Source organism: Sciurus vulgaris, assembly GCF_902686455.1.
Source record: "Sciurus vulgaris genome assembly, chromosome: 4".
Classification (NCBI taxonomy): Eukaryota; Metazoa; Chordata; class Mammalia; order Rodentia; family Sciuridae; genus Sciurus; species Sciurus vulgaris.
This window is the reverse complement of record NC_136464.1, coordinates 17,840,245-17,912,333: the sequence shown is the minus strand read 5'-3', so window position 1 is coordinate 17,912,333 and position 72,089 is coordinate 17,840,245. Positions and strand designations below refer to the sequence as shown.

Genomic DNA, 72,089 nt, shown 5'->3' with positions numbered 1-72,089 from the left:
CTGCTGCGGGACCAGACTGGGGGCGTGCTGGTGGTAGAGCTCTCCCTACGGAGTAAGCCTGTTTCCCACTGGCTGGGTGCACTCTGTGTTGTGCCCACAAGCACAGCCGGTTTGAGCATTTTGACTGAATTGCCAAACCAGGTGTGCCTGTGGACACAACTCTCACTTGCTCCTCCAGTCTTCTAGAGGGGGTTGGGGAACAGAAGCTCAGGCTAGACCAAGCAGTTGAGGTTTGCTGAGTACCTTGAAAAGTTCTATCTCTGACTCAAATCCAAAATGGCCCTAGGGAATTAGGAAATGCTGAGCTTCCAACTAGAACAGGCAGTGAAAAATGATAATAGAAAATAGGATGTTCTACGAATGTCAGGTGCCAGTCAACAAGCCTCTAATGAGCTTCCAGCTCAGAAATAAACAGGACCAACAAGGTCCCTGTTCTCAAAGAATTTTCCATCTAGCAAGGAACAAGGCCACTGTGGAGGGGCAGAGGTGCCAAGGAGTATCCAGCGAGGGATTTAATCTGGTCCCCACTTGGGGAAGACCTTTGTTGAAAACCTCTCCGATGAACTGAGGATGGTGGGATCTGGGGGTGATCAAGACCCATGGGGAGACTGGGTGTGATAGCAACCATAGCCGAGAGTCTAGTGACCTAAGCATGGCCGAGGGCCAAGCCCAGGCTGCCTCCTGATTTTGTGTGGGCTGTAAACCAAGAAGGAATTTAACATTTTAATATGGTTCCAAAAAAGATCAAAAGAAGAATAATATTTCATGACATCTAAACATTAGTTGAAATTCCCAATTTCAGTATCTATAAACAAAGTTTTAATAGACTATGGAGACACTTGTTCATTTAAGTGGTACTGTGGACATCGCATTCATGCTTCAACAGTGTGGGTTGGTGGTCATAGGGAATGGCTTGCAAAGCTGAAAATATCTACTGTCTGACCCTTGTCAACAGTGTCCCAACCACTGCCTCAGAGAGCCTGGGAGAAAATGGTGTGAGATGAAGCCTCAGTAAGCTTCAGCACAGGCCTCTCCCTAAAGGCAGTGGGGGTCAGGGTTTAATGGGGTGGGGGCTACAGTCAGGTGTATGTTTCAGAAACAGCTCTGCGATGTCTCTGCCATGGTCTTTCCTTAAACCTGTGTTCTCTCTCTTTACTCACTCCAGGTGGGGGATCGTTGAGTTTCCATAGCTTCTCAGGTAAGGAAAAGAGGTCCTTCTGGGAACACTGTGGGCGATGCCCACTTTTGTAAAGCAGATCTGTGTTTCAGAAGAAGCTTAATTTTGGCCCCAGCAATAACTTTAAGAATTGACAATTGCAAGGGGCAGAGGTAAAGGGGTCTTTCTCCAATCAGCCACTGGCTCTGAAGCGGGGAAGAGCTGGGATCGACTGATAACAGCAGGACTGGACCCCCCCCACCCCCCAAGTCTCAGCAAAGTCATTACAAGGTGACTTCACTTGGATTCCTTCATTTGGAGAACACAGTTTTCAATGATCTGTTCTTTCAACAAATGTTTGAGTCCCTGTTTTGTCTCTGCTCCTCATTACCTGAGTGACCTTGGCAATGACTTGACACCTCCATACCTGTTTCCTCTGTGGAACTAGGCTAATCATTAACCCTATCCTACCCGGTGTTGTATGGATTACTTAATGACAGCTAAGGGCACCATACAACTCAGTGAGCATGACGGGTAAGACCCCTGCCCTTCCTAATATGTGTGAAGTACATTGGGGTGGGGGGGGGGGGACACGTGATTCAAAGAGCAAACAGCGAAGCCCTAAGAGGAAGAACCATTTCAGCTATAACCCAAGATCTCCCTGGAATGACCAGAAGGAGGTAACTGCAAGGAGATGGGGCAAGCCCGCTCATTTAGTAACAAACTTGCAGATGTAGACTTTGCTCTTGTGATTACAGGGAAGTCATGTAAATCAACTTTTTAGACTCCAATCCTAGATTCTCATATTTAGAGAAAGTTGCATGGCAAAGGCCCTACAAGGAAACACATGATGAGAGTTCAGATTCCCATTCGCCAGAGGTCCAGAACCTAGGTTCATCCGCCAGGTTCTTTGCACTGATAAAAGTGAGCTCAAGAAAGGAACAGAAATGACTTTGTATAAAAGTTGGAGTTTTATGCAAACCTACTTAAGACCCTTGCGTGGGCCCTTCCTCGGGTTAAAGCCAGTTGAGCTCTTGCGCTTGGACAGCTGTCTCAGTGCCTTCTCCACCCGCTGTGGTTCACAGATGTTCTGCACCACCTCATCGTGATGCTGGGGATCTGCGCCCTGTTATAGGAGTCAGCCGGCTGCTGCAGCTGCTCCCCTCAGGTCCTCCTCAGCGATGACAAACTCGTCTATTGTGCTGCCAAAAAGAGCAAACAGAAGACGACATTGTCGGGGAGCAGAGACCATCGCTTTGCCAAATATGTGTTCCAACGATTTTTGTGAATTCAGTGATCAATTTTCTGTGGTGCCCTACTTCCTCTTGTTACTTCAGTGGCCCTTCGATGCCGCCAGTTCCTCTCCTGCAGCTGGGGGAGGAGTCTTCTCAGACTTAGGTCCAGACTGCAGTGCATTCCTCCTTTGAAAGCTATTTTAATTCTAAAAGACTGGTGCACCCAACAAGTGCAGCTGAGCATTTTGAAGAGAATGTAGGGCATAATCACAAAGTCAATGCTAAATAGAGAATGCACAGGAATAGTCAATTTTGCCAGAAGGGGCTCTGTCATTGAGGCTGGGCAGTTCTACCCAAGGACCAGAGCTGAGCCTGCAGGCAGGGAGTTCCAATCTTTCAAATAACCAAGTGGGAATCTGAGTGGAATACCAGAGTTTTGCTCAAACCTGAGTAATAGGGAAAAAAAAATGGATTCTTGAGCATCCTTAGTACTATCCTAGTTTTTACTATAGGATTTATTAAACATATATAAACATTAGGTGTAAATTCCTTTTTTTGTAGTTGATATGTATTTCTAAAATCAAAAGAAAATTAGAAATTTGATAGGAAAAAAAACTTCAAAAGTCATAAAACTCACATTCATTTAACATAATATTGTGGCATTGCCCGAGTGAATTGCTGCTTGTCATGTGACCATGAAAGGGACCTCTGCCCCTTTACCCAGGTTCTCTGTACTTGGTGACAACCTGACTTCCATATACTTTGTGACACTCAATGTCTTCACAGCCTTTCTACATTTACTCTAAGAAATCTTCATGTGTACAGAATGGACTGATTTTACTTAGTCTTTACTTAAAACGTTCAAATCCATATCCTTTTTTTTCCCTTTTTGGTGTCTCATTAACTTAGGATCATTAGAATGGAACCAAAAACAACAAAAAAATCAGAAGTACAAATGCAAATATAGTCAATAAGATCACATGTAGCATACTCCTATAATGTGGCCACCTCAGTGATCCAGAATATGCCAGTATCAGTGATTTACTTTGGTCACCAAAATAAAAACTGAACGCACCAAGCCGGGTACAGAACTGATAAGATAAGCCTGAGCTTCTAGTTCTTTTCTTAATCACAAATAGATTTAACTAGCCGGCTTGAATTTGAAGACACACCTTTGTCTCTCTGTATTTAATGTATTTGAGAACTTTTGAGATCTGCAGTTTGATGGTTCTTGTACAACTTGGGTGAACTCAGAAATTGAACTAGTTATCAGATCTCTCAAGATTTGAAGTACACGTTTGGTTAGAAACACGCTAGAGTAAAATGACTCCAAGCAGTTCAACTTGGTCTCTAAGCTGATATGCCACCCAGCACACAGCTTCTGTCAATTCAGAGTATTTTGTAGTCAAGAAGGACAGAAGACTTATTTTATTGGTTCTAACACAAAACTCATAAATAGCATACTCACAGCAAAATTAATAATCTTTGTCAGAATAAAAGAAGGTTGTATTGGTTTGTTTTTATTTTATCATTAAGTTTTATGATCATGTATCTCTACCTGGTGCTATGAAATAAATAAAATGCCTTAAAATAAATAACCTATCACTACAGTTTGCAGTGTTCATATATCATGTTGGAAGTCAATTCCTCAACCCTCCCAGGGGTTTCTACAACCAGGAGCTCCTTAGACTCCTGTCTATACTACAGACTTTCAATTGTTCTCTCCTACGTTTACACTTTAAACACTCCAGCACTGGGGTTTCCGTGTAAGGACGTGAAGCCATTTCACGTAACTAACATCTTGGTGAAGTCGTTTCTGGAGTGATCCCTGTCCATGAAGCAATAATCTCTCTTGCTTGGTTACCTTCTCTGTCTCGTAACTTCTCTATTGAGGGATTAACAGAAGGTACCCTCAAAACTCTCATAAATTCCCTTTATTGCTAAACATCTAACAGACATTAAGAGGGAGAAAAGTATATTCTCTCTTAGGTATACTTGGTTGATGTAAAAGAAACACTGGATATAAATTTTAGGAAACTGAGCTGATTCCTAAGCACTCTGTGTCTCTCCCCGCGCCCCCCGCCACACACACTGTGTGTGCATGTATGTATGTACATGGTATTTTTATGTATGTGTGTGCACATATGTGTGCTGTAGGTGTCTGTATGCCTGTGTGTATGCAAGTTTTGGTGTGTATGTATATGTTTGGCTACCAAATGTTTATGTTATAACAGTCAATGAAGAATGCAGAACTAATAAAGTTTTAATTATTTATGAATATGACTTATATAAGCACATGGGTTAGGGCTGGAAGGAAATAAACACACACATCCTTCATACAAATACAAAGATAGGATAATAACAGAAAATTACCCTATCCAATCCCATCCCTATATCTGAACATCATTTTCTAATGCCCTTTTATGTAATACGACTGAATTACGTGGTCCCTTCACTTTAGTTCATAGCTCTATTAATCCTTAATATTCTATTACTACTATTTATGTCTCTTTGTCCCAAATAAACTACAAGCAAAGGATCAAGGAAGGTTTCATATTCTCCTGTTCCCCTCCAGGGGAGCAACACAGAGTAAGTACTTAATAAATGCTTCTTGGATGAATGAAATGTTCATATGGATAGATGGATGGATGGATGGATGGATGGATGGATGGATGGATGGATGGATGGATGGATGGATAAATGGATGGATAGGGACTGGCCCATGTCTCCAAGAGGCCTCATAGTAGACGTTGAAGTGTTTGGTGTCCAGAAGCCATGATCAAGAAAAGAGGACAAAGAACACGAGAAGATCCATTCTAGTCCAGGGCCTCCACGCTGCCGTAGAAGGTGAACACTCCCTCACATAAACACCTTCTGCCCTTCTTCCTTCTGCCTTGGGGGAGGAGCAGAGCCAGTCACAATTAAGACGGAATTGCATTACAGAAATGAAGTCCATGAGGGTCGTAGAATTCAGTTGCCCTCCTCTTGGGAAGGAGCAAAATACCACAGATGGGAATGTTTAGGAGTTCTAAAAAGATAGGCTTATTTGGGAAAGTGCTTTCCTTGGCCCTGATTTTGTGTCCCACCTCCTGAAGAAAGGCAAGAATCCTGCCAAGCCTTTTGTAAAATTTGGTATCAAAGATCCTCAGTAAACTCAAAGATAGTTTATTTCCTAATACAGACCTCCAAAATATGTCCACAAAGGCAGACCAGAGGTCCAGCCAGAATAAAAATGTAACTGGTCTCAGTGGTTCTCACTTCTTCAGTCACAGGGAGCTCAGCTGGAAAGGGCTTAGACTTGGGATTTCATTAGATTGCTCTGCCATATTCAGGGGCAACCATACGGAAGCTATGTGGATGTGAGCAGTTGCAAAGGGTGGAGAAAGAAGTACTGTGAACACGTTTGTGGGTCAGCAAAGCTACCAAAGGACCACTGAATAAAACAACCCGGAACCCTATTCTTTATGTAGAAGGGAAAACAGCATGGCAGGAATGGATGGGTTCATCTTTGCTGGAATTTTTTTTTTCAGTTAAATTCTTCATAAATGAATGAAAGGATCCACTTAAAATTCAAAGCTTGCCTGCAAGAGTTTTTGCTCAGTGAATGGGAAAGACATTAAGCAATAAGCTGAAGACAGGACGTGCTCTGTTTGAAGCTCAGGGCTCACAGGAAGTGAGGACCAGCACCAGGACCAGGACAAGGCCTCCCTGCACTGCAGAAGTCCTGTCCTCTTGTAATAGCTTCAGCCCTGCTGGGCTCCTGGGCTCTCACACTGCAGAGCTTTTGCCCTGGACACAGTCTGAGGTTCTTTTGCTTAAGGTTCCTGTCTCCTTGCAAGATGAGTAGCTGATAAGGTGATTCACTAAAGGCTAGGAGCAGTCAGCAGAGGGAAAGCAGGTGGGACTGTGACCTCAGGCTTCACCCTCTCCCAGAGTGAAATGGATTTACTGCAAATTCACAAATTAATGGACTGGAAAACTCTGGCAGCTAGGACAGGTTCACTGGCAGTTCCCATGAAATGAGTTCACAACACCCACATCATCCTCCACCTTGCTGGAGGCCACAGCCTGGCAGCTGAAGCTAGAGCAGGACAGGAGGTCAGCTAGATGGCACCCCCTAGTGGGAGATGTACTCAATAGCTGGAACTGCACCTCTTCAATGGGATATTGGGTGCATCCTAAAAAAGGACTTCCCTGTGACTCCGCAAATGTCTTGAAAGAAATCACTCACCTCACAAGATCTCTGGGACTTGAGCCCCTTGCTCAGTAAACTAGTAGTAGACTAGAGTAGACAAGCAAAGCCATCTTGACCTTCCAACCAGAAAGTTGTTTGCTCTCCTTTGCCCTGTGGGAGTCACAGAAGCAGCTAGAGAATGACAAGGAGGGGCTGCCAGAGAACCAGCAAACCAGGGAACAGGGTCCACCCCCTCACTCCCACATGGCCTGGAACTCCACACCACCAAATGCCCAGTGCCATCATGGCAGCCTTCCACCCCACATGTGCATCTCCCAGCTGTCCTCAACACCTGAGGAGCAGTACCTGCTCCCTCCCCACACCCCACTCTCACATCCCCATCCAGCCCAGAAAAGGGCCATCCAGAAGGACTGATGAGAATGTGTCATGGTGCATTTCATGACAGAGAGGGGCCAGGATGAGGGAGCAACAGAGGAAAAGGGAAGAGACTTTTTTTAATGTAGAGGCATGAAGTCCTCTGAGGCCCAACCAATGGACTTCTGTCTCCTCTGCCTGGGCACTTCAGAGTCAGGTGAAGAGACATAGAGGAAAGGTGGACATTATGATTCCTGGGCTTGTGTTTGCTGTTGCTTTGTGTGGAAGACTGCACCAGACTGTTCAAGTGCAAGCTGACGGTCCATTTGTGCAGGGAGAGAGTAGGCATCCCACAGGAGTTGGTCTACAGGAGAGCCCAGGTGGTTGCTGTCAGATATTCCATGTTCAACCATTTGAGGGCGCTGCATAGTCCCCTCTGAAGGAAGAAGATCCTATAGTCCTAAGAGACCCCAGAGAGATCTAAAAGTTCTCTTGCACCACTAAGTAGACACTCATTCATTGAACCAGACTCCTCAACATCTCCATTACGGACTCAAATTGGGCAGGTGAGGCACAGTTGGCCTGACCTTACCTTGACTGGATAGTGCCTCTCTTTTGCAAGTTGTACCCTCCTATTACCAGCAAGGCGTGTGCTGTGCTCTAAGCAATATGGATCCATAGAGCTGCCACAAAATCAATCATTGCCTAGTTAGCCCCTCATCGGTGGGTTGTTATTGGGGTTGAGCTGCTTTGAAGGGGGAACCACACTACTTGAATTATTTGGGCCCAGGACTCACAATAAACAAGGCACAAATATTGTCTGAAGTATGAAACCCTTAGACTGGGAGCCCCAACCATCCAGGCATTGATGGGACACTATTAGATTCTGCCTAAACTTCAACATGCTCAGCTTATAAACCAAAGGCAGAGTTGGCTCAGTATACAAACTGGTGGGGGCCATGGACAGAGGTTCACTGGGCTCACTAGGATGAGCTGGAAAATGTGGAAAATGCTACTAGAATCAGGTTTAGAGACTATACAAATAGCCATCTTCCAATATTTTTCTGAAAATCTTTCTTTACCATCAATGAGAAAGGTTTAAGACTGCATTTGAGACTAGGTTGATTAACTTAGACAATGAATTAGAGGAGAAAATATTTGAACATGTACATGCATGTATGTGTGTACTTATATCATGAAAAATCTATAAATTCAAAACAATATTAACCTAAACTCTTTAAAACTTAGATCATGAATTCTTTTCTTCACATCTCAACTGATAAATGGCATACATGTGTCTATCAACAGTCAATGCAATAGAATCACTATTTAGCAAAACAATGTTTTGTTCCCTGGAATTCCCAGTCATAAATGTCTTCCCCACCTCTAAGAATATACATCAGGTATAGGAAAAAATCTCACACATAGGCTGTATCTGGCCCACCATTTGTGTTTGCAAAAATAAAGTTTTATTGGAACATGGCCATGCCCATTTGTTTCCATATGGCTTACTTTTGTATGACTGCTTTTGCAATACAGCAGCAGAATTAAATAATTTTGACCTGTAAAGTAAAAAGTATTTACTGTCTGTCCCCATTCAGAAAAAGTTTTCCAACTCCTACTCTTCATTTAAATGATTTCATTACATGTATATCTGTCTAAAATGGTAAGACTTGGAAGGAGGAGGCCATGTGTGCTTATATAGTTCCAATGAGAGCACAGTAACAAAACCCTGTTTATACAGCTCATGATCAGTGTTGTCTAAGTGGATAATGACCTTATCTTCCTGATGGAAAATAGAAGACAAAATGCAAATGAGTCTTCTAAAAATACCCTCTGGTTAAAGATAGGGGATGGGAGGGGTGGCCATATTGTGTTCACAGAGTGCTGTACTTGATACCCACGCAAACTGCTACTTTCCATTCTGGATGCTGTGTTCACTGTGTCTCTGAACAAATAGTATCTGGGCATGTGATTCCCACCACACCGGCCACCACAGGACCTGCAGGGGGAAGAGCCAATGGGCAGGAGTGGTCTGCACGTGCCAAGGTCTAGACTCCTGAGTGCCTATCAGATCAACAAGGGCAATTCACAAACGTCCATAAGTCCCTCAGGCACAGAGCTTGGCAATACCTCTTAGGGTTTACAAGGAGGAAAATGACTGAATCCACAAACTTCTGGTAGGAAGTGACATAATCAATAACTGACCACACTGTTCACGAACGAGAGATGTAAACAAAGCCTGAGCAGCACAAATATGGAAGTAATTAATTCTGACTGGAGAATGGATTTTATTTAGTTGAGACTTGAAGGATAAGGAGTAGGATGCTAGCTACATAATTTCAGGGTCCCCTGGCAAAATAAAAACATGGAACTCTTTGTTCAAAGAGTATTAAAAATTTCCAGAGATAGAAGGTGTTATGGTTTGGATGTGAGGTGTCCCCCAAAAGCTCACATGTGAGACAATGCAGGAAGGTTCAGAGGAGAAATGATTGGGTCGTGAAAATCTTAACCTAATCAGTGAATTGATCCCTGATGGGATTAACTGAGTGGTAACTGGAGGCAGGTGGGGTGTGGCTGGAGGAGGTGGTTCACTAGGGTTGTGGCTATGGGGTATATATATTTTGTATTTGGAAAGTACAGTCTCTCTCTGTCTCTCTCTGTCTCTCTGTCTCTCTCTCTGTCTCTCTCTCTCTCTTTCTCTCTCTTTCTCTCTCTCTCTCTCTCTCTCTCTCTCTCTCTCTCTCTCTCTCTCTCTCTCTCTCTCTCTCTCTCTCTCTCTCTCTCTTTGCTTTCTCTGCTTTTTGATTGCAATGTGAGCTGTTTCCCTCTTCCACACTATTTCACCATGATGTTCAGTCTCACCTCAGACCCTGAGGAATGGAGCCGGCCTTCCATGGACTAAGACCTCTGAAACTGTGAGCCCTCAAATAAACTTTTCCTCCTGGTCAGATCTTTTAGTCACAGCAGCAAAAAAGCTGACTGAGACAGAAGGATATTAAACCAAGGAGGGATCACGTGCCCATGAGTTTGACCCAAATGGAGCGCATCAAAGGGCACTTGATACAGACACAAGGAGGGAAAGTTAGCCTGGTTTTCCTGTCCTGGTTTTTGTTCTCTTTATTTTTGATTCAACATCTTGGAGTCACTGTGTGCCCTTATTCTTACCAAGCAACCAAGCTGAGTGGAAATACACATACGCAGACAGTTCAATCTTTTGTTTCCCCTGAAGTCACCATTCAATGTCTGTGATCCTGAAAGCCTTAGACCTGGGCCTTGAGGCCAGAACGCCCTGCTGCCGTACCTGGACCATAAGGCCACCTGCCATCAGTTCTGACTGCCTGTCTGGAGGCCAGTCCGGAGCTTGGGCTTCTCCTCAGGCATGTGTCCAGTCTGGAAGTGGAGAATGAACTGAGGAAGGGCAGGGACATGGTGGCAATCTCACCCACGTGTCGGGTTCCATTGGATGGGAAGTCCACTAGCCACTATGTATGCATCTCCAACGGTTTCAGCCTAAAAACAAAGCAACAGAGACTTTGGTTACCACAGGTAGGCAGCGGGATAGGGTCAGAGGCCAAGTCCCTGGCCACGCACCCTGCCTTGAGACTCTGTGCCTGGAAGCCTCACTCGCTGACTTTAGCCCCTCCGAGCACCGGCACTCTTCAAGTTCCTCGCTTTGCCCTGCTTTCTCCACAAAGCCTCCCTCCACTGAGCCCTCCCCAGAGTAACGGTGTCTGCCTCTGAAATGTGACAGTGGTGGTGACCATATTTTCCCAGTCCAAGACCAGAACCAGCCAGAGAGGCAACAGAGTACTGCTGGGTTAAGTCTTGAGGCTCAGGTGGATCCATCAAGAGGAATCATCTTACCCAAGCTAAAGTGTCCTCAGCCCACACAAGACACTTACATGTGTGTGTGTGCTACATGCCATATACCATACAAAATATATTTATTTATACATATATACACCATGTGTCTCCCCCATCTGTTCTCTCTCCCAATCCTAATAAAGTCAGTCTTCAGGTTCTTCATTCACAATAGAGAAACAAAGAAGCAGAAGCTTAAAGCTTCACTCTTTCCAGATAAAGTTTATTTATTTAGCAGAATCCAAAGATGATGTGAGAAAGGTAGAATTTCAAGCATTAGCCAGGCAGCAGAAATGCCTCTGTCCTGGTGGCCCCAAAATTACAGAAAAAAGTCAACTTTGGACAAGCCTCACCTGCTTCTAGGCAGCCTCTCCCCACCACGAGAGCATCCTTCAGAAACACAGAGTGGCTGTAATACCAGCCCCTGCAAAGCAGGGCTGGGAAGAAAACTTTAGAAGGAAAATCCCAGAGGATGCCTTCAGGGTGGCTCTGGTTCTGCTGGGGGAGCATGTGATGTGTCCTGAAAGGCTGTCCACGCCATCTTTTCTTTCACCCTGAATGGAGGTATCATTTGCTCGGGGATAACCATGGAGGACCTGTCACCTTAGAACAGTGTGGATATGGCCACACTCTCCCCAAATCTTGCTGGTCCCAGGACCATGGGCAAAGGTACTGTCCTGGGATCGTGGTCAGAGCAGGTGCCCTTGCAGCTGCCCACCAGGTATGTGTGACCACAGGCATGCATTAATGTCCCTGGAGCCACGACAGACTCCATTCAAAAAGTCAGAAAATGCAGAAAGCAGCATCCTCAGCTCCACCTGGATGAAGCCAGCTGGTTGCGGTTTTGCTGTCCTCCCCCAACTGCTTCCCACTCCAGGACCATATTCAGATTTCTCCCTGAGTAGCACCAGGCAGGAAACGGTTGCCACCTCCCCTTTATCTTCAGTCTGATGGTCTAAAACTCGGGAGTCTATCTTTACCTAAATTGCCTAGTTAGAGGTCCAAAGACAGCCTCTAACAGAGAGCAGGCCTGAGCCTCTGAATCTGGAGGAAAGAAATTCAGAAGGGAGGGGAGGAATTGGCCAGCAGAAGGTCAGTGCCTCTTTAGAAATGCATTTCCATGAGACCAAAACAGTGGAAGTACGTGGGGCACAACTGGGAACTCCTGACAAAGACATGCGTTGGGACTAATCAAACCCTTTGCCAAAGGACAGACGGGAATAAAATATGGAGCCTCTGCCATGGATTGGGAGGTTCCGCCAGTGGGAATGGAGCCTCGCTCCTGGCTGGCACGAGGCAGGCCCATCCTCAGTCATGCCCAGGAGGGTCAGCTGACCGGAGCAGGTGTGGCTTCACAGCCAGGAGCCAGGTGTCTCCCCTGAGACACGTGGTAGGTTGTAACAATGCGATCCGACAAACTGTACAGGTCACTGAGGAGCTTTGCAACTTGCTGTGGGGAACACGGATTTGTGAATCCAGCGATGTCAGAGAAAAAGATTGTCTCAGACTCAGAATGTTCCAGTTCCGTGGACCGTCCATCAATGAGTTGTTCACCCATGAAGCTAAAAGCAAAGAAAGGGATCATTTTTTAACAGGATCTTCTTCATCTTACCTCCCACAGATCATTGAAAAGTTGTCCTCATATGCTCTTTGGCTTCTGTGGGCTAGATTTCGTGGCTAACAAAATCTACTCTCAAGAATTCTTTTGACATCCAATTTATTTCTCCACTTGTATTTTCTCTAGAGATCTATTTTAATTGATGGTATAAATTGGGGGGAGGCATTGGGCAGCGGGGTCACATGAATGCTTTTACATAAAGGGTCTTATTGCCAGGGACATCTCATTTTCCCCTACTGGTTACAGAGTTGGACTTGTTCTGCAGATGTGGAGCAAATGTAATCGCTCATCAGTCCACCAGTCAAATCAAACAATCTCAGGTTATACACATTCAAGTCTCTGCCCCCACTTCATAGTTCAAGATATGCAAGTGTTCAAGAATTTTAAAAGCAAATGTTTCTTCCAAACGTTGAGATAGTGCACAGGTGAAAACAAGATGAAGCAACATTTGAATCTGAGGTCATGGTGCAGAGTTGGAGGTACAAGCCGCAGCAATGGGGTAGCAATTAGTGGGACTCATGGAACCAGAGCGCCATCTGGTGGCTGCTCTCTTGTTGCTGCATCTTCCATGTAAAAGTCAAAGGTAGAATGTTTTCTCTGATATGAGAAAGCTAATCCGAAATGCGGGGGAGATTAAAAAATAGAAAAGAATAGAAAGGAGACAAGTAGAGTAAACAAATGGGAGTAAAGGGAATGGAGGAGGGATTGGTTAGGGGAAGACAATGGGATGAATCTGACCTAAGTTTCCTATGTACACATGTGAACACACCACAGTGAATCTCACCAACATGTACATCTAAAAGAACTCTATTCTTGATCCCTATGGATTCCAGGTGCTTTGCCCCTATCTCCTTTAACAAGGTGTGTCAAATTACATGCACACAAAAATTCTTGACCTCTTTTAGAAGAAACTGACATCCTTTGGGGAAAATAACAAAGGCAATAATCCCTCTGAGTAGGATCTCTTGGTGATGCTGTTGCTCCCTGGGTTTCTTGGACAAGACCCTCAGTGCTCTGGAAGACCTGGGCAGTGTTGCAGACCGAAGTTTCTCCACTTCCTCTTCTCTGCCGTCCGCTGGCCAGTCCTCTCTGCCAGCACTTCCTCCAGGTGGTTGGCATACACTTCCAGCTTACTCATGATACTATCTGATATGCTCACATAGTTTTAAAAAAAATTCAGACATCTTCCAAGAAGCATAGGCACAGTGGAGCACAGTTTCCAACTACACATTCCTAGAAAACAAGGATAATAATACATACCTCACAGGTCTGTTCTGAGAATTTAGGAAGTTAACGTATATAAAGTGCCTACCGGTGAGTCGGGTATCCAGTAGCCCTCCCCCGACTTCCCAGCATGCTCCATGACAGAGTCATGGCCAACTGAAAAATGCAGATGTCAGGCCAGGCCATTCCTTTCAGACTCTCCATCATATAGGAGCACATCTAGATCCTATAGACTTTTGTTCTAGAAGGTTCTTCAGAGAAATGTTAAATGAATTTAAATATTCCTCATTTCAAATGACAAGACTAAGACTCAGAAAGTAGATTTGCTTTACATCAAGACCATATTTTCTGAGTAATGCCATATTTTCTGAGTATGGACCTGACACATACCTTTATGTTATTCAACTTCATTTAGTCATTCCATAAATATATATATATGTATATCAAAACATCACATTTTATACCATGAACATAAAATTTTTTCATTCATAAATTTTAAATAATATTTAAAATTCAGAAGTTAAAAAGCTATTATGATCTGGAAAATGCAAAATAAGGGCCACTATGTTAAGAATGCATAGCTCAATGGTCAAATTAGGAGCAGACACCTGACCTCCAACCCAGGGCTCTTTCTTTCAGCTCAAGTTACATGGTGACATCTTCATGTATTCAATGTATCAAAAGTGATATAATTTTCCTGATGTGAAGGAAGTTACTACTGAGAAAATGATTTGAGATGCATGTGCAATCAAAAGTCAATAACCTGCTTTAGGGTTGGGGATGTAACTCAGTTGTAGAGCTCTTGCTTAGCATGTGCAAAGCCCTGGATTCAATCCCCAGTGCCACCAAGAACAAACTAATTTTAAATTGGTGAATAATTTTTAACCCGTATTCCAATCTCAGTTGATTAGGTGCAACCCTTGGAATGCTGATTTGACAAAGATCCTGAGGTCATGTCAAAATTCCCTGGGAAAGAGTCTTCATTGATTAGTGATGTCTGAAACCAACAGAGGGCAGTGGAATTATTTCTGTCTGACTCATTTTTATGAAATAAAAGAATTTCTCATTCCACTTTTGTCAACTCGTATCACAGTGATTTGTATGTGGTAGGCACTGAGTCAATATATGAAGAAGGGAGGAGTTGTGGAAGGAAGGGAGGGAGGGAGGGAGAAACGAGGGAGGGGAGAGGAGAAAGGGGGAGGGGAGGGAAGGGGAGGGGAGGGAGGGACAAAGAGTCCATCACAGCCATTAGTTTTAAACTCCTAAGGGTTAACTGACCAGGAGAAAACTCCTGTCGAATATCTAACTCACCCTGTGGCTTCTTGTAAAGTTCTCCTGATGGAGGGAAGCTGGGCCTTTTCTCTGGAGACCATCTCAATGTGCCCTCCCCATGCCCACAACCTTTTTATCACCTTTCTCCTCCCACAGGGAAGGTCACAGTGGAACTGATGCCACGGGGTCTTTGATTCATCCATGACTTCTGGAATTCATTTGAGATTTAGATAACCAAGTGCCTGAGCTTTGCCATTTAGTACATTCTCTTTAAACAGGAACCGTGCTGTTAAATTTGTAAACTGAGTTTTAAATAAATAGAACAGATTAGCATTCCAGAGACATCTGGATATTTTCATAGAAATACTCTGAATTCTCATGGAAAATGAAGAATTCTAATGGAAAACATATAGGCACCCCCCCCCCAATTAATTGGTTTCTTAGTCAAGATTTTTTAAAATAGAGCTTTTCTTGAAGGGAATCATACTTATATATGATTCAGGAATGGATAAGCACTTGGTGTTAGAAATTCTCAAAGTGTGCTTTATGCAATTTTGCATTCTGTATGATTATTATATAAAAGAAATGTTTAAAAATTATTTTATTTTTTAGACTGCATTTTATTATTTAGACTGCATTTTGATTCATTGTACACAAGTGGGGTACATCATTTCATTTCTGTGGTTGTATAAGATATAGATTCACACCATTCGTGTAATCATACATGTGCATAAGGTAATGACGTCTGATTAATTCCACCATTTTTCATACCCCCCTCCAGCTCATTTCCTTTTAACAAATAATATGCTACCACCATATTCCATCTCTCTATCTTATTTTGAAAACCTACTTTTTTTTCACTTTTTCATTGGTGTCCATCAACATTTATTAAGCATGCCATTTACCCAGATTTTGAGAATAATGTACACACATTTGGTAAAAAAAAAAAAAAAAAAAGAAAGAGAAAAAAGAAAAAAAAATGCTGTGGTTGCAACTACATAGATGGATCTTAAATGTATATTACTGAGTGGAAGAAGTCAGCATTAAAAAGCTGTGAACCCTATTATTCTATTTGTACACATGGAAAAGGCAAAATTAGACAGAAAACAGATCAGAGGTTGCCAAAAGTATGGGGAAGAGAAAGGGTTGAACAGGTGAAGTACAGGGGATATTTATGGGATGGAGCAGCTCTTCTGTCTAATCCTATAATGGTAAATACATGCCACTGTGTGTTTTCCAAAACCTGTAGAACTTCATAGCACACAAAGCAAACCTTAAGGAATACAAGCTTTTAAAAATATTCACTAGGAAACTAGAAGATTTGGAGATGGACTTCAGACAGTGCTAAAAGGGTTCAACTGTATTATAATATATGATGTAAGATCATTGGAAGCGGGGTGGGGAGCTACAGGCCTTTGTAACTTCTGATATAAGATGATAAGACTGAAGACGGGAATTATTCATAGTTGCTGCATCCTAAGTGTTTCCCACAATAAAAAACTACTGCACACACACACTGGGATCGAACAAATCGGTAATAGATGTCAGATGCAGGGAGCCAGGATTCTCACAACTGGAGAGGGAGTTTACAGATAAGCTGGGAGGGGGACTAGAAAGAACCATGGTCCTCAAGGATTAGAGTTTGAGATGCCAGTATGAACTCACAGTCAGCTTAATATAGGTGCAGCTGTGTGTGCATGCTTTTGTGTATAATTTTAGATACATGTGTACATATGGGTTGGTACACTTGTACATTTCCTTGTGCTGTCTAGTGACAGGGCCTAAAAGCAACAACTCTCCCCAGGGATGAGCACACTAGTGTCCAGGTCTTTCTAAAACTCTCCTCCAACAGCAGAAACCAGGGCCCTTTGAAGAATCGGTTGCTTCTTGTACTGTGGCAAGGGATACAGGGGAGGATCCAGGATTTGAGCCACAAAGAAGGCAATATGGGATTGTAACCCAAGAATAAAATATCCATGAGTCCATACTGATAAAAATAAATAACTGAGAAAATGGATAAATGGAGCAGAGAGAATTATTCCAAATAATTATTCCAAATAATTTGGGTAGGTATTCTGCCTCCCACCCCCCTTTAGGTGAGGGCTTCACATGGTGGCTTCCTTCCCCAGAGGACAGTATGAACCAGGGAGGTGGAGGGTAACTTGACACTGAAGAGATCCACTACGCCGCCCCAGCCAGTGATCAATGTCAACACTGACTGCAACAGCAATGCCCAAGGCACACCCTTGATCTGATACTATCAAAGCCACAATTTACCTCCACAGTCTTCCTCCCAACAGGCAGAACCCCAGTGAGAAAACGGGGAAACTGGACAAATCCCAAAGGAGAGGGACATTCTATAAAATATCTGACTGGTGTGCCTCAAAAAATGTCAAGGTTGTCAGAAAAGGAAAGTCTGAGAAGTATGCCCAGAGAGGCCTAAAAAGACTCAATGCAACAGGGTACCCAACGGGATGTTGGGACAGAGGAAGAACATTAGGCAAAAGCTGAGGAAATCCAAATACAGTAAAACCTTCTATTAGAATTTTACTTGGCTGCTAGTAGCTAAGCCAGGATTGAACCAAGGCATGCTGGCTGTAGGCAACACATTCCTAAAAACTTCTCCGAACTGTCTGTGAGAAGAGGTACCAGAGGATATTGCTACATGTAAAATACACAATGATGATATATAATGGGGTTGGGGATGGGGTGAGAGAAGAATGGAGGAACTTTAGATCACGTAGAGGGAAATGAGGGAAGGGGTATGAAAGATGGTGGAATGAGACAGACATCATTACCCTATGTCCACGTATGATTACACAGATGGTATGAATCTACGTTGTGCACGCCATAGAAATAAAAAGATGTACCCCATTTGCGTATAATGAATTAAAATGTAGTCTGTAAAAATGAAAAATTTTAAATACAATTACCAGGTGACGTGTGAAAGATGATCCTGTTTAATTCTACATGTAAAGGTCTAAAAATATTCTGAAAGACTGTATGTAAAGTTGTACTCTGGGAAATTGTGTTTTACTTCCTAATGAAGCATAACTAAAGACAAGGGACAATAATGACTTTGATGACAGAAGACAGTACAGAATCTTCTGCTGCCCTGAATTTTGCTCTAACAAATGCCAGGGAAGTCAATAAAATGATATAAGACTCTGAGAGCCAATCCAGGCCATGCCCCTGGGAACACATGATCTTGTTACCTAATGACATGTGGCCAGATATCTCCCATCTATCATCTCTAACAGTCTAGCACTCGTTGGGTAGCTTTTCTTTTTCTTTGGCAATGGACTTTACACCAGGTGGGGTGGGGTGTGCATACAGATCTCAGGGCCCATTCCCACATTTCCAGTGAAGCAGGTCAGGAGCAAGACCTGGAAATGTGCCTTTCTGACTAGGTCCCAGATGATGCCAATGGGGTTGGTCCAAAGACCAGGAGGACCAAGACCAGTGCTTCCCAAGCTGTGACTCACCTGGAAACTTGATGATGCACATTCTCGAGCCTCAGCCTGGACCTACCTGTCAGAGACCCTGAGCACGAGACCCAACCATTCCATGTTTGAGCAAGTCGCCAGGTGATCTACTGGAGTTTGAGACCACTGGGCCTGCTGTGCACAAAGGACTAATATTTACTCAGTTCCTGGAGGCACGTTTGTTTGTAGGAAGTTAATAGAAGACCTGTGTTTGTCCATAAATTAAGTACACACTGTACTTTTCCTGGTTACAATACCGAGTATACACAGGCCCACATTATGGACTCTCATTTAACATTGTGAGGACTGCGTATCCATAGAACTCTCCCATCCCACCCTCGGACCCCAGCTGGCAAGATCAGATGGGGGCTGGGCTTAGGGGTCATAGGTGGGCTTGGTCTGGCTCACTGGCTTATCGGCTTCCTTCCAAAGTCAGATGCTCCGGTTACTTATCTTGAGTTACTCTTTTTGGATCAGTCTCACCTCTGTTTCCTTTAGTCACAAATCAGAAACTGGAATCTGGTTTAAAAGCAACCTCATGTACTCAGGGCCTCCTAGTCTTCACGGAAGACTGGATTTAAAGATGAGACTTGAGATAGGCTAATGGGAATGAGCTAGAAATGGTTGCCAAGATGAGGAAAATGAAAAAAAGAAAAAGAAAAAAGAAAAAAAAAAAAAACAAGAAAACAACCCTCAAGGGGCTGGGTTTACTTAGAAATAAGAGTCCTGCCCCCATTTATTTTCTCTCTCTCTCTCTCTCTCTCTCTCTCTCTCTCTCTCTCTCTCTCTCTCACACACACACACACACACACACACACACATACGCATATGCTTACGCACCTATCCCCCCTCCAAGGCAGAGTTTATCCCCTTTTTATTTTTTCATTTTTTTGTGATGCTGGGGATGGAACCCAGGGCCTCTCCAATGCTAGGCAAGTACTCTACCACTGAGCTGCACCCCAGCCCAAGAGAGTGGTTCTCAACCTGAGTTGCTACGTACTAGAATCATCTGGCCAGATTCCCAGGAAGCAATGACATCGAATCTCCAGGGCCAAAGTCCAGGCAGCGGCATTTATTAGGAGTCAACACAGCAAAACACAAGCCTGAACGTACTCTTCGTAAGTGGAGCAACACTTACCAAACATTTTAAATATAGTTGTCTCTTTTATTTTACAGTCTCTAAATCTATCCTACAGAAACATTCAGCCACGTGAGCAAAAATACAAGACTGGTCATTGCTGCAACTTGGAATAGCAAAAAATGGGAAGCAATCAAAATGTGTATCAGGGAATAACACATGAACATATCTTACGATGAAGAAATTTATAGTTCTTAAGCAAGAATGAGGCAGATTTGTATATAGGAAGATGAGGTGAGGACAGGCCGGGCAGCGGAAACAGTATGTGCAAAGGACCCGGGGTGAGAATGTGTCTGGCATTGTGGAGGCACATGAAAGGGGTCAGCAGGACTGAAAGGGGTGAGACATGCAAGAGGGGGTGGTAGACTGAATGGTGGTCCCTGAAGAGATATGCCCATTCTATCAGAATCTATCAATATCACCTTATTTGGGAAATGGTCTTCATAGAAATAACTTAGAATTTTGTGTTGAGATCATCTTGGATTATCCGCAAGGGCCTAAATTCAATGACGAGCTTCCTTGTAAGAGACACACAGATAAGTACACAGAGAAGGAGGCAATGTGGAGATGGAGGCCGGCCTTGGGACCATGAGGCCCCAAGCTCAGGAATGCTAAGGCTGCCACCAAAAGCCCAAGTAGGCAAAGAACAGAACAGAATCATCCTCAGAGCTTCTATTGGGAGCCGAACCTGGCGGACACACCTTGATTTTAGGCTTCTGGCCTCCAGAACCACAAAAGCATACGATTCTGTTGTTTCAAGCCTCCAAGTTTATGGAATCACCAGGGCAGCCCTGGAAAACTAATCCCAGAGACCACCTGGGCCAGGTAGTTTAGAGGCCTTTGGTGACTTCAGGCTATGGGAAGGATTTTGTTTGAACTTCCCAGATAGGAAGCCAGAGAGGATTTTGCGTAAAAACGTGACCCATTTTCCAACAGGATCCCTCTAGTGGCTGGAACACAAAGTTATATAATTCTGAGTCCCTTGATTTTTTGTTTAAACCAAAATGCAATTCATTTTCTAATTAAAAGAATATGAATTTTAAAATGAAAAAAAGAATGGAATAAATTATAATTAACAAAACAATTAATAAAAGCAAACATGCCAAAGCTAGCCCACACTACCCAAGCCTCCCTGCGGCTTCTCCCAACTTCACCATCGGGTGCCTCAGGGAGGTGGTGGAAGGGCCCACGGTCCTGGTGTGGGATCAGATCCCTCATGAGAATGGAGAAGCTGTAGATGTCTGCCCCTGGGGGTCCCAGCAGGAAGCGCTGAAAACCACAGCGGTTCTGGGGCTGTCTGCAGAGATCTGCAAGGCACTTGCAATAACAAAAGCCATCCCTGCATTCTTGGGGAAGTGCAGGGGAGCAGAAAGCACCCAGCCCTGAGGAGGCAGCCCAGGGTGGGGCATCTGACTGGAAGAGCAACCAGGGTCCCTGGGAGGCGCGTGGAGAAAACAACCAGGAAGGATGTGCACTGGCAAGTTAGCAGGAGCTGGCGAGTTACCACGGTCGGGTGGGTGGTCTCCACTCTCTTCTTCAGTCTCCATATTGCCTATGATTTTAAAACTCATGAACTGAGGTAACATCCACTTAACATAAAACTATTTTAAAGTGAATGATTTGGTGGCATTTAGCACCTTCACTATGTATGCAAGCAACACCTCTAATTTCAAAATATTTCCATCACCCAGAGCAGAACACCTTACCTATCAATGCAGTTTCTTCCTATTCTCCTGGCCTCCTGCCCCTGGCAACCACCCATCTCCATTCTGTTTATTTTTATTTATTTATTTATTTAGGTACCAGGAAAGGAACCCAAGAGCACTTAACCACTGAGCTGCATCCCCAGCCCTTATTTAGACTTTATTAGAGACAGGGTCTCACTGAGTTGCTTAGGGCCCCGCTAAGTTGCTGAGGCTGGCTTTGAACTTGCAATCCTCCTGCCTCAGCCTCCCAGGTGTCTGGGATTATAGGAGTTCAACACCATGCTCAGCTTTATTCTGTTTCTATAGATTCATCAAATCTGGATATTTTACATGTCTTTTTATTTGCTTACATTGCTATAGGTTATAATCTTTAAAATAAAATATGTTATGGGGTGAGGAACCAGAAATGGCTACTATCAAGTTTTCAAAAATTACCCCTTGTCTGAGACACTATCCTATCCCATGGCACAGAAAGTTCTTTGCACTCTTACAGAAAAACTTCTGCTGGTGTGTTGTTCCAGCAGAGAGGAGCTGGCCAAAGGACATTGGGTTCAGTGTGACCCAAGAGATAGAGGGGGATCAAGGGCACTCAATTAACTCTGGGCAAGTAGGGAGAGTCATTGAGCTCTGATTTGCTCATATGGAATTGGACTATGGGTCTTGCCTGGAAATGCTCTTCAGAATCACCTGGAACTTTGACAAAACAGCCTGGATGTCCAGACACCATCTCCAGATGTTTTAATTCAGTTGATAAGGGGGTGGGTTAGTCACTTAGAAAACAGAGAACTTCTGAACTTGCTTATCTTAAAGTGCCTGGCAGATCTGAAGGTCTACACTGAGAACCCAGGAGAACACAGGAAGGGACAGAGAAGATTAAAGAGGGGCAATGGCAGCTGCAGGTGGCCCAGCTGAGCAGGACAAGAGCCAGCCTCCTAACTCAGACCTCATGCCACTGGCTCAGGCCACTGGTAGGGCTGGGTTTTTTTCTCCCTCGTTCTCCTTGGGTGAGTGGAACAGGAACAGTCCCTTACTGTCAGCTCAAGAGGTAGGTCCACCTGTGGGCAGCTATACAGGCAAGATCAGGGAGCAAAGGTGGGACAAGAAACCTCTTGAGCACTCACTCGGTGGTACCGGATCCGCCAGTGGCTACACTGTGCATCCTGTATGTCCGGCTGGTCCAGAGCTCACACAGCCCAAATCCTGACAGTCTCACTTGCGTGCGACTATCCACCAGGCAGCTGGAAGGCTTCAGGTTGCTGTGGGACCCCAGTGCACTCCTGTGGAGGAACAGCATGCCCTGCAAGGTGACCATGAGCACGTGGGGCACAGCAGGAGCCAAAGGGTGCTGCTGAAAGCAGCAGAGGCAGACAGACAAGCAGAAACATGGACAGACAGACCCAGGGCAGGGCAACAAGCCCATCTCTGCTCCTCTGTTGAAGAACCAGCTCAGCCCCTTGTCCATGGAGTCGACCTGGGGGAGACACCCAAGGAGGAGAAAGCTATTTCTGGCTCCTCAGTGAGGAACCAAGAAGGAAGTCTTGCTTAAAATAAATGCATCTTTGTGGTTGGGGTTCTGAATTCAAATACAGCTCTACCACTTAGCAGAAGCAAGTTATTGCACCCCTCCCTGTAAGCCTTATTCTCCTTTAGAAAATGGAAGAGACCATGACACCCAGCTCATAGCATGGCTGTGGAGATTAAATGCAACAATACAAAAAGAAACACCAGACATGGTGCATGACACAAAGTAAGTACCCAAAATAAATTACAATAAAAGGCTGTATGAATAAAGATGATTAATCATATATAAACGCTCTGTAACTAAGAATATTATTACCAACATATTACAAATTATATATTGTCACACACCGAAAGGTCCTGTTTGAGCTCTTTGCAGGAAAAAGCAATAAAATGAAAAACACTGAAAAATTCTTCTGTCATTCACTGTGTTCCTAGTGGTTATATGCTAGTATTTGTATTTATGAAAAAGGCAAAAACAACACTTGGAGTCAGAAGATCTATGTCCAAGTCCCTTCAAGCAAGTCACTTCTTCTCACTGGTCTTTGATTTTCCCATCTGTGAGATGGGACTTCCCAGATACCTGGCACTTAAAAGATGGCTGGGAGCTTGGCAGAAATGCAGAATCCCAGGACCCTCCCCAGATGGGCTCAGACTGCATTTTAATATGAATCCCAGGGGATTCATGTGCACATGACAGTCTGAAAAGGTCTGTCCCCAAACCCAGGATCCTACATGAGCTGCATATTACAGACTGCACAAGCAAGCCAGAACATTGAGGATCCAAAGCAGGAGACTGATCAGGGTGGGGGAGAGTACCCAGGCTGCAGACACCGCAAGAGGCGAGGTTTGGCGGCAGAGGAGACCCTCATTCAGGAAGGGAGGTGGACATTGCAGGGGGTGCAGCCTTTCCATGAGCAGGGATGAAGCAAGGTCTGGGGAAGAGGATGAAAATCCTTGTTTCAAGAGGACAGGTTGAGAAGGGATAATCTCAGACAATGGAAATGATCACGTTAGAAACATGATTGGCGAAACAGACGTTTGTATTCCTCTGGAGTTCCCAAGGGCAGACCTAGCAGTGGCGAAATGAAGGCCAAGGGGCACAGGGCCAACTGCCTTTCAGGAGCACTGTAACAGCTGAGTGAGGGGGACTCTATCTTATCTTGTTTGGTTTTCCTCACCTTCTTTGATGGCGTCACTGACAAGGCATTGAAATAATATTTACTCACCATTTCTAGCTCCGTGGACTTTCAGGAATCGATGTAAGAGCCCTGTGGATCTTCAGCTGGAATCTCTGAATCACTCATTTGCAAAACACTCATGGGAGCTGGTAGAAACCAATGGCCTGAGCATGTGCCAGGTTTAGGGCTTTTCATCTGCATCCAGCTGGGTGGCTTGGGCCTCCTCACACCCGCTTCCCACAAGAGGTGACAAAGCAAGAGTAAAAATGACAGTGCCTCTCTCAAGGGACACATTGGGTTTTTGTTGTTTTGCTTATAGTGCTAATCTGCCAGGTACCATTCTAAGGTCCTTACTTAAACTCTCGCAATCCTCCTGGTGACCCTAGAGGGAAGGGGGTATTGTCATCCTCCATGTGAGAAAATGAAAGAATGTAGAAATTCACCTGCCCCAGTTCACCTAGCTGGCAGTGATGAAGCTGGAAATTAGACTGCGGGACCTGTGACCTCAGCTGACACCCAGCTTCCCCCTGTTGATGAAAGAGGCCTGTGAAGGACAGAGCGAGAAGTGGTCAAGTGCTTCATTGTAGCTACACTCTCCCGGAGACGCTGGTACTGCAATATGCATTTGTAATGCACAAAGAAATAGCGATAAATCTTGTGAGCACGTCATATCAGGCACTGTGCAAGGCACTTTATACATATTATTACATTCAGACTTGTCTGAGACAAATAAATACACTCATTCTGTTTCACAGTGAGAAAACTCAGGACTTTAAATTGGTCCCAAGAAATCAGGGGAGGAGCTGGGATATAAAACCAGGTCAGATAGCCTTCGAAGTCCAGGCCCTTCAAAATCACTAGAGTTTTCTGTTTTCTCTGTCCTGGATGGAAGAGGTAGGTCAAAGCACATTCACTCTTCCAAAGCCATTACGCAAGAGAAACCAGGTTCTGCTGAGTCTCAGTGCCAGCTGAGAAGAGGGAGGGATGTCATGCATGGACCTGACCAGGCAGCGCTGGAGAGTGAGGCAGGGAGAATGTGAGGGCGATGTCCCCTGCAGGTTGTTGGACCCAGGAGCAGGGACTATTGTACCTTTGGCCTCTTTGGCACCAGCTTGAACAGTACTGAGAAGCTTAGTCTCTGGCTGAGTCTTTAGTCTGAGTACTGAGGCCAATATTGCATTGGAAATATGGGCTAATACACAAAGCAGTAAATAAATACCCTTGAGAGTGGATACACCACCCACCTCACCCCAGTCCAGCCTCCCAAATCAGGAGACCATGTTGTACTCCTTTACCTTTGTGGTGTGTTTGTTTGGGGGATGGTAAAGTCGAATCAGGTCTGGGCACTGTGACTCAGCCACACCTGGAGGGGCCTGACTGCAGGTGCCTCTGAAATTTTTCCAGTGAGACTCCAACAGTCCTTAGGGTCCAAGCATGCAATCCCACGAGACCTGTGTCCAATCCAAAGCTCTCTGACTGCCCAGGGACGTCTCTGTTCAACAGAACTGTTCTTCACACACGAGGTTTCTCTGCTTCTCTCCTGCCCTTGCTGGTGCCAGGTCCTGCCCAGGCAGGAGACCTTTCATGTCATGAGATATTAGCAGAGCCCAATCCACAAGGGCAAAAGCAGCATGCTTAGGGATACTTGGAATCCTAGGAATGCCATCCCTCCAAAAGATGGCACACCTGTCTTTGTTTTTATTTTCTATCTTGATGAGACTTCATGACTTCTGAGTCACAGAACAAAGAGAACAATGAGAGGACTCTTTCATGCACTTTGGGCAGGACTCTCTCCTGTCTGCCAGCTTTGTTTCTTACCCTACTGGAAACTTCTGGAAGGTTCACAGGGCTCCTACCTCTGAATTCCACTTCTATGCCTTCTGGTATTTAGCAAGGAGGGAATTAAACAGGGAACAAAGACACAGCCAGAGAAACTGGCTGCAGATTCCAATCTGCCTCTTACCAGTTTGGCAGGTGGCCTCACCTGACTAAGCCTCATTTTTCCCTCTTGCAAATGGAGTGAATATTAATATTTTTTAAATGATCCAATAATAGTTTATTGTTAATTTTTAAGATCATAGTCCAATAGATACATAATATAAATGTATTTTTAGATTTTTTAGTAGTCACATTAAACATGTGAAATAAAATATAATAAATTTAGTTTTAAATTTTTATTTCAACACATAATCAACATAGAAGTATTAGTGAAATATTTTATATACTTTTTTTTTTTACTAAGTCTTCAAAATACAGTGTGAAATTTATATTTATTTGTAGCATATCTCAATCTGCAGTAGCAACATTTCCAGGGCTTATTACCACATGTGACTGGTGTTATTGGACAGTCTGACCCATAGGTTAGTTGGCAGACTGCCAAGAGAAAATGAGCTTTCTTTAGTATTAGCTATGATAGTGAGATGGGGGCAAAAGACAGGTAGCTGATTATCAAAAAAAGAAATGGTAGATAACACTCCCCATCACCCTGTTACTAACAGCCTCTGCACAGGGGAAGGATCAAACCCTGTGGCTCCCTTCCTGCATTTTGGACACAATGTAGGCAAGGTAAGAGGAGGAGGGGGCATGAGAAGAAAGGAAACTTGAAATCCATAAAGGGGCTTACTCCTCGGGCACAGCTCTGAGCTCCCTCCTCTTTGGAGGACTCTCTCTCTCCCCACTTCTTCTGTTCTGTTTCTTATGTAAAATTTACTTCTTGCCTCTGTGTTTCTTGGGTGTTTAATATTGAACACCAGGGGAACGAAGACCCAATCCTAATTTTCAAGATAGATATCAGCTGGGGGCTTGTTTTAGTCAACTTTATCACTACTGTGGCTAAAGAACCTGACCAGCACAACTATAGAGGAGGAGGAGTTTATTTAAGGGCTCACAGTTTCAGAGGCTTTAGTCCATAGAAGGCTGGCTCCATGCCTTGGTACTCAAGGTGGAGCTGAACATCATGGCAGGAGAGGGTGGCGGAGAGAAGCAGCTCACATCATGTTGATCAGAAAGTAGGTAGAGAAGGGGAGAGAAGAGGAAGAAAGGAGAGAGAGGGAGAGAGAGGGAGAGAGAGAGGGAGAGAGAGGGGGGGAGAGAGAGGGAGAGAGAGAGGGAGAGAGAGAGGGAGAGAGAGAGGGAGAGAGAGAGGGAGAGAGAGAGGGAGAGAGAGAGGGAGAGAGAGAGGGAGAGAGAGAGGGAGAGAGAGAGGGAGAGAGAGAGGGAGAGAGAGAGGGAGAGAGAGAGGGAGAGAGGGGGAGAGAAGGGGAGGGGGGAGAGAGAGATAGAGGAGAAGGAGAAGGGGAGGGGGAGCGGGAGAGACTCCACTCTCCAGATACAAAATATATACCTCATAGCCACACCCCAATTCCCACCTCCTCCAGCCACACCCTACCACTTCAATTAATCCCACCAGTGATTAATTCACTGATTGGGTTAAGACTCTTACATGTGAGCTTTTGGGGGACACCTCACATCCAACTCATAACAGGGCTTATCCAGGATCATCACCAAGTTAAGCCTCTTCACACCCCACATCTTTCTGAAGTGCGTCTTTCTGTCTCTTTCTTTCTGGAAGACAATAATGGGCACCCATTGACTAGTTAAACACGGAGAATGCAAAGCCGCCATTGTACAAGACTCAGGTGACGGGATTCACAGTCTAGGTGGCTCCTAATTACCTGTCCTGCAGGTCAGGCATATTGGGTTCTGCCAAAACCATCTCTCACTATCCTGTCCAGACTCAGAACATGTTTTGTGCTGGTAGGCAGTGTTCCTAATCCCGGTTTGCCTTTGGGTGCGTGGAGATGGGCAAAGGGTTGAAACAACTACAAGATTGTGGCTGAGGCCACTCCCCAGTGAACCACAAAGGTTTCTCCCTGGACTCGTCTCCTGATCACCTTTATGGGGTGTCCTGTATCAACTGGTCAATCAAAAGTCGCTGAGCAAGAGCCCCAGGGACATACATCTCCAGATGAGCCAAACTGCACTTTCCTGTGCTCGCTGCTCCTGAGGACCCCACTCCTCTACCTGATACGACTCTAGCCATTCAGAAGGGGACATTTTACATGGAGTGATTAATAAGGAAGTGTCCAGATTCCCTTTGTTCACGTATTAAGCTGCTATAAGCCTACAGGCATTGTTGTTTCTGTGTTCTGAAAGTTTCTTTGGCTGCAAAAGGGGGAGATTTTCAATTTACCCCTCTGTAAACTCCTCTGAGAAAAAGGTATTCAGCATCTAAGAACCACTAGGTGTCTTGCTTACCTCCAGAGAATTCTTTAGACCACAGAGCAGAGTAATATACCCCACATAGGTCATTTTTTCCCATGGGTCATCACATTTGGAAGTCTAATAATGGCAGGAGGAGGTTAGGCATGCTGCTGAGTCTGAATCCTCCAGTGTCTTTGTCATGCAGTGAACAGGGACCTTGTTTATTCTTGATGGTGATGCAGCAATAAATCTGCAAAACTATGTGATAAGAGATGGGTTATGCTGACCGTCCAAAGCTCATAGGGAGACATCCCTAACTGTATTAGTCAGGGTTCTCTAGAGGAACAGAATCAACAGGAAGTATGATTATAAAAGAGGATTTATTAGATCGGTTTACACAACCAGAAGCTGGGTAGTCCACAATGGCTGTCTGTAGCTGGAGAGCTGGAAGAACCAGAAGCTGTGCAGTCCAAGATGCAGAAGCCCCAGAACAAGAAAGATCAACAGGACTACCCTAGTCCAAGATCAACGCTTCTGGAAACTACCTGGGTAATCACTGGCAGGGTCCGCTTTGGAAGAGTGAAGAAGCGAGAGTCGATATCCTCAGATGATCAAAGCTCAGATGGGAGCTTCATTCTCCAACAGTTATGCCAGGTTTACCACTAACTTGCATACTAAAAAGTTGGAATAAGTTTGACTGACAGATGCTTAAAAAAGGGCCTCATTTTCTTCTGCTGCCAGGTCTGGGAAATGACATAATCACAGTTGAAAAAAGGAGATGTCTGATAATTTCCTGCCTCCAAACCTGGCCTTATTTCAAACTGGGGGAATGAAAAACAGTCTCCAAAGGAAACATAAATCATAGCACCACAGCTTAAAGCCTGATTTTATAAAAGAAATTAAATGATTAAATGCCCTGTGCATGGGGTTTTGCCTCTCAAGCTTAACAGTAGCTTCCCTCATTTGTTAGCCTGCTGCCAGATCTCTCTCCAAGGCGTGCATCCGAAATGTAAGCTAACCAGGTAATTATCCAAAACCCATTTGAGACCAAAGGGGGGAAAAAGGTGTCATGTGGAGAGCAGTGACAAAGGAAGGGGGAGCAGTGACTGAGATTAGGGGTCTCTGATGACCTCATGGCCGTGGCATGCCTGGTGCCTGGGAATATTTCTGTGCAAGGGCACAGGATGCTTAGCTGCTGTGGCAATGCCCTGCATGAGGAGGTTCTGTGCAAGGGTTCTACCAGTTCCAACCCTGATCTCAAGCACACAGCTCCTGGGAAGGAAGGAATTCTTATGCTAGACAACCACAATGTTTCACCAGCTCTGCTTCTCTTGTTTTTGCCCTCTTTACACTAACTTTTAACAATAGACTTTCTTGAAAGCTACACAAAGCTCCTAACATTGCACTTTGCAAGTGTGAATTGCAACTGCGGAAAAGCTACATAGATGTCCTAGTTTCTGTAACTTTCCTGAACACTAAGAATAGGGCTTGAATAGTCTTTAATCTGATAATGAGACATATATAAATAAAGATTGCTGGCCTAACACCTGTAGATCTACATCTGCATCAGAGAGCAGAGCTCCACCTGATCCCAGCTTAATCTTCAAAATCTGTGTTTGTGAGTCTTTAATTTCCAATCCCCCTTCACCCCTCATGGGAACCGAGAGTTTGGCTGCACTGGTCATGCAGTGGCACTTAAATTCATGCCACAGTGAATCCCAAATGACTGGCTATCTTATCTCCTCTTGCACTCTACCACCTGCTTTCTTAACCAGTTCCTCCCTAAACGCTACACCACAGGGAGGAAAAATGCAATACTGTTAACTACACTTGTCAGATATCTTGGTTTGTCTAATTAAAAAATGAGTACATCAGATATAACATCAGTGGGATTTATCATAAGTGTGTTTGCTAGAGGCTATGTCTGATTAATTTACAAAGTTAAAGTGATAAGACATCAACTGTTAAATATTAAATCAAGTACCCTTGACTTCTCAAACGCCATTAGGTAATATGCTTAAACATTACATGTATTTTCATAAATTAGTAAATGGAAAGAGATTTGAGAATACTTTGAGTCTTCACTAAAAACAAGCTTATAATGATTTAAGATTCTATCAGGTATAATTCTACAGAGTACAAAACAATTCAGGTGGATTTCAATTAATGTACTATAAAAAAGAAAAAGTATTTCATCTTATTAAAGTGGAGCAGTTTGTCTACATTCAGAAAGTTTCTAAGAATTGTTTCAAAATGTGAACTTAAAAGGGGGTCAGCTGGGCTTGGTGTCACACGGCTGAGACAGGAAAATCTCAAGTTCAAGCCAGCCTCAGCAAAACTGAGGTGCTAAGCAACTCAGAGAGACCCTGTCTCTAAATAAAATACAAAACAGGGCTGGGGATGTGCTTCAGTAGTAGAGTGCTCCTGAGTTCAATACCCAATACCAAAAAAAAAAAAAAAAAAAAAAAAAAAAAAAAAGATAAAAAGGGGTCAACATCTAGGAAGGAGATATAAGAAGGTTCTAGGTATGGAAATATATTTTGGTACAAAAGTAGAAGGAAAAAGAAATGTTTCTGAATGCAAAAGTCTTTTGTGTGGTAAAGTTAAAAAGTCATAGAATGTCTAAGTAAATTGCAGGAGGTTTGTGGAGGGTAAATCTCAAAGTGTGTATAACTAAGTTGACTACAAGTGGTACAATCAGTTCAAGCTCTTCAAGGTTTTTTTTCCTAAGGTCAAATATTAATATACAGATAAAAACCCAAGTTTAATCACCTATGTGTTAAAGTAACAAAGATTTCTTAAAACATGAATCTGCTCTTATCCAACAAGGTAATTTCTTGTGTCAAGTTTTATTCTTTAGAGAAATCAGACTTAAAGGAATTAGGATTTGTACAATTCTGGTTAAACAACAACTATTATTTTAGAGTATTATACTTATACTCTACTACAGATTCTGAATTTTTTATCAAAAGCTAAACTTGGTTTATATAAGAACACCAGTGTAACTGTGGTGTTATTACTGGCTTCTTTGTACACTAGATGTATTCATATCTTCCAAGAGTACAGTCCTTTTTTTTGGAAAGTTCTTTAAATAGCACACGTTTATTAACATAGGGGCTTTACTTACTTTTACACAGATAAAACACACTACATTTTTGCATTAGTGTTTACAGAATGCATTAAAATTGTCTTACAAACTGTGTCTGCATGAAATATTTCTAGCAATCTGGATTCATGTATACATTTTATGACTGTTCCAAAAGTTATTCGCTAATTCTTTCTGTTTACTTACTTCCGAACAATTAATTTTTCAAGAGTGAAACCCTGTTTTCCTTAAGTACTTTCCCAAAAAAGAAAAATAATAAATAAAAGGAGAGGTTGCAGTGTTCTCTCAGAAGTGGTCTGTCAGCACTTTTACAGTGTAATTTCAGTCAAATAAGAGGAGATAAAAGAAGCAATTTCTTTGAATTTCATGGAAAGGAAAGCATTCTAGAGAAAGAAAACTTTCATAATTCCAGTCAATGAAGTACCTGTTAGTATGAAAGACAAGATAAAAACCCTCATGCTTTATATACAGAGAAAAAGATAAAATAATGAAAGGGAATATGTTATTTGTCACTGCAAAGGAGCTTCCAGAATTTCCTTGGTATAATTTTAAATCTGGTATGAGGTGCGGCATTTAAAATGATTGAAGGGGAGCTGAAGAAATAGCTCATATTGGACAGCGCTCCAGTCCCTGGTACCTCAGAGGACAGACACAACAACAACAAAAACAACTCTAGGATGATTGAAGGTTTTGAATTTAGGAATATCTACAAGTAAATATTAATTATCATTTTCATGATTCTGAATATTTTAAAATATTAGATAGAAAAGGAGCCTCAAATTTCCCCTTCCTATCTGAACGATATGATGGTGGGCTTGGACCACCCAAACGTGATCCATCTCTTCCAGGTCATGGAGACTAAGAACTACATCCACCTTATCATGGAGCATACAGGTGGGGGACAGCTGTGGGACCTCATCCCGGAAACTGATGGCATGCAGGAGGAGGACTCCCACAAAATGTTCAGGCAGAACTTGGGGGCCGTGCAGTACTGCCACCAAAAGGGCACCGTGCACCTTGACCTGAAGCCAGAGAACGTGGTGGTGGATGCCAGCGGCAAGGCCAGACTCATCAACTTTGGTCTGAGCACCAGATTCACAGTTGGGAAGAGGCTGAAGGGGTTCTGGGGCACTATCCTCTACGTTGCCCCTGAAATCATCCAGCGGAAGGAATTTGAGGGCCCCTGGCAGACGTCTGAAGCCTGGCTGTGGTTCTCTATGCTATGCTAACAGGGAGATGCCCATTTTTTGCAAGCAGCAATAGGGAGGTGAAGAAGCTCATCAAGCAGGAAACCTAGGACATTCCCCAGCATGCCTCCCAGGTCACACAGAGCCTCATCCATGACGTACTCACCATCCACCCCACACAGAGGCCCACCATAGACCAGGTAACGGGGCACCCATGGCTGACCCAGGGTGAGGAAGCTTCACCCAGTCCTCCTACTGAGACACTCCCCAAACTCCCTGCTCCCACAATTTTAAAAAGCATGCTCAGCAACACCTGGCTGTCTGCAGAAAGTCACAAATTCAACTACTGCATCCTTGAAAGCCAGAGAAGCCAGGGCGAGGCCCACGCACTCCAGGTGAAGCCAAGCATCGCCCTGGCCCTGCGGATCCCCCAGGGTCTGCCCCAAGAAGTTTCCCAGTGAGCCTGCCCTTCCCTTGCCGTGAGCAGCAGCAGTCTGGGGAGGCAGCAGAAGGTCGCTGGAGGTGCCAGCCTGCCTGCCATCTTCCTCAGTTTCCTCCACGGGGACACACCCCTCCCAGCCTGGCCTCCCAGCATGACCCTGAGCCTCCATGGCAACCCCCAGACAGCAGCCAGGGTTGGAGGAGGGTGAGGAGGAGGATTGCCACGTGCATCCGGCAACTCTGCTGCATCCCCTGCTTCCCTGGGCCACTGTCCGGAAAGAGAGTGGTTCCACTGGAGACGCCCAGCCCAGACCGACAGCATCGACGACAGCCAGCGAGCCTGCGCTGTGTGGACGCTGACTTGGTGCCCTGGGAGTGAGGTGCGCCCCGGGCTCAGGCTTCTCCGCGCGGATTCCCGCAGCCGTGCATCTGCATCGCCAGAGACTCCTCTGCCCGCACCTGGGGAACATGTCACAGAGACTGTGCCCCGGACACTTCCCCTGCCTGCTCTTTGTCCTCTCTCCCATGCTTTGGGAGTTTGAGGCAGTTTGTTATTTAGCAATAGTATCCAAACAGATTTTGAGGACAGAGGAAGCCCCTCCCACTCCCACAGTGGAAAAGCTAATGTCCGTGAGGAGAAAGCATATCTGTTCATTCCAGTTTATGCCAAGTAATTGTTTGCTGTTGTTGTTTTTTAAGGTTTAAAGTTTAGCTTTACAACATAAAGGGGCAGGTTTTATGCAGAATATTTTTGTACTCTGGTTCTCTGCACAAATAAAACACATGTGAAACAATGTGTATATTTTTTCTATCTGAGTAAAACAGTATTCCACGTATGGGATTAAAATAGGTTTCTTGAGTGGAAACTTCTAGATACAAATGTTTCAGTATACCAAAATAAGGTATTTATATGCTGTCAGACTACAGAAATGCACGGTTGCTATTTATTATACCTATCAGGTACTGCTTCAGACACTTCACCTCCTCCCCTCCAGCCAGCCACCCAACCTGCCAACCAACTCTGACAGGGGCAGAAGACAGTTGGTTATCAAAGAAAAGGAAATAAGTAGATAGCTCTTCCACACCACCCCATTGCTAACACCTCCTGGGGAGGGGAAGGATCACACTTTCCAACACAAGCAATCACCCCCTGGAGGGCTCTTTTCCTGCCTTTTGGTCTTTTCTTGCCTTTTGGTCAGATAGGCATGAGAAGAAAGGAAACCTAAAATCTATAAAGGGGCAAGACACCCCCAGGCCCACAGTCACCAACTCTGAGTGCCCTTCTCTCCAGAGGACTGACTCTCTCCCTCCCTCTCTCTCTCTCTCTTTCTCTCTCTCTCTCTCTCTCTCTCTCTCTCTCTCTCTCTCTCTCTCTCTCTCTCTCTCCCCCCTTATATCTCTCTCCTAAATAAAATTTTCTTGTCTTGGTGTTTCTCGGGTGTTTATTCTTCAATACCAGCGTGACAAGGACCCCATCCTGATTTTCAAGACAGGTATTAGCTGGGGGCTCAGCCAGGATTGTCACTGAGACTAGCTCCTCTGTGCCTCACATCTTCCTGAAGTATGCCTGCCTCTTTTTTTTTTTTTTTTTTTTTTAATTTCTTTCTTTCTTTTTCTTTTTCTTTCTTTAAAACCTTTACTTTGAGACTGATGGAAAGCTCTTACAGGTACTTGAGGAAAAAGACAGACATGATCATGAATCATGATTGCATGAAGACAATCTAATCAGCAAATGTCAATGCCGGCGAGCCCCCCCAGCTTCATACTCCCTTTCAGCTTCAGCTTCAGCTGAAGTTCTGGGAGTATGACATGCAGCAGGGCTGAGAGGGACAGGTAATCAGCATTCCTCTCCTTCCTCACCCTCTCCTTCAACAGAATCTACACCAGCCTCCTCGTAATCTTTCTCTAGTGCAGCCATGTCCTCATGGGCCTCAGAAAACTCTCCTTCCTCCATCCCCTCACCCACGTACGTGAACAAAGGCACGCTTGGCACACATCAGGTCAAACTTGTGATCCAGGTGAGCCCAGGCCCCAGCAATGGCTGGGGTGTTACTCAATATGCACACAGTACACTGAACTTCGGCCAGATCTCCCCCAGCACTGCAGTGGGAGGCTGGTAATTAATGCCAACCCCGAAGCCAGTGGGGCACCAAGCCACAAATTGGATGCTGTGCTTGGTCTTGATGGTGGCAATGGCAGCATTGACATCTTTGGGGACCACATCGCCTCGGTACAAGAGGCAGCAAGCCACATATTTACCATGGCGCGGGTCACATTTTATCATCTGGTTGGCTGGCTCAAAGCAAGCATTGGCGATCTCGGCTACAGAAAACTGTTCATGGTAGGCTTTCCCCGCAGAGATGACAAGGGCATATGTGGTCAGCGGGAAGTGGATGCAGGGATTGGCACAAGGTTGGTCAGAATTCTGTCAGGTCAACATTCAGGGCTCCGTCAAATCTGAGGGAAGCAGTGACAGAAGACACAGCGTGGTAATAAGGCGGGTAAGGTTAGTGTAGGTTGGGTGCTCAATGTCAAGGTTTCTGTGACAGATGTCACAGATGGCCTCAATGTCTACCATGAAGGCACAATCGGAGTGCTCCCGGGTAGTGTGGGTGGTGAGGATGGAGCTGAGGGCTCAATACAGCTGTGGAACGGGGGCTGGGTAAACAGAGAACTGCAGCTTGGCTTCCTGCCGTCATCATCAGAGAGCCGCTCCATCAGCAGGGAGGTGACCCAGAACCAGCTCCCACCAAGGCTGTGGAGAACCAAGGAGCCCTGAAGACTGTGCACCGGCCGGCCAGCTTGCGAGTTCCGTCCAGGACAAGGTCGATGATCTCCTTGCCAATGGCGTAGTGGCCTCGGGCATAGTTACTGGCAGCATCTTCCTTGCCTGTGATGCGCTGCTCAGGGTGGAAGAGCTGACGGTGGGTCCCAGTGCGAACTTCATCAATGACCGTGGGTTCCGGGTCTATGAACACTGCCCTGGGCACGTGCTTGCCAGCACCTGTCTCACAGACAGAACCATCTCCTACCCCAGTGCTCTTGTCACTTGGCATCTGGCCATCAGGCTGGATGCCACATTCCAGGCAGTAGAGTTCCCAGCAGACATTTCCAGTCTGAACACCAGCCTGGTCTACTTGTGTGGAGATGCACTTGGGCGTGGTGGCTGTGGGTTAGGAAGCAAAGGCATCAGGAGCGGACACCGCGTCCTGGTTACTATCCCTGACAAGCTAAGAATCGAGGTGAGTAATGCATTCCTCTTTTTTAGTTTCTATAGGACAATAATGTGCACCTGTTGGCCAATTAAATGCAGTTAGTGCAGGCCTCCATTGTACAAGACTCTGGTAAGTGGATTCATGGTCTCAGCAGCTCTTAATCACCTGTCCTGTTGTCAGGTATGTTGGGTTTTGCCAAAGCCATTGTCCTGTCCAGGCCTGGAGCATGTCTGGCATTAGTAGACAGCACCCCAATCCCAGTTAGCCTTGAGATGCACACAAAGATGAAAAAGCATTGAAACAACCGTGAGATTCCAGAGGTGGCAACTCCCCAGAGACTCTCGAAGTTTTCTCCCCCAACCTCCTCTCACAGCAGTCTCAATTGGGCATCATAGGGTGACTCGTTGATCAAATGGTACTCTGCTAACACCCCAGTGACACACACCTCCATGTCTCCCATGTTCACTCCTCCCAAGTACTCCCCTCCTCTCCCTGACCAGACTCCACCTGATCAGACTCTAACCGTTGAGAAAGGGACATTTCACATGGAGTGGTTCATAAGGAAATGCCTAGGTTCCCTTTCCTCACATAGTAAGCTCTTACAAGCCTGTAGACATTCTCTCCATCATTGCTTCTGTGCTCCATTAGTCTCTTTGGCTGCAAAAAGGGAGGTATTTTCAATTCACTCCCCTGAGGAAAGGACGTAAAGCATCTAACAACCACTAGATGTCCTCCTTGTCCTCCGGAGATTCCTTTAGCTAACATAAGCCCCACCTTAGGTCCTTTTTCCCCTTTGTGGGTCATCACATTTGCAAGTTTATAGTGGCAGGAGGAGATCAGTCATCTGCCTCTAAGTCTGCATCCTCCAGGGTCTTTGTCATGCAGCAAACAGGCACCTTGACTATTCTTGCCAGTAAGGCAGCAATAAATCTGGCAGAACCAGGTAGTGAGAGCCAGCTTTCCTGGCCATCGTAAGCTCACCTAGGAAGACATCCCCAACACAATGGACTCAGATGGGAGCTTCATTCTCAACATTTAGGCTGGTTCACCACTAGCCTGAATACTGAAAAATTGGGATACGTTTGACTCACAGATGCTCAAAACAGGGCCTCATTTTCTTCTGCTGCCAGGTCTGGGAAATGACATAATCACAGTTGGAAAAAGAGTTGTCTGATAATTTTCTGCATCCAAACATGCCCTCATTACAAACTGGGGGAATGAAAAGTGGTCACCAGAGGAAACATAAATGATAGCACCACAGTTTAAGAAACTGATTTTACAAAGAAACAATGGCTTTGAAACCCCTATGCTTGGGGTTTTGCCTCTCAAGCTCAAAACAGAAGCTTTCATTACTTGTTAGCCCTCTGTCAGATCTCTCTCTCTCTCCAAGGCCTGCATCTGAAATGTAAGCTACAGAGGTGATTATCCAAAACTGGTTTGAGAACAAAGGGGAATAAAAGGTGTCACTTTTAAATTCAAGTCACTGCGGGTCCTTAATAGCTGGCTAGCTTTTCTCCTTTTGCACTCTACCACCTGCTTTCTTAACCAGTTCCCCCTGAATGCTACACCACAGGGAGGAAAAATGGAATGATCTCATGTATACAAGTCTTCTTTACCTTGAGAATCTTTACCTGAGGATTCCAGGGCTCTCGAATTCTTTAAATATCTGAACTGAGTATAATCTGACCTCAAAGTGCAGTCTGATCTAATAAAGATGTTCTGCATGCTCCTTTTCTAGAGCAATCAGTCTTGTCATTGTTTTAGAACTCCTGTTTTTTGTTTTTTTGTTTTTTTTTTTTTAATTTCTATGTTTTTGAGCTCATGGTTTGATGGTGAATTCACATTGGCTCCTCAATGCCCAAATTAATATACTTTTCTGATCAGTCTTATTTTATCCAACCACAGAGGCTTTTAAACTCTCTTTGTATCTTCTGTGTTTTCACTGAAACCAAGGTTACTAAGATTTAAGATTCTACTGGTATAATTCTACAAAGAGTACAAAACATTTCAGTTGGGTTTCCATTAATGTACTATAAAAAAACCAAGTATTTCACATCTTATTAAAGTGGAGTAATTTGTGTAAATTCAGAAATTTCCTAAGGATTCTTTCAAAATTTGAATTTAAAAAGGGATAAACAGCTAGGACGGAGATATAAGAAGGTTCTAGGTATGGAAATATATTTTGGCACAAAAGTAGAAGGAAAAAGAAATGTTTCTGGATGCAAAAGTCTTTTGTCTAGTAAAGCTAAAAGGTCATAGAATGTCTAAGTAAGTTGCAGGACGTTTGTGGAAGGTAAATCTCAAAGTGTGTGTAACTAAGTTGACTACAAGTGGTACAATCAGTTCAAGCTCTTCAAGGTTTTTCCTAAGGCCAAATATTAATATACTGATATAAACCAAGTTTAAGCCTCTATGTGTTATAGTAACAAAGATTTCTTAAAACATGAATCTGCTCTTATCCAACAAGGTAATTTCTTGTGTCTGTTAAGTTTTATTCTTTAGAGAAATCAGTCTTAAAGGAATTAGGGTTTGTACAACTCTGGTTAAACAACAACTGTTATTTTAGAGTATTACACTACAGATTCTGGATTTTTCTTTAAAAGCTAAACTTGGCTAATATAAGAACATCAGTGTAACTGTGGTGCTATTACTGTCTTCTTTGTATTCTCGATGTATCATATCTTCCAAGTGTATAAGTTCTTAAAGGTTTAGAAGAGCATTTTACCAAGCTGGTATTCTTCAAACTAAAGTTTGAAGTAAAGATTTGAGATTATAAAAATTATGTTTCTTGGTTCATAGCTATCATACAAACTCAATAGGTTTTTACTCCTGATGATTTCATTTTATATTTTTCTTGTCAACTTTGCAACTCTTGTCTGTTAATGCCTTACAAAAGTACAACTTCTAATACAATAATTAGAGAAAACAGGCCACCACCCAGAGGACAGAGAGGGGATAGGCAGACTTCCAGCACTAAAGGAAGGGTTAAATAACTGTAAAGTTATAGACATTAAAGTTAAAACTCAGTACTTTCATTTAAGACTAGAGAAACTGACTTGCTGGATGTTTAAACCCAAAACTTAGAGACTAAAGGAAGTAAACAGGCCCAGAAAAAAATAGCTAATATTTGGCTCTTGCCCTCTGAGGTCAGTTCAAACTCAGGGAACCAGGGAAACTAAGGACTTTGCAATTCTGGGCCACCTGACCTCCTGATCAGAAATCAATGAGACCCTGGAGAAGAGAAAGCTGACAAGGACACGCAATGCAAAGAGAAGTATCTTTGGAGAGAAAATGTCCCTGATGCTTCATGCAAACCACATGGCCCATAAGACCCTGACCTATCCTAGCAGATGGCACCAGAGGAGCTGAGACTTCTCCAAGTTCCCAAGAGTGACCCCTTTAGGAAACTCAGTTGACTCCTAACAATAGATAAGAACAATTTGACCAGCTTAGTCTTAAATACCTAGCAAAACAAGTTTTAACCAAAAGAGAGCCATACCTGGACATTTAAAAGGAAAGAAAATAATTTTTTTTTTAATGTAACTTAAGATAAACACTTGTGTCAGCCCCACCAAGCATAAAAAAGACTAGAGGCTATCAAAGAGGGATTCTTAGACAGGAGTGCCCAATCACTATCAAAAGTCTAAAAAAGTCAGAAACTTTTTTAGTCAGTTTAAGGCCTATAAATCTTACTAACCTCCTACATAGGCAGACTTAATCTGTGATTGCAAATATGATTATCTGACCTTTAGTGACAGAAATAAAGGGATCTCTACTAAACACAGAGGTTATGCCAATAAAAACGTATTTGACAAAAATCAGATGATATAGCTTAACTACATCTTATGGGGGCATCTGTGATATTGCAAACATTAAAAGTTATGTTTATATTCCTGATAACTCTGACAATGTAACTAATATCCTTAAAGATTTACATTCCCAAATAGAGGCCATGTCCTCACCGGCCGTGTCACGGGAACAAAGTCTTAGCTCTTACACCTGGTGAAAAATCTCTGGTTTCCATCATCATCATGGTATTCGTTGACATGTTCCAGATGCAACGACATTTATTTTGTATTAATCTCACTCTACTACTCCTGTCTTTTTGTTTCTGTCATAGAATCACCCACCTCCCAGATGACTTTTTAGCCTGTTCTTATCAAACCAGGCTTTTACCACAAATCCCTCAACTGACCCAAAACTTCCTAAAAGGGAAACTCAAACTGCTTGCCCTATGTCACCCCTCTCAGCCTGAAGCAACCAGAGTGGTCATTGTTCATTTCCCCTAACAGCAGTAGGATTCGCTTAATCAGAGAGGGGAATGAGACCAGAGCAAAGGGCAGGTAGCTGATTGTCAAAGAAATGGAAATAGATAGACAGCACTCCCTATCACCCTGTTGCTAGCAGCCTCCTGGAAGGAGAAGGATCACACCCTGTGCACCCTGAGGCTCTCTTCCTGCTGTTTGTTCACCAAGTAGGCAAGATAAGAGGAAGAGGAGGAGGCACGAGAAGAGAGGAAACCTGAGATTCATGAAGGGGCAAGACACCCCCCACTCCCTCTAGCACCAGCTCTGGGCTCCCTCTTCTTAGTATGTGTGTGTCTCTTTCTTTCTTTCCCTGTTCTATGTCTGAAATAAAATTTGCTTCTTACCTTGTCATTTCTTATGTGTTTAATCTCAACTCCAGTGGAATGAGGACCCCATTCTGATTTTCAAGACTGGTTTCAGGGCTGGGGAGATAGCTTAGTCGGTGGAGTGAGCCCTGGGTTTGATCCCCAGTACCGCAAAAAAAAAAAAAAAAAAAAAAAAAAGATTTCAATTAGCAGTAATATTACTGCTAATACTAACAATTAACATTTATCGGACACCTGGGGCAGGTATGGGGCTAAGCAACTACCTTAGTCCTCACAACAACTCTGTGAGCTGGAGATTCATGTTATTTCTATTTATATACAGGCAAACTGAAGCTCAGGGTAGGTAAGGTCATCAAGACAATATGTGTTGAGTCAGGGTTCAAATCCCCAAGAGAACTTCCATGCCAAACTGTCTCTAGTCCTTGACTTTCATCAAGACTTCTTTTACTTGGAACTGGAGGGCCCTCCCTAACTCAAGAACAGGTATTACACTCCACACCTCTTCCCAGGCTCACCCTACTGGGTAGCGCTCCTTGGAGACAAGCCTTACTTCTCTGTGCCTTCCTTGGCTGAAATTATGTCTCACCAAATTAGATGCTGGATTCATAAGCTTGAACAGTCTTCAGCATCTCTGGAACTCTCTGCAATCTAGTACAGAGGAGGCACCAGTCAAGTCATCACAAGGAGAAGATTTGTTTTCATGATTGGCATGTGACAGTCAAAAGTACAATCTGACCCACAGAGCATGTCCCCACGCCAGACCCAGGGCAAAGCTCTAAGAGACTTCAGTACATCTTCTGTCACTCACAGTCCACTTTCAAAGAATGTTGGCAGGGGAACCAACCCTGAAGGGCCTCAGTGGGCTTTGACCTAGTCCACTGTGTCATGGAGACTTCCTTGCATCACCCAGGATACACACATTCCATTTCAGGAGACAGAAATCCCTCCAGACCAGGATGTCACACTGCCATCTGTTTCTAGCATGGAAAAGGGGTACACTCAGTACCTTCAAGTAAGTGATGACCTTGGGGGACATTTTCCCCTGCAAAGGGCCATTCTCACCCTTCCCAACACTTTTCCAAACCTTTGTGTTAACACTTCTTGAAAGTCAAATGCTCACACGCCCACTGAGAACAATAAATGTGTCATGTTGCTCACATCCAACATAAATGGTGCCAGCTATTTTGATAGGGATACTTCTCAGGGCTTGATGATGAAACCAAGCCCTGTCCCAGAGCTGTGGAGCATAGGTCTGGGTGGGTTGGAGCACAGGTGCGACATGGAGCCTGCCATGCAATTGGGGCCCAAGATGCAATAAACCAGACACACTGACCTGTCACCCTGTGGCAATCCAGCCAAGGGCCCTAGCTGACAGCAACTCCACACAGTGCTGGAGCCCCGAGCCTGCAAACACCCACAGTCCAAAGAACTCAAATGCCTGCTTTCACATACGCTGTGGAAAATGGAAGTGACGCAGAACTGATGGGAGTGTAGGGTTGATCAATAGTGTTGGTGCTTTTCCAAACCCTGATTAGCATAAATTTGGGCCAACAGCATTGTCCCTTCCAAGTTTTATATAAACCCCTAGACTAGCACACTCAGGAGGCAACCCCTCCCAGGGTCCCTTCTTGACACTGAGAGTTATGTTTCTATTCTTCACACTTGAATAAGTCCTATGCCTTGTACTCTTGCCTTCTAGAGTCCCATCTGGTGATTTGCATTCTTCATTCGGATTGTGAGACAAGAACTCAGAATGTAGGTGGCAGTGGGCTGCTGGGGTCTGCTGCAACACTGAAGGGCACAGCCCCCCACTTAGAGCTGGAATGCTGAGAGTACAACATGCCACTCACTCCATAAATAGTGGAGAAGAATCCAGCTTTGCCAGCTGCCACCCTCAGAGCTGACGCCAGCAGGCATCCCCTGCTATAATTAGCTACTTAGGCTAAAACAGGCTTTGTCAATGGCAGAGGCCTGCAGCTTTGCACAGGCCCCACATGCCAGCGGAAGTGGAGAACCAAGTTTGGTCTCAAATTCTAGTTTCAGTGGGAAGGAAAAAGTAGGAAAATAGAAGGAGAGAAGATGCCAGAGTGAAAGAAGATGCCACATCAGATCCTCCCATTTACCAACATGCCACTGCCACAGAATGGATTTTACATGTTTATTCCCAGACTGGTTGTATTCTTTTCTCTAGCTAAGAAACAAGTCTTCAGAGCTGGAAACAAGTCTTTTTCTTCCTACAAAAGGGCGCAAAGTTGAATAAACCCTTTATTTATTCAAAGTTGAATAAAGCATTTATTCAGATGCTCATTAAAGTTTTAATGCAGTAATAACAGTAGTGGTCCAGGGTTGTCCATGGAGAACCAATAACAGCAAAGTTTCTGTTCATTTACCTTGCTTTCCAACAAGACTGGCTTTCCACGAAAGCCTAGGAAATCTAAGTGTCTCACCAGGCCATAAATTTCAGCTCCTTAGAAACAAAATGCAGTGAAATCTTTGAAGAAAGAAAGCTCTTTGATGTCAACCTGGCCAACATTTTCCACTAGACCTACAAAATTGTGGGGATCCTGAGAGGGGAAGGTGCTTGGCAGAGGCCCTTGGTGAGTGGATCTCCCAATCTTCTGGAGGGCAGAGCTTAAAACACCCAGAAAGGATCTTCTCCACAAGCGTCTGTTGGCTGATGTGTGTAAATGTTGATGGTGGGACTGTTCGCATGGTTGATGACCAGCCCTTTCCCTGCTGCCCATGTGTCAGTCTAAGGGGCTTCCTCTCTAGGACCCATGCCTGGTCATTAGCTTAGTCCCTTCTGCTGGGAAAACTATTTATTCACAGCCAACTTACCAAGAATGGGTGTGTATTAGTATAGGTTGAGGTGGCTGATCTATACTTCATGGCCCACTCCACAGCTTATCTCTCAGCTCCACCCTGCCCCCCATTGCTCCTCATCACCTGCATGCCTACAAAGAGTCATCCTGGGCTTCTGGATGTCACTGTGATCTCTCTGCTTGCCCCCTCCTTCATGGCAGCAGGAAGGAATGGGCCTCCCCCACTTTCTTCTATATTGTCCCCACCAGCCCCTCATGGCATCTAGTTATAAGATTGACTCCTCCCGCTTGCAAAATATGAGGGTACCCTCTAGTTGTGCCTACAGAGAGGCAGCATCACATAGTAGTTAAGGGCGTGAGACTAAAAAATGCCTATGTTTCCATCTTACCTCCACCATTTAGTAGCTACGAGACTATGGGCAAGTTATGCAAACTTTCTGCACCTCATTTCCCACCTGAGAAATGGGAGTGACAATCAATCAACCTTATATTTTGTTTTGAGAATTAAATGATTTAACATAATACTAAAATGTGTGTCCCAATATCCAAAATAGGTACTTTTTATTTTTTTTATTTTTTGGCCATGCCAGGTGTTACGGCTTGGATGTGAGGTGTCCCCCAAAAGTTCACATGTGAGACAATGCAGGAAGGTTCAGAGGAGAAATGATTGGGTTGTAAAAGTCTTAACCCAATCTGTGAATTAATCCCTGATGGGATTAACTGAGGTGGTAGGGTGTGGCTGGAGATTGGGATTGGGGTGTGATTTGGGGGTATATATTTGGTATCTGGAGAGTAGAGACTCTCTCTCTCTTTCTGCTTTCGGATGATGTGAGCTGCTTCCCTCTGCCATGCTCTTCCACCATGATGTTCTGCCTCACCTTGATCCCAGAGGAATGGAGCCAACCTTCTATGGACTAAGACCTCTGAAACCATGAGCCCTCAAATAAACCTTTTCTCCTCTATAATTATACTTGTCAGATCATTTTGTTGCAGCAGCAAGAAAGCCAACTAAAACACCAGGGATGGAACTCAGGGCCTTGTATGTGCTAGACCAGTGCTCTGCCACTGAGCTACATTCCTAGTCCTTTGTAAAATTTTATTTTCAGATGGGGTCTCACTAAGTTGCTGATGCTGGTCTCTAACTTGCAATCTTCCTGCCCCACCTCCTGAGTAGCAGGGAATTGTAAATAGGTGTGTGCTGCAACTTCCAATAACAACATGTTATTGTTATTGTTGCTATTCCCCTCTTCTTGGCAGCCACCACAGTCCCCAGCTACCAAAATAAAGATTCTGCCTGTTTATGTACCCTCTCGTATCTGTATCCCTAGCCCACCTCTCAGGTTAGCAGCTTTGTGGTTATTGTGGCACTAATCCTAGTTTTCTGGGGAAAGGACTCTGGGATTAGAGAGAGAAAAGGGTATTAGGAATCCCCCAACCCTGCCCCATTCATAGTCTACTAGTTACATTCTGTTTGGGACCTTCCATCTTAAAATGTGCTCTTTCCTGATCAGGTAGCCTGGCATTCCTTTCAACTTCAGTGTAAAATACTTTTCTCCTCCATATTTGCCTAGATTAGGGAAAGAGAAAATAATGGAAAATATGATTGAAGTGATAAATTTTAGAGCTGGAATCCCTTTGAAGAGATTTAAAGAGGTCAAGAATTTTCAGTAAAGATTATAGTTCAAATTAATCCCAGACACAGGACAACTCAAAAGCACTATGGCATTTAGTCTTCTAAGTTAATGTTATACTCACGTTGGCTAAGTCACATGTAAATGAGTGTTTGAATAGCCAATCATTTTCATGATCTGAGTTTCTCAAAATATCCCCAGTGACTCAAGCTGAAGCAGCCAGCTTCCTACATTAAACAGTTACCTCTAATGTTTTTGATCCTTGTGGACAGAACTAACAAAATGTGAGGCAGAACACACTAAGCCTAAGCGTAATGCCTGCCAGGAGATACCAATAGCCTGACTTGATGTTGAAAAGGTCCAGAGTCTTAGCTTCACAACGCTTCCCCACTCCAGACACAAGGCTGACTACCGCATACCATGGGGAGGATGGACCCAAGAACCCAACTCAGGAGCAGCCATGGCATCTTAGGAGAAGCAGCCAAGCTCATGAATTTCCATCCAGAACAACATTTACCTGACACTTGGCAACCCACCCACTTGGGCCCCCAGAGGCAGCCCGACAAGGTAACTCAGGTCTTAAAATTAGACCAGAGAAGAACTGTCCTGCATGAAACAGAGGCAAACACAGATAAGGTTCTTCATTAGCAGTCACTGATCAGAACAGGACTTACCATTTTGCTTACCTTAAGGCTTCCTTTTTTTGGATAGGATGGAGGTGAAAGAAGGTGGCGCCAGGTTCCCCAAGCCGCTGCCTGGGCACATGGGCCCCAGCCCATTCAGCAACCAGTATGAGCCCACGGAGGACACTTTTCTATGGCTGGACACACCTGGCTCCAGGTGGTGGAGCAGATCTGGCAGGAGTGAAAATATGCCTTAAAGTTGGGTCAGGGTCTGGTGTGGCATCTGCATTCCGAGCCTCTATGATAGGACCTCAGGCTTTGTGCCTGTACGCTGATATCAACCCTGAAGCAGCAGCTTGAGCCCTGGAAGCAGCAAGCTGTAACAATGTCCAGTTTCAACCAGTAATTACAGATTTGGTCAAAGGCCTGTTACCAAGGCTGAGGGAAAAGGCGATCTTCCGGTGTTCAATCACCCCTATGTTGTGACTCTACCTGAAGAGGTGGGATGTCACAGGAAAAGAAGCAGCATGGGCTGGTGGCAGAAATGGCAGAGAAGTCACAGACAGATTCTTTCCACTATCATGAGACCTACTTTCCCCAAGAGGATTATTCTACTTAGTTACTATAAAAGAAACAATCCAGAAGACATTTTGAAAATATTGAAGACAAAAAGTCTACAAAACACCACTAAACTTTCCAGACAGCAGGCCAAGAAACCTTTTCCATCCTCAAGTTCACCAAGTCCTGATATTCCAGGAGCTACCAGAAGTATGCTGAGAGATACTGTGAGCTGGTGCATTCAGCATACAGTGTATACAACCAGAGAATTGAAAAGTTGTGCTCCATTTGTGTACAATGAATCAAAATGCATTCTGCCGTCATGCATAACTAAAGAGAACAAACAAACAAAAAATTAAATTTAGACTCCCACCACAGATGGACACTGGACACCAACCCCACACTCGCTGGGGCTCCCCAGCTTCTTTGGAAGCTTGTGCAAGAATTTTGAATTATTCCTGAGGGCATGGCCACCATCATTGGAAGAGCAGCTCCCTTCCTGAGACACCTACAGGAAACTGGAGGCCCATTGACAGGTACCTCTATTTACTCACTTACATCTTATACCCTTCCCCATCCTCTTCATTCACCACTAGAAATTCTGTAAATAATAATCGAACTCACCCCCTGTTTATTACAATAATGTTAAAGTCTATATAGGGGCTATCTGGTTCAGGGCTGCATTTTCTTTGTTTTGGGTGCTGCTAATATTGATCTCCCCTTCAAAGGAGAGGTACTGGAACACTGCAGGGTCACAATAAGCCTGCAGGGGGAAACTTCAGTATCTCTGATCTTCACTGCTAGAGGGAAATATACAGAAACAATATGAAAAAACAAGGGAAGAAATTGTCCCTAACAAACCAAGATGATATTTTGATAGAATCCAATGACAGCATTGCAGTAGAAATGACAGAAAAAGGGTTTAGAATCTGCATAATTAAAATGATCCGTGAAGCAAAAGCTGAGATAAGAGAGCAAATGCAGGCAATGCATGATCACTTCAATAAACAGTTAAAAGAGCAAATGCAGGATGCAAAAGAACACTTCAATAAAGAGATAGAGATCCTGGGGGGGAAAAATACTTGAAATAAAAGAAACAATAAACCAAATTAAAAACTCAACAGAAAGCATAACCAACAGAACAGATCTCATGGAAGACAGAATCTCAGACAATGAAGACAAAATATTTATTCTTGAAAATAAAGTTGAACAAACTGAGAAAATGTTCAGAAATCATGAACGGAACCTCCAAGAATTATGGGATATCATGAAAAGGCCACATTTAAGAATTATTGGGATTGAGGAAGGCACAGAGATACAAACCAAAGGAATGAACAACCTGTTCAATGAAATAATATCAGAAAACTTCCCAAACCTGAAAAATGAAATGGAAAATCAAATGCAAGAGGCTTACAGAACATCAGGTACACAAAATTACAACAGATCTACACCAAGGCACATTATATGAAAATAACTCACATACAAAATGAAGATAGGATTTTTAAGGCTATGAGAGAAAAGCATCAGATTACTTATAAAGGGAAAACAATATAGATATCAGCAGATTTCTCAGCCCAGACACTAAAAGCAAGAAGGGCCTGAAACAATATATTTCAAGCTCTGAAAGAACATGACTGCCAACCAAGAATCCTATACCTAGCAAAACTAACCTTCAGATTTGATGATGAAATAAAATCTTTTCATGATAAACAAAAGTTACAAGAATTTACAAATAGAAAGCCTGTACTACAGAACATTCTCAGAAAAATATTTCATGAGGAGGAAGTGAAAAGCAACAATACAAGTCAACATAGGGAGGAACTACCCTAAAGGAAAAGCCAATCAAAGGAGAAGCCAAGTCAAGTTAAAAAACAAAAATAACCCAAAATGACCAGGAATACAAATCATGTAAAAATAGTAACCCTGAATGTTAATGGCCTAAATTCATCAATCAAAAGGCATAGACTGGCATATTGGATTAAAAAGAAAGACCCAACAATATGCTGCCTTCAAGAGACTCATCTCATAGAAAAAGACAGCCACAGGCTAATGGTGAAAGGATGGGGGAAAACACACCATGCACATGGACTCAGTAAAAAAGCAGGGGTCTCCATCCTCATATCAGATAAAGTGGACTTCAAACCTAAGTTAGTCAGAAGGGATAAAGAAGGACATTTCATACTGCTTAAGGGAAGCATAAATCAGCAAGACATAACAATCATAAATATTTATGCCCCAAACGATGGAGCATCTATGTACATCAAACAAACCCTTCTCAATTTTAAGAATCAAATAAACCAAAACACAATAATAGTGGGGGACTTTAAAACACCACTCTCAACACTGGATAGATCCTCCAAACAAAAACTGAACAAAGAAACTATTGAATTAAAAAGTACAATCAATGATATAGACTTAATGGACATTTACAGAGTATTTCATACATCATCGAGTGAATATAACTTCTTCTCAGCAGCTCTTAGATTCTTCTCCAAAATAGTCCATCTGCTATGCCACAAAGAAGCCATTAGTAAATACAAAAAAATAGAGATACTACCATCTATCCTATTAGACCATAATGGAATGCAATTAGAAATTAATGATAAAATAACAAACAAAAACTACTCCTGGTCCTGGAGACTAAATAATATGCTATTGAATGATGCAATGATAACAGAAGACATTAGGGAAGAAATTTAAAAATTCTTAGAGGTAAACGAGAATAACAAAACAATATATCAAAATCTCTGGGACACTCTGAAAGTAGTACTAAGAGGAAAGTTCATTGCATTGAGCTCATACATTAAAAAAATAAAAAGTCAACAACTAAATGACCTAATATTACATCTGAAAGCCCTAGAAAAAGAAGAACAGTTCAATACCAAAAATAGTAGAAGACAGGAAATAATTAAAATCAGAGCTGAAATCAATGAAATTGAAACAAGAGAAACAATTTTAAAAATTGAAAAAACAAAAAGTTGGTTCTTTGAAAAAATAAACAAAATTGATGAGCCCTTATCCACACTAACAAAGAGAAGAAGAGAGAAAACTCAAATTATTAGAATTTGTGATGAAAAAGGAAAAATCATGACAGACACCACTGAAATACATAACATAATTAGAAGCTACTTTGAAAATTTATATTCCAACAAAGTAGAAAATATTGAAGACATTGACAAATTTTTAGAGACATATGAACCTTCCAAACTGAATCAGGAAGATGTACACAATTTAAACAGATCAATTTCAAGCACTGAAATAGAAGCCATCAAAAGCCTACCAACTAAGAAAAGCCCAGCTGAATTCTACAAGACCTTTAAATAAGAACTAATACTCCTCAAGGTATTCCAGGAAATAGAAAAGGAGGGAGCCCTTCCAAATTCATTCTATGAGGCTAGAATCACTCTGATACCAACACCAGACAAAGACCCATCAAGGAAAGAAAACTTTAGACCAATATCCCTGATGCACATAGACGCAAAAATCCTTAACAAAATACTGGCAAATGGCATACAAAAATATATTTAAAAGATAGTGCACCATGATCAAGTGGGGTTTATCCCAGGGATGCAAGGTTGGTTTAACATCCAGAAATCAATAAATGTAATTCATCACATCAATAGACTTAAAATTAAGAATCCTATGATTATTTCAATAGATGCTGAGAAAGTGTTTGATAAAATACAGCACCCCTTCATGCTTAAAATACTAGAAAAAACAGGAATAGTAGGAATATGCCTCAACATTGTAAAGGTTATCTATGCTAACTCATGGCCAACATCATTCTTAATGGAGAAAAACTGAAAGTATTCCCTCTAAAACCTGGAACAAGACAAGAATACATGCTTTCACCACTTCTATTCAACATCATCCTTAAAACAGTGCAATTAGACAGACCAAAGAAATTAAAGGGATACAGATAGGAAAAGAAGAACTCAAGCTGTCACTATTTGCCAATGACATGATTCTATATTTAGAGGATCCAAAAAACTCCACTAGAAAACTTCTAGAACTAATAAATGAATTCAGCAAAGTAGCAGGATATAAAGTTGATACACATAAATCTAATGCATTTCTATTCATAAGTGATAATCCTCTGAAAGAGAAATTAGGAAAACCACTACATTCACAATAGCCTCAAAAAATAAAATAAAATACTTGGGAATCAATCTAACAAAAGAGGTGAAAGACCTCTGCAATGAAAACTACAGAACATTAAAGAAAGAAATTGAAGAAAACCTTAGAAAATGGTAAGATCTCCCATGTTCTTGGATAGGCAGAATAAACATTGTCAAAATGGCCATTCTACCAAACGCACTATACAGATTCAATGCAATTCCAATTAAAATCCCATTATGACATTCCTAATAGAAATAGAGAAAGCAATCATGAACTTCATCTGGAAGAATAAGAGATCTCGAATAGGATCCTAAGTAGGAAAAGTAAAGCAGAAGTTATCATAATACCAGACATTAAACTATACTACAGAGCAATAGTAACAAAACCGGCATGGTATTGGCACAAAAATAGGCAGACCCATGGTACAGAATAGAAGACACAGAGATGAACCCACATAAATACAGTCACCTCATACTAGACAAAGGAGTCAAAAACATACAATGAAGAAAAGATAGCCTGTTCAACAAATGATGCTGGGAAAACTGAAAATTCATATGCAATAAAATGAAATTAAACCTCTATCTCTCACCCTGCACAAAACTCAACTCAAAGTGGATCGAGGATTCAGGAATCAGACCAGAGACTCTGCACCAAATAGAAGGAAAAGTAGGTCTGAATCTTCATCATGTTGGCTTAGGATCAGACTTCCTTAACAAGACTCGTAAAGCACAAGAAATCAAAGCAAGAATCAATAATTGGGATGGATTCAAACTAAAAAGCTTTTTCTCAGCAAAGGATACAATCAATAATGTGAAAAGAGAGCCTTTGGAGTGGGAGAAAATCTTTTCCACACGCACTTCAGATAGAGCACTTTTCTCCAAAATTTATGAAGAACTTATAAAACTTTATGCTAAAAATACAAAGAATCCAGTCAATACATGGACCAAGGAACTGGACAGACACTTTACAGAAGAAGACACACAGATAATTAATAAATATATGAAAGTGTTCAACATCTCTAGTAATTAGAGAAATGCAAATTAAAACAATTCTAGGATTTCATCTTACTCCAATTAGAATGGCTATTATCAAGAACACAAACAATAACAGATGTTGGTGTGGATGTGGGGGAAAAAGCACACTTTTACATTGTTGGTAGAGTTGCAAATTGGTGTAGCCACTTTGGAAAGAAGTATGGAGAATCCTCAGAAAACTTGGAATGGATCCACCTTTTGACCCAGTTATCCCACTCCTTGGTTTATGCCCATAGGACTTAAAATCAGCAAACTACAGTAATAGAGCCACATCAATGTTTATAGCAGCACAATTCACAATAGATAGATTGTGGAACCAACCTAGATACCCTTCAACAGAGGAATGGATAAACTGTGGTATATATACACCATGGAATATTATTCAGCCATAATGAAGAATAATATGGCATTTGCAGGTAAATAGATGAAGTTGGAGAATATCATGCTAAGTGAAATAAGCCAATCCCAAAAAACCAAAGGCCGATGTTTTCCCTGGTAAGTGGATGATGATATATAATGGGGGTAGGGGCTGGGGAGTGAGAGAAGAATGGAGAAACTTTAGATTATGTAGAGGAAAATGAGAAGGGGGAGGGGGCAGGGGTATAAAAGATGGTGGAATGAGACAGACATCATTACCCTATGTACACGTATGATTTACACAAATGGTATAAATCTACATCATGTATAACCATAGAAATGAAATGATGTACCCCATTTGTGTACAATGAATCAAAATGCAATCTGTAAAAAATAGAAAATAAATAAATAATTAAAGAAAAAAATGCAATTATCTATAAGATATACTCCATGTATGTATTATATATGTACTCTACTGACATGTGTGTCTAAAGAGAATAAAATTTTTAAAAATGCAATTATCAATCAAAAATTAAATTTAAACAAGTTATAAATAAATAAAATTTAAAGGACCATTCCCCAGGCACACAAACGTCCATTTGGTTGCGTAAGGCTGATGAATACCATATTGGATAGTGCCGATTCAGAACCTTTGCATCACCAAAGAAAGTTCTATTGGACAGGTTCTAATCTAGAAGCCACCATAGGGAATCCCTTAGGAACTTGCTAGGAATGCAGAACCTAGATCTACTGACCCAGAATCTGCATTTTTAAAAGCAGAAAAATTTTATAAAATTGACACATAACACTTAGACACATTAATCCACATTTTAAACAACAGCCCCAAGGGATTTGTATGCATGTTAATATATGAGAAGAACCAGTTTGAAGACCAGAGACTACTTTGGCTTTTGCTTGGAGAATGTCCTCCTATTCGGAATGCCCTGCCCTCCTCACATGGAGAATGAGACAGAAATACCCATTAAGAGCTACATGAAACCACCTGGCTGTAGAAATACCTGGTAAAGCCCTACTGGAGGCTTAAAAGAGAACTTACCCCTGCTGGCTCTTAACAAAGGAGCTGAGGTCAGCAGAACTCATCCCACCACACGCCTTACAACTGTTGCCTCTTAATACGGGTGTACCTTTCCCTAGTGGCTGTAAAACAAGATGTGATTCCACTGCTCTCAATGGCATGACCAAGTACTAAAGGAGCTGTGCTTTTTATAGATTAGGAAGGTAAATTCCAAGGTTGCACAGTTAACATGGAAGAGTCAGGACATGAACTCTGATCTTTCTGACCCATAGTGTGAGTGTGTCTACCTGCTATGTGCATTTCTCCTGGTGTCTGTAATGGTTTGTTTGAATTGTCAACTCGATTGGATTAAGAGAGGCCAATGATTAAGAGGTTTCTGGCTGCGTCAGTGAGGGTGTGTCTAGGAATGATTGGAATGTGGGACAGTGAACTGAAGTGTGGGCAGCACTGCCCAAGAGGACGATGGCTTGGATGGAATAAAAGTTGAAAGAATAAGAAAGCAGATGCAGATGCAAGCTCAGCTCTTCTTGGACGGGTTCTTGATTGCTACTTTGATCTTCTGATGATATCCAACTCTCACTTCTTCACTCTTACAAAGTGGGATATGCCAGTGATTCTCCAGGGAGTTTCTAGAAGCCTTGGTCTTGGACTAGAGTAGCACTGTTGATCCCTCTTGTTCTGGGGCTTCTGCCTCTTGGATTTGCAGCTGCTGGTTCTTCCAGCTCTCCAGCCTGCAGACGGCCATTGTGGACTATCTAGCTTCAGGTGGTATAAACCAATTTAATAAATCCCCTTTTTATAATCATACTTCCTGTTGATTCTGTTCTTCTAGAGGACCCTAATACAGTGTCTGTATGGACAGTGCAGGTTGTGAGGGCAGACTCTCAATCAGACTGTTCAGAATCAAGTTCTAGGTGTGTCATTTAACTAATGTGAGTTCAGAGTTATTTTCCTAAATCAACCTGGGGTACCTAGATACTTAATCCTCCCAAGTTCGGCCCCAATATCTACAGAACGTCTTCAAAGCACAGGAATCCTGTTTTCCAAGGACAGTCTTCCCGGAAACCTAAGGTACAAATCAAGCAAGTCAGAACAGAGCTGTTTTGATTGAAGAGGGAAGAGGGAGACTCCAAATCCCCAGGGACATTTGGAATTAAGTTGTAATGAATTCCAATCGCCTGGTCTTCCTTGGTACATTGAAACCTCCCTGACTTGGTCCCAGCCAGGTTGTCCAGACTTCAACCTCCCAAATGTTACTCCCTGAAGCCTTCGAGATGCTGAGAACTTGAGTTCCTCCACCAGCAAGGATTCTGCCTACCACTTCACCTTGGAGTCACCTTTCTGAATACCTGACTTCCCCTAAAGGCATCTCATTTGTGGGTGTCCCCAAACCTTGCCCTCTGCTGATGGTCATGGAGGATTTGTTATGCAAATGAGTCTCACTATACTAGTCATCAATCGATGAAAGGAGATAACTAAATGTTCCCCAGGAACAGCTTCAACATTTGAGCAGTATATGTGTTTCTTACACCCACAGCGTAATAAAGTTAAAAGGAACTTTAGGGACTACAGATCATTTTTCAGGGAGGTGACATGATGCTCTCAGAGGTATCCAGCAAGTCAGTACCTTGAACAGGAACTCAGGTCTGGAGACTTCCTGAACTGCTCACTTTATAAAGGAGCCAGTCCCTTGCTCTCATCAGCTCCTGGATGAGGTCCCTTCCACAAGTGGCCAGCAGTGACCAGGCAAGTGGACATCCGGGTCCAGAGTATCTCACCTTGCTCTGGGGCAGAATGGTGATGTTGGCATTGTTGATTTGCCACCCAATGTCTTTATTTTGCTTCCTCAGTTTTCCCCTCTGCATACTTAAAACCAGACCTAAGGTGGTATCTCCCAAAACAGTAATCGGGAGTATCATCGTGAAAATCACAGCAGTTTTACCTGGAGAATGGAGACAGTCATTACTCAGGCCTGCCTAAGAGCAGAAAGGGGCACACCTCTGACTCAGTCTGGCCCTGCAAAGCAGGGACCTGGAAGGCTGCCCAGGCATGGTCCAGGTTAGGAACGCTGAGGCCCTTCAGTCCTGCCTCTTTCAGGAATCTTTTCCCGACTACCCTCAGTTCCCATGGCAACCACACTCAGCTTCCTCTTTGGATGGAAACTTCTATCATAGGGAAATAATGTAACGCCACTCCCACCTTTTTTAAACATGTACTGTGTTCTCTGTAGGGCTGTTCTTTAAGCGAGTTCCATCTAATTCCAGGGTTATGTCCCTGATCACTCAGCACAATCCACGTCCAGGCTCTTTCTCCCTCCCTAGAGAGGAAGTTCCTGAGATTCAAATCTCAAGTGTCAGAACTCCCTAGCACAGTGGTTCTCAAGGATCAAGGCAGGTGATGTCGCCCCCTAGGGGATATTTGACAATGTCTGGAAACATTTTGGGTTATTGTAACCAGAGGGTTGCTACTGGCATCTAGTGGTAGGAGCTACATTCTACAATGCACAGGAAGGTTCCCCCCAACACACACAGATTCTCCAGCCTAAAATATCAAAGGTGCTACTGTTATTGAAAATCCTGTTATAGAGAAACCTTGCCTGCTTTTTCTCCGAGCGGCCATACTTTACCGGTTAATAGGCTCTGTTCTGCAGAGCTCCGTGTAAAACCCACAGCTGGGTCTGTTTCAGGGAGAGAGCCATCAGATCAAGTAATAATGGAGAAATTCCTTAACAGTTCTTTAGAAAAAGGAAACACAATTGTCCGTGACAACTAGATTTATCCTATTTGTCTCTACATCATGTACAAGAGGAATAACTGAAACGCACATTATTTGTAAAAAATGGACTACTCACATCTCTGCTGACTCGCCCAAACTTCTCATGTCCCCTATACTCTTCAAATCCAGCTTCTGGGTATCTAATTCATAAATGGCAATATCCTTTCATCAGGCAGAATATTTATCTTGATCTTTTGATTTAAACGACATCTCTTTTGATTTAAAAGATTATGCACCTGTTCTCTAGTGTTGCTGGGAAATGCACCCATGTTTGACATAGACACATCTTAATGTATAGCATTTTGACATTTTCAAACCCTAACCTTGTCCCCTCTGTGGAGTAGGCCCGTTCCTATGATTGAGGACTTGGTTTGCCCTGGTTATATTCTTTCCTGGGTTGGTCCATTTTGGTACATTAACATTCCCAATGAGTAAAGGAGAAAAGTGCTCAAACAGGATCTGGATTGAGGATGGTGGTAGTGGGGGGCAATAGAATTAAGAATTAGGTTTCCTTTTCTCATTGATTTGTAGCTGAGGGAGCAAAGCTAGAGTTTTTCCAGGGGGTGCTGGGAGCCCAGGATGTCACAGGATTCTGATGTCCAAATCGGTCTGGGAGTCAGGCAGTTAATAGGTGAGCTTCTTGCTGACTGTGGACCCATCCCTATAGGGGGTGATGTGCTCCATCACCCTCTGGGCCTAGTGTCTTTTCCAGAGACCACTGGCCAATAGGAACGGGCTCTGGCTGGGACATCTGAGGAGGCCTGGGCCCTTATAGAGGGGATGCTGCATTGTACCCTGGAATATGAAATGGCCAAGCCACATGAACAATCCAGGGCGAATCATCTTAAAGGCCTAAGGTCTGTTTTTTATGAGATTAGAGAGTACCAGATACTTGGTCAGGAATTTTAGAGACTAAATCCTAAACTAATCTCCCAGAAAAAGGTGATCTCCCAGGTCCCCTCCTCCTCCCAGGGCTCTTCCTGTGACATAAACTAAACTTGCAGAAAGTCCTGTGGTACTCGATTCCTTTCTGAGAGCTATCATAATGAAGTAAAGGAAGAAAAAGGGACTCATTTCCAAATTTCTCTAGGACACAGACTGATCCCTGTGCCTTTTTCCCTGAGAGTTCACAAACACAAGGCTTGTGATTCCTGGAAAGAGAGGAGATTTCTCAAGGCAAGGAGGACAGAGTGGAACTTGTTGCTCAAAGTGGCAGCCTGCCCAGCCTCAGATGGGCAGAAGCCCTTCCCCATCAAATGCCAAATGCAAGGTCTTTGCCATTTCAAGGAAGCTGAGACAGGGTCACTGGGTACAGCAAAGGCAGGAAGACAGGTCAGAAGTGGCACCCTGGTGAGGCTCAGGGCCACACTGGGCAGGCAGACAGATTTTGTTCGGCCTATGCTAGGGAAGCTCATCCAGCAGTCAAAAAGAAAAAATTAAGTTAAGCATGTCCTGGTTAATGTCACATAAAACCTCAGATCTGAGCTTCCCACAATCAGATCTGACAAGAGGAGGCCAAGTGACCACATGGCAGCAGTTGGCTGGGCTGAGGGACAGCTGTCTCCTCCAGGCCCCAGATCCTCCATTCCAGGAGCCAGGCCTGGGGGCATAGGCTTGCAATCTTTGTCCTCAGGCGGGCCCTTCCCTCCTGGGGTTGGCAGGGTGCTCAGTCCTGGTTAGTTTGTTCTTTGCCCTCACCGAGGATGTGCTATGCCCTGCTCACAAAGGAACATGGCAGAGACGTCAGAAGAGTAAATGAGGTCTGATGAGGTCCAACTTCTCCACACCCAACCTAACACACATGCTCTGAGAAAGCACTGATTGTTCTTTCATCCCACTGTGGACTGGATGCAAGATCACCGTTTATGCGGTACCTACTATGTGCCCAGTGCTGTGGTCATGGTGATCTTGCTGGTCTAGTCACTATCATTCACTCCTAACAAGTGGGGCCTGAAGACTGTGTCCCCTAGCTCCTTCTGGAGCTAGGAGGCAGAGACAGAACACAAGCCCAGGCCACCCAGCCCCCAAGCACATTGCTCTTCCTAGCACGCCACATGCCATCTCGCTACGCTCAGTGCACTGGAGACAGACCTTGCATTCTTCACTTTTATTCCTGATGGATGAGTTAGAAAGTAGTTGAGGGAGAGACTTCTCAGGGGCAGGATAAGGACCCCAAAGGCCTCCTTCCATCTGCACAGCCTCTAGGCAGACCAGGATGAGTGGCCTGTGGCAGCTGCAAGGTTTTAACCTCAACCACCCTCTCAGAAGACTGGAATCTCCATGGGAAAGTTGAATCCACAGTTCGGTTAGAGACAGGCCCCTCAGGAGGTCCATCATCACACACCCAGCATCTCAAAGTCCACAGGGACTGGGGCCTGAGTTCCAAAACCCCCAGCACATAGCTGCTCACCCTGAGGTACAGTCTGATGGGCTCTCAGGGGCTGACCAGCTGCCACCTGTTCTGGAAATCTCTCTCTCTCCTGACCTTTACCATCTCTTCCACCATCTGTGCATACAGCAGAGAGGCAGAGTAAGGGCTCACCTTCAACGACAGGAGCAAACACAGAGTGCAGAGGCCTACAGCCTCTGTTAGGTGGAATCCCTCTCCAGCACATGTTCTGCATCCGTCCCACAGAGAGGGGAGGTCCCCGCACACCTACACCTGCACTGTTCACCGATATCCCAGTCTGCATCCTTCCTCCCAAGTCTGGTTTTTCCAGATCACACAATCCATCAGGTCAGGAATGGTCTAGAGGCTATGGTCTTTCACGTATTAGTGAGAGAGGAAGGTTTTGGAACCAGGCTGTTTCTGCTACTTCCTGACTTTGAGACACGGGGTAAATTTCACTAAAAAAGGCGGGATAGGCAAACTAGCTTCTGCAGTTCCCAAGGCCCATAGCAGGCCTTCGATGCACATTCTCTTCTACTGCTTAGCCAATGAGATACAAGGGCCTGCCAAGAGCAGGTGCCCTTCTACAGCGGCTGTGCAGGGCTGACACTCAGTAGGCCCACATTGTGGTTTGAACATTGTTTTAGGCAGCTTTTTTGCCCCTGTGACCAAAGAGCCCAACCTGCACAATTGTAGAGAAGGGAAAGTTTATCTGAGGGTTCAGAGGTTCAGAGGTCTTAGTCCATAGAAGGTCAGTTCACTCCTCAGGCCTCAAGGGGAGGGAGGACATCATGGCGGAAGAGAATGGCAGAGAGAAACAGCTCCAGTGATGATCAGAAAGCAGAGAGAGGTCTCCACTTGCCAGATACAAATATATACCCAAAGCCAAGCCCCAGTGCCCCACCTCCTCCAGCCACACCCCACCACTTCAGTTACCACTGAGTTCATCCCTATCAGGGGATTAATTCACCGACTGGGTTAAGACTCGTACAACCCAATCATTTCTCCTCTGAACATTCCTGCAATGTCTGTCTCACATGTGAACTTTGCTTTTGGGGAACATCTCACACCCAAACCATAACAATCATCTTGTGGCTGGGATCCATAATTGGCTCCCTCCTTCCTAATCAAGCCCCCTGTCATCAGGACTGGTTGTCACCTTAGGGATCAGCTTGGTCCCACATTGGAAGTAGCTCCAGCTCTGGTCAATATTATTCTCTCTGTAAAAGTTTCTAACTTGGGTGAGCTGCCTGGACTCCTCTCTCCTGATCATCACCCCGTGGCCCAGACCCTTGCTTGTCTTGTCCTAGCCACACGTCTGACTGTTTCACCCTGGCTTGTGGTCATACCATCCTCCTGGCAAAAGAAATTGGCATGGTCTGAGTACCTACTGGTGTCTGTTCTGCCACATGTTACTGGAACCTCAGAGCCAGAGCCCCAGAAGTAGATGCCATTAGAGTCCCATTTTACAGATGAAGAGACCCAGTGGAGGGAAGTTAAGCAGTTCGCTAAAAGGTCCCACAGTCAGTAAATAGCAGAAGCAGGATGAAAGCCCCGGTCTCTGACCCCAAGGCCAGTGGCCGTTCATTCCATAACCTCTGTTCGCCTCTGTGGTGTGGGGTATTGATTTCATAAGAGCATCGAACCACTGTTTATTGCGGGTTGTGGGAGGTGGGGAAGTTTTGTGTGTGTGTGTGTGTGTGTTGGGGGGTAAGGGAAGCACAGAGGACAAAAAAGGAAAAAATGCAGAAGCCAAGCACAAATATGATCAAAGAAGGAGAAGCAGGGCCCGGTGAGGAAGACCCTAACAGACCCGTTCCTCGGAGGAGATGGAGCTGTGGAAGGGTGTTCTCCTCAGCCTGTAGTAGATCTATTTCTGGAAGCCACTGTCTCCATGTCCTTCTCTGTGGGAGCTGAGCATGAAGAGAAACACTCACTCACAGGACTTTGGGAGGCACTTCACCTTCTGGTTTGTCAATAAGTCTTTCCAGAAACTGTCCTAAAAAGAAATGAGGCTGGAGATATAGCTCAGTTGGTAGAGTGCTTGCCTTGCAAGCACAAGGCCCTGAGTTCAATCCTCAGCACTGCAAAAAAAGGGGAAAAAAATGAAATGAACGAAGGGGGGTGGCAGGGGGTTGCGAGAGAAGAATGGAGGAACTTTGGTTGGTGCAGAGGAAAATGAGGCAGGAGGGGATGGGGAAAGGAAAGATAATGGACTGAGCCAGACGTCATTACCCTATGTACATGTATGATTACACAAATGGTGTGAATATACATTGTGCACAACCATAGAAATGAAAAGTTGGACCCATTTGTGTACAATGAATCAAAATGCAGTCTAAAAATTAAAAAAAAAGAAATGAAATTAATGTCACCATTCTATAAGAAATAAGCTGTGTAGAACTGCATTAAAGACAATATTGAACTTGAATTGCTACATGCTAACCCTGGAAACAGTGATTCCAGGAGGCCAGCCATACAAGGCCCAACTTTTCTAGTTAGCATTCAAGCAGTGGGAAGAAAGACAAAACATAAAGACTTGAAAACATACCTGGGGCATCAAGCAGCTAAGAGGCAGAGCAGAAAGCTTACCCAACAGCATCGAGCACTGAAGTTGGGGATGTTCCGGATCGTCTCTTCTCAACATTCTGTTGGTGACCTCAGTGTTCTGTGATCATCCTATTATCATTATGAAGAGTGCATAGCCACTCTCATTTCCCTATTGCTCTGGAAAGTCTGGCACCGAGAGTTATCCAAAGAGAACAGCCACTTAACAGAGGAGTGTGTGTGTGTGTGTGTGTGTGTGTGTGTGTGCGCGCACGTGCGTACATACGTGTGGGTATTGCTATTGCACTATACTATCATTCTGCAGCTTGACTTTTTCTACTTAAACCTACATTGGGAACACTTTCATAGAATGGATTTATATATTCTTTTTAAAAGCAGCCTGAATTCAATTGTGTGGACATTTTATGGCATCTTTTTAGTTCTAGACTCTTTCTGCTACTAAAAACCAATTGGAATTGCTCTCCACATTTTGGGGGGAAGTAAAGAGGGGGCGGGAAGGTTAGAAGGACTTCTCTGAAATACTAAAACTTGGCACATCCTTGCCTCTCTTGTCCTCTCCCTGAAGGCAGAGGTGGGGGCATAAAAAGTAAGGCACGAGAATGCTCTGGAAAGTCTGGCATGCATTTAGAATTCCATCTGCCACCCAAAGAAATCTGAGGCACTCTTGGTCATCTGAAACACTTCCTGATAAAGAAAGAGAAATCCAGGATTTTATTATACATCTTCCTTTACCCCCTTTTGTCCCATTTCACTATCTCAGGATCATAGAAAACAACCTAATTTTAGCAAGCTAACCTGCTGGGGGAAGCATACAGTGTGTCCATAGCTGAAGGCCAGTGGCCTCCAATGTGGCATGGTGCTTACACACAGAGAACTGAGGCCAGCGCACTGAGTGGAATACTAGCTATCCTGCATGCTAGTTGCATGGCCTTGGGCAAGTCATTTCATCTCTTGGGAACTCAGTTTTCCCTTCTATCAAATGAGACTAAAAGAGTACCTGCACCCTAAGTACAGCTGGTGGCTGTAAGCTGAAATGAATTTTAATATACCCAGCAGCCAGGTACCTCGCAAACACTCCATAAGACAGTTGTGGGGTGAAAGACCTAGTTTGGAACTTATGCAACTTGGGAATGCTGAGATCTTCTTAGGTAAACTACCTTATTTATCTATGCTTTGGTTTCTCATCTGTAAGTCAGAGTGTTAATCATACCTTCCTTAGAAGGCTTTTGGAAACCTCAAGTGGAGTAAGGCATGTAATAGCTGTCTCACGGGGCTACTGGGAATATCAAGTTCAACGATGCATGCCAAATGTGTAACAATACTCAAGACCTGTAGTGAACACCGTGCTTTAGCCATTACCAAGAATTGCCTTCGTGGGCCAGGGAGTTGTTCTTGCCAGGCCTTTTATACGTGCTTCAAGGACACAGAGAGCTGGCCGTGGAAGAAGAAGAAACTTGTATTTGAGAGTCCTTTGGGAAGGTCCCAACTCCATGATAGAAACGACAGTTCTTCAGCTGGTGCAGAAACCAGGCTCTGGACCTAATTCTCCTGACACAGCCTCCTACTACACCTACCAGATAACTCTGGGTTCATTCTTTCAGGTCAGTCCTGGTCTCCTGAACTTAAGGTGAAGACTCTAGTGTGCCCACCTTCTGGGTGATAGGATTTGGTGAACTAATACATCCTGGTTCATAGCAAGGACTCCATTCTCATTACCAGACCTACCTCCAACTGTGGCAAAATAATAAAGGCACGTTCTCCAGTGCTGAGTCTCAGGTTCTCTACAGCCAGCAAAATAATTTTTGCATCCTCTGAGCTGCAGATTAAGACAACTACAAGAATGGAAGACAGAGTCAGCCAGTTGCATGTACTTGTGCATGCATGCACACGCATGCACACACACAAACACACACACACATACCACTCTCTTTTTCAAGTCTAGCCTAAAACCACTCCAGAGGAGACACAACCTTTTTCTTTCCTTAAGCATGCTTCAGGAAATGGGAATGCCTCAACTAGTCCCAAAGTGTAGACTTCTTAAACCTCACCTGCAACATACAAACTGTCAGCTCTTGCCTTAGAGAAGTTAGTTTTTGCTGCAATCCCCACCCCTACAATTCACAAGTCCAAATACTTTGAGATTATTTCTGTCCTTTTCTTTCATTTAATTGACTCAAAAAATCAAAACAACAAGATCTGGTCAGTGACTCAACAGCTGCACTTTGGTTCAGAGGAGGTCACAGAGGACCTAGAATCCAGAGCGTTCAGACCTTCTGAGTTGAAATGGGTGGGGCTGGGGGTGGGCGTAGCCATGGTATTTCATGCCATTCAGTTGCATCATCATTTATTCTGAAGACACACAAATGAAGTAGTGGCTTATTTTTGAAATTAGGTAAATTATAATGTATTTATCTGAGCTACAGTCATGTGTCAGACAAGATGCTAGGCACAGGTGACAGCAGTGAGTCAGGCAAAGGGCCCTGCCCTCATAGGCTCACAGAACAGAGGATGGAAGAGCTCACTGAAGCCTCTTATTAGCCGGGGTGGGGCAACTCTGCATCAAACAGCAAGAGAGAGCCTCTCTGAGGAGGTGGGCACTGGACCACGTCCGGAAGGCAAGAGGAGTGCTGGGTGGGATGTGGTGGTGGTGGCACCCTGGGAAGAGAGATAAGCAAATCCCAAAGTCCCAAGGCCATAAAGAGCTTAGTTTACTTGAAGAACAGACAGGAGGCAGTGACTAATCCATGCTAGGAAAGAGAGCCTTCTAAGCAGCACCACAAAAATAGGTGCTGCCCCATGTTGACCTGTTGTCCAGATGCTGCACTGAGCATGTGTCACACGTGACCTTTCTTAATCCCTGCCTTCCTAGAGGGGAGGTGGGATAGTGGTCTCCATTTTACAGGAGAGCGATCTGAGGCACAGAGAGATTAAGGCACTTCCCAGGGACACTCAGCTAGAAAGTGTTGGAGGCAGGAACCAAAACTAAGTGTGTCTGTGTCCAGAGTCCATGGTCTGAACAGCTACCAAAGTCCACCCAGAATATGCTCACCTGGAATAGGCTTCTAAAACTTACTCTGGACATCACAACACTATAGCAGCTGAGATTGCACTTGAGGCAAAGATGAAGTGTTCTTAATTGTTCTCAAAATATCTGCTTGTCCTATTTGATTCTCTGAATATAAGCAAAGGAAATCTGTTTCCTACTTTCCCCTGGTGACTGATGACATGCTCCTGAGGTCCTCCCAAAGGAGGACTGTGTTACTGCTGGTGTCTCATGCTGGCCGTGAAGGTGAAATGGGATTTGAGTTCATTCTCCACAACCCTCCGCAGCCCATCCTCTCCATCCCAGAGGGAAACCCCAGAGTGGCCTCCAAACAGCCCGATGTGTTTCCGGACCAGGAACTGGAGGCTTTTCTGAAGCACATCACCAATTTCCTGCTCGGATGGCACGAGTGTCATGCAAGTGTCATACAAGAAGTGATTCTCCAACATGGTCATTTGTCCAACAAAGTCAAATATAGGGATCTTCTGCTCAGAGGCCAGCAAACCAGCAGCCTTGAAAGAAACCCAGAAGACATCTTTCCATCATAAAGTTGATGCTACACTCAAACCTCAAAGTAAAGTATCTGTATAAACCTCAGATTCAGTGACTCCGCAGGTCTTATTGGACCCTCTCCTTTGGAATATTGGAATGTCTTGGAACAAATTTGCAGAAGCAATACCTCAGAGGACAAGGGTAATAAAAGCAATAATTAACTGACCACTTATTATGTGCTAAGAACTCTACTAAGAACTTAATATTTCAACTTCTACAACATTTTTTGTGAGTATTAACATTACTCCCATTTGAAAGATGAAAATAGAGTCACAGAGATTGGTTAGATAGCCAGCAAATAGTGCAGCAGTACTATAAACTCCAGCAATATGGTTCCAGAGCCCACTCTCATAGCTACTCAGTCACTCTTTCTGTCTTATCTTGATCCTTATTTTTTATACATTTTTTAATACATTTTTCCTTAGGATCTCTTAATTCACAAGAAACTTTGGAGAACTTGCCCTTAAAGGAGCTTATGACCTGTTACAGGGACTAAGATATAGTAAAAAAAAAAAAAAAAAAAAAATAGCTCTAGAATTAAATATACCCCCCCAAAATTTATAAATAATATAGGGAGTTTGGAGAAGTAATAAATTACTTTTAATTAGAGATATGGAGGGTGAGGGGGGTGCTGAAGAAAAGCCCCATGACACTTGAGGTTGACTTTGAAGAATGGGTAGACCTTGGACAGCAAGAAATGTGCTGAGTGGTGAATTCCAGGAGATACCAGGATGCAAATTCAAGCCTGAACTTAATTTTACAGCACCAACTACTGAGAGTTCCACATACTGGGGAGAGTGAGACTGTGAAGCTCCTTCCTCTTCACCCGGCGCATTGACGTCTTTCAGATGTCATGACACCTGAGGACATCAACCCAGCTAATTCCATTAAGCAAACACTTGGTTTGGTTATTTGCTTGCTTTAGCTTAAAGCAATCTGTCATACTTTCATACTTTATTCTAGCAAATACTTTCATTGTCCCTGAATAGTAAATCACATACCAGAGGAAAACCTCCTCAAACAATTGATAATTTTTATATTTACAATTTGTTTTCATCTGAGGTTTTCCAAGCCATGTGGCTGACAACATAGGAGCAAATAAAGGCAGTTGTAAATAGCACCAATAGCAATAGCACCAAGTTCCAACTATCAATAATCAGCAAGCAAAGAGTGTACATGAACTAACAATTATTCATTTGGAAGTTTGTTGTTTTTTTTTGTTTGTTTGTTTTGTTTTGTTTTTTGAGAATGTTAGAATGTTAACTGTTCTAATTACATGGTCTAATTACATCTTAAAAAATGGTCTAAAAATAGACCTACACAGCTATTGTTAAAATAATGTGATCCTTGCCAAGAGATTATTCAAATCTATGCTGTCATGGTCAAGACTACTTCTTCCAGTGGAGAGAGCCAACGTTTCCAAGAGGCTGTATACTGTACCACTGCTGCTTCTGGGCACGCTGGTCCAAACAGGGAAGAAATATGTTCTTTCTGGACCTGGTTGATGAAAACAGCAAGGGGACTCCTTGACACTGCTTGACCCACAGGGGAGTCATTGCAAGTGAACTACCAGCTGAAGTTTCCAAGGCCCACTGACTGCGTGGCCCTTGTCCATGGCCTGCCCCAGCCTCTGCACACTGAATGGATGGGAGATGTTCCAGGGGGCCTGTGAGCCCACAGTGATTTTGGCAGCTTCAAGGCAAGTCCCCAGCACGCTGGCAAAGAGCATCAGTACTAGTAGTGTTAGGTGATCACCATGGCATTCTGACCCCAGCAGAGCCCAGCTGCTGCTGGGGCCTTGGACCTGTCCTAAGAGTCAAGGATGGCATGTAACATGACAGAACCCAGAGAGGCTCAGCCTCCTGGCCACTCATTCCTGGAACTTATGTAAAAGTGCAGAGCTCCCTGAGGGCCACAGCTGGCTTTCTACTCAGGGCTGTTAATTAACGGAAACCCTCCGTTTCAGAGCCTGTCCTAACAATTAGAAGCAGCAGCCTGTCATAGAGGCTGGAGCAGGGAGTCGCAAAGCTCAGGTCATTGATCCAGTGACACCATAGATAGCCTTTGTGCTTGGACAAGTGACATGACCTTTCTGTCCCTCTCTGTCGGCGAAATAAGAATCACAGGACCCTCTCAAATGTAGCCAGATGGCCTGCACTAGTATTCTGACTGTGTGACCTGGGTCATGTTACTTCCTCTCTCTGTGCCTTCCACTCGTGATCTATAAAATGGAGACAAACTGTAATGAAGTCTTCCTCAAAGTGATATGGTGAGGATTAAAAGAGACATTCAAATCTAGTCCTTGGTACAATGCCTTTGCAAAGGGTCATTCCATCAATGTTAGTTTAGGGATTTTTTTTTTTTAAGAAGTTACTGGGGATTGAACCCAGGGCCAGGGAGACTCTCCCACTGAGCTACACCCCCGGCCCTTTTTACTTTGAAACAGGGTCTCGCTAAATTGACTAGGCTGGCCTCAAACTTGTAATCCTCCTGCCTTAGCCTCCCGGGTCACCGGGATTACAGACATGCACCACCATGCCTGGCTTCATCACTATTAGGTTGGATAATGGTAATGGTGGTAATGATAATGATGGTGACGAAGAGGAGGAGCCACCTAGTAGTAATGACAATTATTACCTCCTGCTGAATCCATCTTATAGGGATATTTTCTAGAACGAGTGAGCTAATGACTGAGAGATCATCCACTGACAACCAGGCAGTCCATCTCCCTCACCTGGGCTTGGGGCACCATGGATTGGTTACTGATGGATGAGTGTTAACCGTCCATTTACATAGATCAGGGCAGGAAGCTGGGGGCAGCTCTTCATTGTCTGATGTTATGGCAGGAATGAAAGGACTCTTGGGAGGCCACAGCCATCCTCAGGTAAGATGACCCCAGCCATTAGCCAGGCACATCCACACCCTTCTAGAGGGTCTGAAGTGAAACAAGGGAAGGGATAGCCAAGAGCCATTCTAGTCTTACCTTCTTTCAGTAACAAGCCCCCCCAAGTGGAATTCAGACCCTCAGCTCTGGTTCACCTCAGAGGAACATTCCTAAGCCTGTGGAATACTGGGTTTACAGTTTCCAAAGCAAAGTCACCATAACTGCGGCTTCAGTGAGCTTCCTTTTCTCTCTCTTTCCCTCCTCTGCTAGGTCAGCTTAGAGCAAAACACCTTGAATCCAAACCCACCTGGCTCCAGTCATAGGCAGAATTCTGTGGATTTCTCTGGCTCCAATGTCTACCTGATATGTAGCCTTGGGCGATCATCAGTTAAATCTGGGCTTCAGTTTCCGTGATTTCACCAGGGAACCATAATAACACTCCTCTCAGATGGTGTCAAAAGATACCGTGAGATAACACAGTTAACATAGCACCTCACATTTGGTAGAAACTCAATAAGGAGGGTGTTAATGGGTGTGTCATCAGAAAGCCATGGTTCTCCAAACTAGGATGCTAAAAGACACCTAGGTGTCCCCCTAGTTTTACACCCTTTGTATCCCCTCTTCCCTTACCACAGGAAGCTTTTTATTTTGTTATTTCCACTGTGGATTTCTTTGATTTTTAGTGTAACAGTGTGTATCTCTTAGAGCCACAGATCTAGTACCACATTGGGTCATATAGATTAATGTTAATTATAATAAGCATTTTGTATTCTCAAGTGCTGACAAGTGAACTGGCCAAACCAGAAGAAAATTGATCAGTGATGTACAGTGTTGGTGAGAATTTAAGAAACAGAGGTATACAGGGTCTGAATGCTATTATTAATTATAGCATTTTTTTCAATATGCATTCATGACCGCTAAGAATGTGTATCTTGACTCAGAAAGTCTAATTTTGAGGGCTATCCTAAACAAATAAGATCATATGATCATGTTAAATCAAGTTTTATTCTAATACTCAGATATTAGTCACAAAACCTAAATATCTTCATAACCAATAGTAGGGGCTTGGATAAATAATATATAAAAACTCATATAATCGAATATCACACAGTCAATTAAAGATATTTTAGGGGATGGGAATCATGGAGGTGGGTTTTTTTATTTGCTTATCTTACGTTTATGTTTTTCGTCTTAATGTTTTGCAATAAGGAAGAAATTGAATGTTTTCATTAAAAATAAACCCTACACACTGGACTTGTGGAGTAAAATCAAAGGGAGTTAACCCAATTCCTTAATTAAGCCCTAGCTCTCAGGTCTGGAGCGCCCATGCTGATCTGGGCTCTTACACTTCTAGCTTACCTGGTTTACCTCTGTGGGGCCTAATTACGCTTCTGCTGAGCTCAGTCCCTTCCCTTCCCCATTTGCCCCCAGAGGAGGAGGAGACCGAGATGGAGCAGTTCAGGTAATGGTCATCCTCTGCTGGGAAAACTGTTTCCATGGTTACAGGCCCAATTTGTGCAATAAGCTTGATCAGCCGGAGTGGAAAGGCCTGAGGTTAAACCAGGTTAGGGGGAAGTAGTAGGACACAGCTGTCAGAGGGGCCTTGCTCTTTTTCATTTCTCTTCTCCAGTCTTCTCCCCTTCTGGGAAATTCTTATGCTTCCAAATTGCCAGTACGACAGTGGTGATGGAGGAAATCATGTTGTTTTCATCTGAGGATGCTTCGGAACAAATTTAGCCTGAGCTGGCCAGCAGAGGCTCACAGGGTGACTCCTTGTCAGTGAGGTAGGCCCTTGCTACCTAGCTACTTGATCACAATTCACAGAGGGCTCTCTGCATGTTTTATGCTTTTCCTCAATACCGACCAGCCTAGGCCATAAACCAGCTATAGGGCCAGCTGTTCAGCATTCCAGATCAGGATAGATTAGCTTGTTACCAGGCTTTAGGCAGGCTCCAAACTGCCCAACCTCCCCTCTGCTTACCTCCGGCCTCCCTTAGATTTGTAAATCAGTGAACCTGATCACAGCTGAAACCTGGCAGTCTTGAATGTGTTGGCTCTTTTTTCTCCAGGAGGAGAAGGTGAGTGGCCTAGAACAAAGGGTATGTGGCCTACACTGCGAGGAGTCTGTACCTGGCCCAAAGGAGGACGGCCACAAGCGTAATCCAGCACCCACCCTCTTCCTCTACCCTGGTGGTGTCTTGGGTTGAAAGACATGGTTCCCCCAGCTCTCCACCAAGATTTAATAAGACCGTGTTGAGGCCTCCATTTCCTTATCTCTTCTTAACGCAAGGAAGGAACCAGGAGGACAGGTGAGCTTTGCCTTTACCAGCTTCTTGGCCTAAGATCCCAGGATTCCTAAGTACTTCAGGTGTTAAGCTGGGATGGCTAACAGCAATTTTCCTTTCAGATTTGGCTTCCAGGTTCCTTACAGGAACATTCTGAAGGTATAGCACATCTTGTATTAACCATTCCAGAAATAAGAACAAGTAAAAGTGGCTATTACCTGTCAAGGTGTGCAGTTAGACTCTGCTGTTGTGTCTTCTTCCAAATAGCTGTGTGCGCAGTCTCTGAAGGAGGCTTCCACTCAGCAAAGGTTCCAGAAGCCTTAGCAAGTGGAGTAAAGCTTGAGTTGGGAGGTCTGCTGCAAAACGAATCCTCAGGATTCAAAGCTGCACCTTTAGGTCACCTTGCACATACTACTCTTGGAAGGCACTGACCTTGGCTGACTGATAAGGTCAGGTCATGTTTCTGCAGGGATCTGTGCACAGGGTAGAAAATCCCTCCCTCCTAGGGACCCTCCCTGTCTCCTGTGTACTTCAAGCATCTGTGTTTACCCTGAGCTTCTCACACCTACTCAAGGAAATGAGCCTTTGAAACCTGAGCAGGTGCTCTTGAAAATCTGGGACCTTGTAGTCAATGCTTTCAACACAAGATTCTCCTGGCTAGCTAAACCTGAGTTTACAGGTGGTTGGTCTAAATGCTAGATTCTAGATATTTACTTCCTCGTCTTTTTTTTTTTTTTTTTAATTTGCTCTGTGTTTGTTTTGTTTTTAGTTCTGGTGATTGAACCCAGGAGCCACTGAGTCACATCTCCAGTCCTTTTTTATTTTAGACAGGGTCTTGCTGAGGCTTCCAGTTAAGTTGCTGAGTCTGGCCTCGAGCTTACAGTCCTTCTGCCTCCAGCCTCTGGAGTTGCTGGGATTACAGGTATGCAGCCATCACGCTCAGCTTATTCATAGTTTTGCTCCTCTCTCCCATATAACTGCTCCTCCCCTGTCACCACGAAACTCTGGCATGAAAAGCAAAACCTTTCAGAACGGTAGAGGGGAGGAGGGGAGGAGCCTGCCTGCTCTGGGTACTTGGTATTCAAGATACTTAATGATTAACAGTGATGTTACTAATTCCGAAGCCACTTTATATAATTTAGGTTTTCCTAGAACTCCTCTTGTTGTCAGTGTCACAAAACTGAGCAAATAGACATATACCTATACGTCTTCCTCTTGTGATGCCATGCTTTGATCCATCTGTGCCATTGGTGACCTGTTTGTCCCCCAGAGTGGCCTTTGGCCCGTCTCTCTAGAGTGGGGCAGGATGTCCTTCTGATTCCTCCACCCTCTTCGGCTTCTTGTCTGGAGACAGCAGAGTGCCCTCCACTTCCTGGCATTTCCTCTCTGCCCCTGGTGAAAGGACTCCCAGCTAGCTGTCCAGCCCCACACTTGAGGGCGGCTCTCCTCCCAGAACCAGGCCAAAAAGCAGAGATGTTATTCTTAGAGGCGTGGGGAGGAGCAAGGTGTTGACATTCCCCCAAAATGTGCCGGTCCCTGCCTCCTGCTGGGCGCTGCTGCTTCCCAGTGCCAACCTGTAGGAGCAGTGTCAGCAGAAAGGTGGGAACTTGGTTTGGGGAACGAGATGAAGTGGCTGGGACAGTTAGATGTTGTCTAAACCCCAGTTTCCTCATTGGTAATACTCTGGTGACCCTACATGAGGATCTAATGGTAGTAATAGACCTAGCACACACGACTTGGTGCCTGGCACGGGGTGACACACGTCGATGAACAGCTAGCAATTTTATAATAAGGGCCTGGTATTGCAATCGAGAAGATTATGAACTTGGTTGGACAGATGCTCTGTTAACCCAAGGGAACAAATTGTTGCTGCCATGACAACTAGAGGAACAGGTAAACTACATCATAGCCACAGGTTCCTGAAGATGCCCTGGAATTATAGCTTCTCAGTATATATATATATTATATATATATATATATATATATATATACACACACACACACACACACACACATATACGTATCTGTCATGCATATCTGTGTGTATATATGTAGCTGTCATATATATCTGTGTGCACATATATATGTATGTATGTACACATATATGAGAAACATCAGACAGGATGCTAAACTCTGGCTGGTCACTGGAAAGAAAACCATTTACCTGGGGCAGCTATAATACGCTTGTTGCTTTCACTGGGTAACATTACTTTGCACTTATATTCGTAAATCAAAGGACCTTGTCTTCTAAATCAGGCATTTCCCAACAAAATGAGAAACTTTCTGGCAGATGCATATAAAGAGTAAAAGGGGCAATGAGATTACTGCCTAGTATATCCTAATTATTGTTTCAACCTGCAATCAGTGTTTTAAAACTTGAGCTTTTATGTCAATTTCTTCATATTGAGACCCCAAGATTTGGTATTTTGTACTTAAATACATCTCCATTCAGTCTTGTCTCATTTCAAGTACTCAGGAGTCGCATGTGGCTAGTGGTGACCGTATTGTACTGTGCAGATCTAAGTCTTCACTCTCTGAGCTGCTTTCGAACCCCTGATAATACTGAAGTTTCCTAAGGGAGCTGTCGAAAGTGCTGAGAATTTGAATAGCTTGATGTCTCTCTTGAAGATCTTTACGCTTTCCATCTGATTATTTTAGTTTGATTCACAAATAAGTTTCATC

At 43.8% G+C, this 72,089-nt stretch overlaps 1 protein-coding gene, 1 long non-coding RNA gene and 2 pseudogenes across 4 annotated transcripts in view; 2 read left to right on the top strand and 2 right to left on the bottom strand.

Moving 5' to 3' along the window:
- The window catches only part of TECTB (tectorin beta), a gene marked incomplete at both ends in the record, with an annotated part of 12,948 nt that extends 10,657 nt beyond the window's left edge, over positions 1-2,291 (top strand). The window contains 2 exons of the mRNA XM_079138434.1: positions 1-52; positions 2,242-2,291. The exon at positions 1-52 is cut by the window's left edge and continues 21 nt beyond it. Coding sequence (XP_078994560.1) covers positions 1-52; positions 2,242-2,291 — 102 coding nt within the window. The remainder of the gene's footprint in view (positions 53-2,241) is intronic.
- A 22,464-nt stretch (positions 2,292-24,755) lies between these two features.
- Positions 24,756-69,890, bottom strand: LOC306660031. Its single transcript, XR_013763530.1, has 4 exons — positions 69,626-69,890; positions 28,204-28,407; positions 27,389-27,510; positions 24,756-25,508 (listed from the first exon to the last, which is right to left on the bottom strand). It is a non-coding gene; the product is annotated as an uncharacterized lncRNA (long non-coding RNA).
- Positions 34,704-36,177, bottom strand: LOC306660029 (tubulin alpha-1B chain-like; annotated as a pseudogene). Its single transcript has one exon. The product of its transcript is annotated as a tubulin alpha-1B chain-like (transcript).
- Positions 45,877-46,555, top strand: LOC306660030 (methyltransferase N6AMT1-like; annotated as a pseudogene). The gene has a single exon. The product of its transcript is annotated as a methyltransferase N6AMT1-like (transcript).
- Positions 69,891-72,089: the final 2,199 nt, after the last annotated feature.